Source organism: Tamandua tetradactyla, chromosome 18, assembly GCF_023851605.1.
Source record: "Tamandua tetradactyla isolate mTamTet1 chromosome 18, mTamTet1.pri, whole genome shotgun sequence".
Classification (NCBI taxonomy): domain Eukaryota; kingdom Metazoa; phylum Chordata; class Mammalia; order Pilosa; family Myrmecophagidae; genus Tamandua; species Tamandua tetradactyla.
Window position 1 is genome coordinate 73,935,118 of NC_135344.1, and position 72,089 is coordinate 74,007,206.

The 72,089-nt window shown below is 43.8% G+C and overlaps 1 long non-coding RNA gene across 1 annotated transcript; it reads left to right on the top strand.

Annotated features, from left to right (window-relative positions):
- Positions 1-28,293: 28,293 nt before the first annotated feature.
- Positions 28,294-34,376, top strand: LOC143662704 (uncharacterized). Its single transcript, XR_013165554.1, has 3 exons — positions 28,294-28,493; positions 28,772-28,875; positions 34,296-34,376. It is a non-coding gene; the product is annotated as an uncharacterized LOC143662704 (long non-coding RNA).
- Positions 34,377-72,089: the final 37,713 nt, after the last annotated feature.

A 72,089-nucleotide genomic window follows, 5' to 3' on the forward strand; every position in this document is an offset into this window, starting at 1 on the left:
GTTACTCAAGTAACCTCATCAAAAGATTCTACTTATAATAGGTTCAGACCCATAGGATGTTTTCTCTTTTTTTTTTCTGGGGTACCTACTCCAAACCCTTATACTGGCCCTGAGATGCAGTAGTCCCAAGAGAAGCCTGATAGTTCCAGGCCTCAGCCCACCCATCAGTGCCAGGTCCAGCTTAGATGTGAAAGATTCACACGTTCCTAGAGGACACACTCTGCTGCCTGGGCCTGGCTCTCCATGGGCACCATGAAGGGGTTGGCATCACACAAGCAGTCCAAACACGCAGACCCATGTGCACCAAAGTCTGGTTTCTTTGGTCTGCACGGGATTTATCTTTAAGTTTCAACTATTTGCTAATGTTTTAAAATGAGGGCATTGCACCTAAAAAAAATGTGGATTTCAGGTTCTCTGTAAAAGCCAGCCAGTATAAAATAACAGCAGGCATTCCAGCTGGTGGAGGTGGCCCAACAGCTGCCCCTTTGGACAGTTTTCTGTGATCCCACTGTTCAGTGTATCCCGCAACCCACAGCGCCGGTACCACCAGGTGCTGTTTAGAAATGCAGCATCCCAGGCCCAGTCCCAGACCCAGACTCAGAGTCTGCGTTTTCACGGGGTTCCAGGGGGGCTGTGCCTGCACAGAAGCGCTGTGAAGGGCAGCAGTTCCCCACAATCCTCGCCTTACCATGTCTATTTGAAGAAGTTCCAGGATATGCATGCCTGTGGGAGGCCGTGGGGCAGGACTAGTTCATCTTTCCTGGGTTCACCCTTTCTGTATTGGTGCTGGGCACACTGAGCGCCGTGCCAGTGTTGGTTTCCAGATTCTCCCAATGCATTGGGGCTATGTCAGAGAACAACCTTGTTTCTAGGAAACCTCTACTGAAGTATTCAGGGGCAAATGAGCATTATGTCTGCAGCTTTGTCTCAAGCAGTTTAGGAAAAGAATCATGGAGAGAGGAAGAGAGCGCGATGAAGCAGTTGTGGCCCAATGCTAACATTTGGCATTTGGGATATGGGTAGAAGGTATGTATGTGGATGCTGTGCATAGAATAGCATACTATGAAGAGGTTTCTTTTTAAATTCAGTATGTATACATCTTTTTTGGAGGGAAACACAGTGATTGTCCCTGGGAAGAGAGGTTTCACTTTTATTTTCATGTCTTTCTGTACTTTCTGTTCTGGACTTTTCTATCATGTGCATATATTGTTATCATATTAACTATACACAGAAATTGCCTAGGTGGAGAAAATATGGTCCATTTACTTTTTTTTTCTTTGTGTATTTCTCTGGATCCCAAAGAATGAGGGGGGCAGAATGAGCCCAAGGGATATGGAAGGTGAAGAGGGAAGGCAAAAGGGATAAGAGGAAACAACTAAGAGGGAGCGGTGATTTGGGAAATCCAGGCTGTGTTGGGTGAAGCTCTTGGGGTTATAAGCAGCAGAAACTGCAACCACAGCAGGGAGTCTTGGGCAGCAGGTGGGAGATGCGGGCAGCAGGAAGCTACCTCCTTCTCACGGAGCCCTGCTGGTGGTGAGCTCCGAGGTAATGCTTGACTCCCAGATTCGGTCTCTCTCTCCTCCACCTTCAGCCTGCCTGGAGGGAAACCCCTCGTGCATCCCCCACACCCCTCCACCTGCTCCCACCCAGGCCTACTCAGGCACCATCTCACTTGTCAGCTCGGGACAGGGTCTCCACGTGTAAGCCTGGCTGCCAGGTCTGGTCTGAGCCCTGCCTGTGTCTACAGAATCTGTTCCAGAGAAGAGAGGAGCCAGAAACCACCAGTGAGGAAGTGAGGGAACCCGTGTTTGTGGCCTGAACCCTCGAAGTCCCTGGCACTGAAGTCCCAAAGAGGTGTTAGCTGGACAACGAATCTAGTTGAGTTTGCTCAGGGTTATCATAGACAGAAGTGAACCAGCTGCAGCATCCTGTAGAGAACAACTGCTAATATTCTAGCCATTATAAAGAGGAAGAGGAAAAGAAGAATGAGGAATAAAAAGAGCAAGAGAGAGGACAAGGAGGAGGAGGAGAGGTAGTAGAACAAAGGGAAGCCGAGAGGAAGGGGATCTTGCTCCCAGGGCTGCCAGGGTGTGGCGTCCCTGGTCCAGCTGAAGGTCAGGCAGAAAAGGCTTCGTCGTCACGAGGATTATTCTCAGTTCCAAAAAAGTCAGATACTCAGTGGCACGGAACTGGGAAACTGAAGAGAAATTGCATTTCTGAAATAATGGAATTTTGGTTTTTAATACGTTCCATGGTGCATATCAGATTTTCTTCCATGACGCTAAATAGATACCTTCAAAATTGGCAGAGAGACCTTTTTTTTTTTTCAGTTTGCTCCACAATCTGAGATTCCTTTTACGAGTGCTTGACTTTTTAAAGTTGCTTTGTAATGTTCTGTCAGAAAATGGAAAAAATTTTAAGATAATTCAATATAATAACTCTCTTTATTGTTTAGGGATTCTTAATCTTCTAGCTTCATGTTTTATATGAACCCCAAAAGGGGGGAAAGGATGATGAAACAATTGGGGAATTCTGAGTGGAACAAGGAAGAGAGCTATTAAAATTGAACATGAAAAAATCAGCTAGGACATTTTGTCTAATTAGAGAGTGATTTGCTCCTGTGACTATTTTGTGAACGTTTTGTCTGGTTCCATTCTAAATGACTCAGCTAATGAGCTTTCCCTAACCTGCCTTGGGAAAATCATACGGGAATTTAAAGGGCTTCCAGATTGGGAAAATTTTTCTTATTTTGATTAATTTTCTTGTGGTTCTGTGTCAACAGCTGAAAATCCCCCTTTCCTTCTGCCATGGTGGCTACATCTTCCAAATCTGACATTCTAAAACATTTTTGCTTGTGTTTCACTGATGTTGCCCTGTCATAACTTAATTGTTTTCGTGTGTGCTCAGAATTCTTTCTGACTTGCCATTTGCTTCTCTGCTTCCAGAAGGCTGAGAGCTGGATACAGAATTTAGGTGATTTCTCACGTGTGATTCATGGCTCAGGGCTATAAGAACTGGGTGTGGGATTGGACATGAGGACTAACTGTATATTTCAGTGGACCCTGGAGTCAAGCCGTCCTATGTGTCATTCACAATCCTGAGCAAGTCACAGTACTTCCCAGGCCTCCACTTCTTTGTCTGTGAAAGAGACATTGTACTAGTTTCTCCATAGCTGTTCTTTGGATAAATACACAAAGCATTTAGTACTAGGCTGGGCATATTGTAAAGGTTCATTGAATGTTGGTTACTACTATTATTGGAAATATTCAAAATCTCTAGAAAGAGGCACAAGGAATATATGGGGAGGAGAATATTCCAGTGGTTTCCTTGAGAAATCCCATCACATTCAGTCTCACAATGGTATTGAGAAGAGATTTTTCTTGGAATTTGGGGTGGCACTCATGGAGAGAAGTCACCTAGCTCAGTGCTGGCATATTGCTCACTTTCTCCTTTCTGCTTCTCTGAACTCTTCTGGGGATTTTCAATCCTTTCCTTTCCCTGGTTGGAATGGCTTCCTGCTTCTTCTGAAGTCATCATTGGTCCAGCCTGGCCCAGAAGCATGTCACCCGATACTAGGGTCTTACAAGGGGTCCCCTTGCCAGCTGCTAAGAAAATGCTGTGTTCTCCATATCACATCACCTTTGCTTTGCTGCTTCCAAATTAGTCCCATGCCCAGGCCCTCTCTGGAGACTGCCACCTGGAAACAGAATCCATGCAGCTGGCTCAAAGCACCCCACAACTGCCCTTTCCATAGGGGTCATACTGGCTGCTTTTGCTACTTCAGTGGCCCATCACCACCATGGTGGGGAGACTGTCTTTCTCTCCTTGCTGCAGTGCTCTGCTCTTAGGCCACCAAGCATGCTGCCTCCGGGCTTCAGCTTTGTATCGATACCAGTGGCAAAGCTCTGCATTTGATTGGCTCCTTATAGTCCTCTTCTCTGGGACTCTAGAACTGGCCCAAAAGGTTCACTCAGTCATCCTCCACTTTTAGCTCAACCATTGTCCCAATATCAAGACAGGTCCCTTCCCTGCCCCATGCAAGGCCAGAAGGATGAGGATTGTTCTTTGACCCTGACAGTGACATGTTCCTCGACCTGGGGCCTGTGGCCTGCCTCAGGGCGGTCAGCCATTTGGCTCACCTGGGGTACCTCTGACCCTCAAGCACATGGACTTCCTGGGCCTCCCCACTGCAGCCCTACCTCAGGCTTGGAAAGATCTGTCTTTCCAGAAAGTACACTTTCTAGTCCTGGGGTCTACCGCTTCCCATTCAAGTGAGAACCTCCTCTCACGGGCTGCATTTCGGTCATTTGTATCGAGACTGTTGGTCTCCATCTGTTGTAAGAAGTGTTGAGAGTTTCCTGGTTGCTCTGCAAGTTAGACAGGAGAGAAATAAGAGAACCCAGGTATAATCTTCATCACTGGTCCAGGATACACCAGCAGTGTCCTGGAGCAGGTTGCTAGTTGCAAGTTGTTGATGGCATCACTGGGAGAATAAGAGGGTCTGAATCTGACTGCTGAAAAAATTCAATCATATACCATCACTGAGCTGTTTGGTTAATCTGCCGGAACTTCCTGCATCATGTTCTGGATCTGTTTGGGTGTCATTATAGTCTCTTGGTCATCTTCATTATACTAATGTTTGTTCTTGCAAGAGTAATCATAGAAATAAATACCTTGGTCATCTCACCTGGCCTGTGTCCAATTCCTCCTGGGGTTGAAAATGTATTTAGCAGGATCATCTTGTATTAGAAGAAACAATCAAATGTTGTCTTTTTCAGATTCATCTCTAAAGGGACATGTATTCATCATGGAAGGAACAGAGCACTCAAAGTAGTCTCTAAAATCCAATAAGCAGCCAAGTTGCTTTCATCTGTCAATCAGCGGCATGGAGGGCAGTGCTGTTGGATGGAAGGGTTGGTTGGATGGCCCTGAGGAGGAGATTCAGGACTACCATTTGTCCTTCTCCTCCCTGTTCCCTCCTCAATCAGGTCAGCTCTTGACATATCCATAGTTTAAAGAAAGCTCGAACACCACCTTCTATCTCACACAGTAGCCAGAGTTCTGTGACATTCGAAGTCACCCCAGTCCTTTTCCAAACCTGTGGGTTAGAGAAGAAAGTGAATCCTTCTATACCTCCTCTATTTGGAGATCTAAGAACTGGTAGGTCTTATATATATATATCGCATGTACACAGATACTATTGCAATTAACAAATGCAAATACATTGAAAAGTTACGGCATTTATAAACACTTTTTTGTCATTATCATCATACATATTTTTTCCATTCAGCATATTCAGAAAGGCAACCACTATCATGTGGGGCCTGCAAACATATTTACTCTTGAATTGGAATGTTTAAGCCCAAAAAAGACTGGGAACCCCTACCTCATCTGATTTAACTCTCATGCCAGATGAGCAGGCCTATTGTCCTGTTGAGCAGTACAGCATTCTGTTATTTCTGTTCACATGTTTTGTTGGGTCAAAGAAGCATCACCAGTTTTCCCGGTAGTTGATGAGGTGACTATATTTGGCCGGTGAGTGTTTGCTGGACACTGTCCCTGAAGGCTCTGACCCAGGCTCCCGGTCCAGCTGACGGGGGCACTTGAAGAACGCATCCCGAATAAGACTGCCTGGTAATCCTCACACACCCAGCCCTGAGGGCCCACTTGGGCCCCCTGAGAGGAGCACATTTCAATGGCCCCTGCCCTGCTGGGGAACTGTATCCTCTCCTTCCCTCCCTTGGCTTTGGAGGCAGCTGGAATGTGGGTGGGAGTGTGGACAGAGTTCACACGCTCCTCCACCGAGAAAACCCCTGGGATGGCAGGGCCTCATGCACGCAACCAGGCAGCTGGCTTTCTCGGGTCAGTTGTAAACATGCATCCCACTTCTCTATGCAGTGATTGGGCTGTTTCATAGATGGCCAGTTAGTCCTTGCACGGGACCTTCAAGGCCACAGGCATAATTCAGACCTCAGAAACCCTTTTCCAGTCTAAATGTACCTTCATTTAAGTACTGCGAGAACTAGGAAACGTGCTTTGCTATCTTATATGTAGACATATAGACAATATTCCCCTCAGGGTGCTTAAGAGCGGGACGTCTCTGTTGAATTTCCAGCTCTGTAAAGCGATAGATCAGAAAGCAGAAAAGCTATAACTACGTCAACAATCTCATAATTTCCAGAAAATGGTGGAGGGCAATGTTTGTAGGGTAGGAAAACTATCTTCAGCCTCTACTCTATGCCCCTAACAGTGTGTTGAAGAAATTTGATGGCTGAGATATTTGACTTTAGCCAAAATGTCTCAACAAATTAGTGGAAATGTTATATTCTCAAGTTTTCTTCAGGAGCAACCATTTTTCTTTTATCCTTAAAGTAGGAAACTCCAACCATAATTCCAAAAATGTTTTTATGTTTATCATTTCTGCAACAAACCCTGACAAAGGTCACAATCTCAGTTAGAGTTTTCTCTTTGGTTTTTAAGGAAACGAAGCATGTTCCATATCCATCCCTGGGACATTTTAGCTTAGCATGTATTTGGCATACATCTCTCCAGAAAAATATTTTATCTGTCAATAAATATTAAAAGTATCCAAAGTTTTCGTGATTTGGAGATTATTAGGCAATTTAACTTAAAAGGCAATGGAATTGAGAAGAATCTGAGTGAACATTTCAAAAATTGAATATTCAGAGTCTTTAGGAAGTTTCAGTAGAAATGATATGGACTGAGGGAATATTAAGGAAGGTAGGGTGAGCTTTGAGTACAGTGAAAGGAGTTTACCTTACGTTAGAAGATTTGCAGAATAGCACCAACTTCCTGTAGAAGTCTGACCCACACTTGACCAATACGGACATGTTTTTTTCAGCCAGTTGTTTCTAACAATGGGAAAAAGCCGATATCCTTTATTTTAGTGTTATATTTACGTGGGGAAATCAGGATTCACATGGTAGACCGGTCTTCTTAGAGGACATAAATTAGAATTATACCCATGGCTCATTAAAGAATCCAAACGAAGGTGGCTTACACTCATTAGATCATATTTCCATGGTCCATGAGTAGGACCAGTCAGCTTAAGCCCACGAGTATTTAGATTTTGTTTCCTTTCCACCAATGAACCAGGTCATTGTGTTTCAAATAAACCATGGGAACTAGCAAGACCCTATTAAAGGGGCACTGATGATGGATACAGTCTTCTGTTGCCCTTCAGAAGAAGAAAAACAGAAAATATGAAAAAAAAATTGGTTTAGCTGTCAGGAAAATGAACCCAAAATGGCTTTACTCCATCTGAACAAGGTACGCTGAGCAAAAGACCTCTGCTCTAACTCCATGGGTCTTAGAAATTCTTTCTCCAGCCTGGTTGATGAGCAGACTGAGCCTGCAGGGACTGAGACATTTCAACTCAAATAATCATTTTTAAGAGTTTGGGGACCTGTGGGATTTCCTGAGCCCTTGGAGCTGTAGACCTGTGGTCTGGAGAGGGCCTGGAGTTACAAGGTGTCCGTACATTGTAGTTCCAGGTGTATCCAAGTTGAAAAGCTGGTGAAGTCTTTTCAACTTGGATACACCTGGATACACCTTGGCACAGTTTGTCTCCGCCAATGCAATTCTGTCCTCCTACCCCCACTTTAAGAGTTAATATCATCGCTGCGCAACCAGTCTTCCTATAAAATGGTTGTTAAAAGAGTCCGACAATTCTCGCCTGCCATGTCAGAGACCTGGGTTCGATTCCTAGTGCCTGCCCATGCCAAAAAAAAAGAGAGACCGACAGCCATAATCCAAACCTGGCTGTAAATAGAAATGAATGCATTTCCAGTACCTGGGCATCTGTATTTAGCTTCTGGGGTGGAGGACATGTGAATGTGTGCGTGTGTGTGTGTGTGTGGTGGTTGTGAAGAGGGGAGATGTGCCCATGCCTTTGAAGACCCAGGGAAGAAGGAAAGGCTTATTTTCCCGGCTTCAGGGTAGGTCCCTGTGTTTTCAAGGAGCTTTGTCCACACCTCTGAGTGTCCTTGTCTGGACGAGCCCTCCTTAGCACAAGACTTCTGCAGAAGAGGGTGGGCTTACTCAGGCTGGGTGCAGACCCCCAGACACGCCATTGTGAAGTCCCTGGACCTGTGGGGAGGTGGGTAAGACATCTGCTGTGTTGCCACCTAAGGAGAGCCAGGCAGTGTCACCTGTCCCTCACCCAGATGCCAAAGTAGGCATCAGATCCCACGGGCGTTATCGTGAGGCCCGGAAGGGAGTGGGCAGGGGATGTCTTCTCCGGTTTCCACGTCCACATTCCACTACCTTCCAGTCAGCCGGCCCTTTCCAGGGAAACCTATGAATAAACGGGGCTGCTACCTACTCACTTCAAAAGAAAACGTATCTTTTATCTCCTATTGTGAGATTAGGAGGTCGAGTACATTTACTTGTGTCTGAATCCTTTAATCAAACTCTTGGGAAAACATAAACAGGATTTATATGAAATGCTTTAATCCCCACAAAGAGCAGTGAACTCTTCTACAAGGACACTAGCCATTCTAGAATTTGGCCTGATAATATTTGCTTATGTCTGCTTTTTGACTTCAACTTACTGGTAACCTAAATTCCTTACATCCTGATCTCTCTCACACCTTCTGGAGGCAAGTTCTCCATTGGGGGATGCCAAAGTGGCAGATGCTTTGGGTTTGCAAAGAAGCTCTCGTGTATAAACAATCCTCATTTAAAATTTTTAATTGAAGTGACCTTATCCTGGTGAGTCTAAAATGGTTTTCAGGGACTTCCTTGTAAGATTACTGCAATTCATGTGTTCCTAAAAATCTAAGTACAAATGGAAGTTTGGCAGGTTGAACCATCAATTGATATGAGTCCTGGGATGAAATACAAATTGCCCAAAGATCTTCTTATATAAAGAGTTCTTACAGCAAATCCTTTTGAAGAGAAATGAGCCCTTGGTAGATGTGTTTTGGTGAATTGTGACTGTTCGGACCTCTAGAATTTGACAGGAAAGTGGCTTTTAAGATTGTCTATTCCCGTCTGCTTGCTGGATGAAGAATTGGAGGGCCAGATATGTTAGAGCCTTGCTCAATGTCACACAGCAGGGACAGTCATGTCCAGGGGTTAAGAGCAGGATGTCTACACATTGTCATCACACTGGGTTTTATGACTCATTGTCAAGGGCCATGGAAATTAAGCATCAAAGAAAGGTCAGCACATTACAAACTTTGTGGAAAGAGAAAAGATAGACCACAACACAAGTGAGCACACCCATACATGTGTGCACAAATGTACACCCCCACACCTCATACCTGCCCATGCCTGGAAGGACAACCACACATGCGCACACATCCGTAACCACGTGTGCAGATGTGCACCCATGCATGAACATGTGCACACACACATGCACACACCTCCGCAGGCTTGCACACACATGCACGGACAGACACATGTGTACATACACGTATGCTTATTTTTTTACAGGGGAAAGAGGAATTTGAAAAAGAAGTAACTCCAACTCCTTACATCTTTAGAAGGGAAAGCAAGAATTACGTTGACTTAAACTATCTGAAATGTTAGTTTTGCTTTTTAAAAATGACTCAAGTTCTTAAAGTGGAGCTCAGTCTGAAAGTCACGTGAGGACAGAAGAGGAAGTGACTTGAATATCTATTTCCCCTCCTTGTGAATTAACATCTTTGCTCTACATGTTCTGTTATGTCTTTGGAAATAAAAACTGAGGAGGTTTATTTTCATTGCATTTATTTATCAATTTACCTTTTGGCCGAGACTGTCTGGCTGCCTAGATCCCGTGTTGCAGTGGGAACTGGGGACTCAGGGGCCATCAGGAAGGACCACGGGGAAGGTATTTTTTGCTTTCTGCATCTGAATGAACATCTGCCAGAAACCCAGGACCTGTCAATCATCTATTTGCTTTTCGAGTGTGAGCATTGTTCATCTAACGACCAGTCCTGGGTGGCCTTCGTTTTGGCTCTTCTCTTCAGTAGAAAATGATGGAGAAGGCCCAACAGCATTTCACTTGGTTCTTTCTGGGCTGCTGAGATGCTCCCTGGAGGACAATGGCCACCGGGCAATGCTTGGTGCTACCTCGGTCCCCTGTTAAAGGCAGAGGCCCCTCTCATGGGGACCACATCCTCTGGGCTACATCCACCCAACCTGTCATGGAACAGACGGGCCCCAGGATGGCTGACCCTGTGCTGGGGTGGCTGAGTCCCTAGCAGTGGACTGGCCACAGCATCACCTCTGAGTCTCTTTAAATGGGAGTTAGAAGCAGAGCTCTAAGTGGATTAGTCCTGGAATTAACTCTCCCATATCCTGTGTTGAAAGGCCTGGATTTCCCTCTCTCCTGAACCCCGGAGGATTTGCAGAAGGACCTGACTTTGCTACTCTTTCCAGCAGCTGCCATGTGAAACCGACTCAGCAGGACACGCTCTTTGTGAGGTGCCCCGTGCCGCGGGACAGGGAGCTGGTCCCTGCAACCTGGAAGGAGTGTGGGAGAGACAGGTGCCAAGGGGCAGGGTCCCTCTTAGCAAAGCTCTGTGGGTCTGTGCTTATCTGACATTTGCCTTCTGGACTGGATCTAGACTCTAGAAGAGTTGTTAGGTCACCTTGCTCACTGAAGCTCTCCTTGCTATTTCAATACGAAGGCATGGTTGCTTCAGAAGTGCTTTAGATCAAAACAGGTAAATAGTGGTGTGTTGAAAATGGTTCTAAGGGATTTCCATGGAAAGACCTACCTCAGGGGATTAATTACTCAGAAGAAAGTATAGCTGACACTCACTGATTGATGGCTCTTGCATATGCCTCCTGTGCTGGTTTGAAGCTATTATGTACCCCAGAAAAGCCATGTCCTTTAATCCTCACTCAAAATTGCTGGGTGGGATCTTTTTTTACTGTTTTCCTGGAGCTGTGACCTACCCAGCTGTGGGTGGTAACTTTTGATTAGATGGTTTCCATGGAGATGGGTCTCTACCCATTCAAGGTGGGGTTGCTTACTGGAGTCCTTTAAGAGGGAACAATTTTGGAAAAAGCTTTAGAGCCACAAGAACCGACAGAGTCCCCACAGCCATAGGCCATTGGAGATGAAGAAGAAAAATGCCCCTGGAGAAGCCATTGGAGAAGCCTGGAGAGAAAGCTGGTAGATGTCGCCGTGTGTCTTTCTAGTTGACAGAGGTGTTCTGGAACCATTGGCCTACCTTGAGTGAAGGTAACCTCTTGTTGATGCCGTAATTTGGATACTTTTATAGCCTTGCCTTAATTTGGACATTTTCACAGCCTTAGAACTGTAAACTTGTAACTTAATAAATTCTCCTTTTTTAGAAGCCATTTCTGGTATACTGCATTCCGGCAGCTAGTAAACTAACACACCATCTCATCCACACCCCATCTAAGTGAAGTAGGATGAGCACATGCCTTTACTCTGCATTAAAATTCCAAAAATGTCTGTAATCGAAGTTTGAATCAGAATTTTGCTCTTTGCCATCATTTTACAGAAAAGGTGGCAGAACCGCATTGGAAATGAGTTGTTGCAAGTCCAAGTGTCTGTCCACACTGAAAACCCCCAGGTTTTTGCACAGTGTTCATTGCTGAGGGAATCCAGGATGCCCAGAGAAATCTGAATTTCATTATAAATAGTAAAAATAATTTTTTAGTATGTTTCAAGTATTGCATAGGATTTACTTATACTAAAAAAAAAACCCAAACAACTGTTGTTTACCTGAAGTGCAAATTGAATGATGCATCCTATACTTTTATTTGCTGACTCTATAGTTGAGAGATGGACAGAAGGGGATAAGAAGCCATCCTTTTGCATGAATTTGTCCCCCTTACCCCTCTGTCTTCTAGGGTGGGCGATGCTACCCGACCCACTTGCATGCCCCAGGTAGAGACTCAATGCCACACATCATGTAGGCTTGGGGCCTGACCTTCACCTGTAAAGGTTGGTACATTTCCTAGACATTGACCAGGCATGTCATAGTACCAAATGTACCTCCTCACTGTTGGTTGTTGAAGTCTAAGAAGGCTCTTCTGGAAATTTCCAGGGCTCCAAAAGTTGCTTGGTGAAAAGGTTGGAGGAATTCATTTGGCCTCAGGGCCTATAACAAGAGCAGGTGGCTGTTGATCCTTGGGTTCTCCATGAGAAAGGTTGGTGAAGGGGAGGGGAAGGTGACCTCCTGCATGTGACTGGGCAAAGGAGACGCGGCTGGGTGAGTCACCGTGGTGAGGTGCAGCATGGGCAGGGCCTCTGCACAGCCAAATGTGAGTGCAGCTTGTCCCTGGGAGAAGCTGCCAGCAGCCAGGGTGGGTCAGTGTGGGGCCTGCAGGGCTTCTCCTGCCAGCCAAAGCCAGGAGAATAAGGAAACAGGCTCTGCTCTCCTCAGGACTTGGGCATGGTACTGCCCTCAGATGCCGGGGGACAGATGCTGCTCACTGAGACCCATGAGGGAGGGCAGGGTTTTGGTTGATTGCATTTTATCCCCCAATATTCCTGCTGAAAGGGTAAGGAATACCAGTGGTACTCATATTCATCCATACGTACTGTAATCATTGCATTAGAGGACTTTCCATGCAATTAACTTGAGGTCGAGAAAGCTGACTTCACTGTCAGATGAGAGGGATCCCAGCAGAGAGAACACAAGAGAATTGCCTAAAATGGCAGCTAATTGCAGAGATTTGAACCAGGATGGCCAGAGTCTGCCCAGGACACAGAATCCCAGTCATTGGACTAAGGATTTGGAATTTCCCCCTCTGTGTGGGATCCACATTCTTGGATGTGGGGAAGGTGGGCTTCCCCACGCTCCCTCTGCACGTGGCAGCCAGCTGTGGCTCTGGGGCCCAGGCAGACATGGGCCAAGACGGCTCATCAAAGCTTGGAAGCACGCAAACTGCTTCTCCCTGGCTCCACCTCCACTGCCAGCTTTCTGGGCTGTACAAAAGGACTGGGGGAACACTAGTGTGGGGGTCAGAAACTATTTTGCCCAGGTCTGTCCAACCCAATTGCAACAGGTGATAGGTAGATGGGCGAATCAATGGTGAGTGAGCTCCAGAAGGTTCTTTATTGTAATTTTCATGACTCTCATCAGAAAGCCAAGGAATCCCTGAGCAAACAGTTAAAACTGCTTAAAATAAAACCAGCAGAGATCAAAGTGGCATAAATTCTTTGTCATTTAACAGTGCCATGGAATGGGATATTCCAGCCAATTTCACAAAGAATTAGAACAGGACAAAACAGAGTTAGCTACATTCTGGGAACTACAATCATTCAGAAACAAGCACCCATCCTCCGTCCCGCCCTGAGCATCCATACTGCACTTTGCATAAAGGGTGCATGGATATTTGAACAAGGACTGTCCCAGACAATTGGAATGACTGATGAAGTGTGCACGAAATGCTATTGGATCTCAGATAAGTGGACACGTGCCTCTGTGGGGTGAGGAGGAAAGACCTCACAGTCCCCCCAACATGGCACTATTTTAACTGGGTGCTGCAGACTGGCTGGAACTCTAGCAAGTAGAGCAAAGGTAAAGGACATTTTGGATTGAGGGAGCAAAGTATGCAAACATATGGATGCAAGAAGGGACTCAAAGGACCTGGGAGCTGGCTTCTGGGCCATCCAGTATATATAACCATCACTGCTTTTTACTGGAAATGTGGGCTGTGGAGTTCCAACTCATAGGTGAAAAGCAAAATGCACTTTACTGAAAGGCCTCAGGAGCAGAGGTTTTGGATTTGGAAAGGTCTGGGTTAGCAGGGATCTTGGCTCAGCCACATCATTCACTCATTTATTCATTCATTCTGAAAATACATCATCAGACAATATGCTGGGATCTGGACACACAAAAAGACCAAAAGTTGACCTTAAGACTCTGACAATGTGGAGGGAGAAGCTGAGACGCGAATGGACGTGAAAATGCACTGTGGCAGGTATCTTAGAAACATAGGAGGGTCCAAATGGAGGATTTCCTGGAGGCAGCATGAGGGTTGGTGGCAGAGACCAGATGGGAAGAGTCCTTAGAGGAAATGACTCCTGATCTGATTTAGAAGCCCGAATGATACTTAGATGGTCTGAGAAGGAGAGGACAGGGGATAAGGATGGAGGTGAGAAATAGTCCAGTGTGGGGGAGGAACTAGGCACGGTTCTGTGTCCCTGGAAGGTGACAGGTGGGTCAGGGAACTGCAGTGAACGAGGCTGGCGACACTCTTGGACACGGGCGGGGAGGCATTTACTCAGGCATGGCAGGTGGAGTGAGAAGGCAGATAATCAGGTCAGAGCCTGCTTCTTTGGTGACTTGGGGTCCTAGAGCCGCTCGGACAAATGACCACCAACTGGGTGGTTTAAAACAACAGAAATTACGATCTCATAGCTCTGGAGGCCAAAAGTCAGGAATCAGGGTGCTGGCAGGGCCGTGCTCCCTGTGAAGGCTCTAGGGGAGACGCCTTCCTTATCTCTTCTAGCCTCTGGGATTTGCTGGCAATCCTTGATGTTCTTGACTCGCAGCTGCCTGGCTCCGATCTCTGCCTTTGTTGTCACATGTCTTCTTCCCTCTGCCTCCGTATCTGTGTCTCTGCCAAATTTTCCTCTTCTTATAAAGGCACCTGATCTGGTGTGGCCTCATCTTAACTTGATGATATTTGCAAAGACCTTCTTTCCTGGTAAGGTCATGGTCATAGTATTGGGATTAGGGTAGCAACATATTTTTTTGGGGGGGGCGGGGAGGGACACCCAATTCAAACCCCAACATTAGGTAACTTTGGGCAAGCTATTTAACTTCTCTGAGCTTTAGTTACCCATCTGTAAAATGGAGAGAAATAAAACTTATGTTTTAGAAAACCTATGTTTTCACCATGTGGAAAAGTCCCTGGGCATCATGCCTAGTTCTCACTAATTATCAGCTTTCTCCCTGTCATCATCAGCATCCTTTAACTAGGTCACACCAGCCAACGAGCAAAGACAAACCAGTGTCTGCAGACAAGTATGTTAAAATATTACCAAGTGAAAATTGGCAATTCTTGTGAAAATAAAGACAAGTGGCAATGAAAATAACTATACAGCCTCAAAACTGGAAGATAAATCAGGAAGAGAAATCCTAAGCAAAGAAAGGTCATTTGCATCCTCCAATACTGCTCATCAATGGGGTCTTTTGACAGCTTTTTTTTTGGTTATTCAGGGAAGCAAATGTTTAAACATGTAAGTAATATTCATTTTCTGTAGCAGGAGAAAAATGTTAATTATCTGTATTGGGCCAGAAAGATGTACAGTTTGGGCACACAACTCATACATACAGATGGACACACATATGCACACACAGGCATGCACACATGTGTCCGCACACACACATCTGACCTCTCTTCAAACCCTTCTGGACACATTGGCCTCACAGTGAGTCACTCTTTGTTCTTTACATACAAAAGTTGGACAATCAGTGCTTTTAATCTTGTACTAAAGGTGGGGAAACTAATGTCTTTATGAAAAGAAGAAGAAACCATTGAAATGTATGGAAGAAACACCACCTAATTCTTCAGAGGACTCCATTTAGTCCATCTTGCATACTGTAAACAGGTTTAGACAAATCTATACTCATATATCTCAAACATGCATTTCAAGATTGTTTGATATACATTTTTTTGTTGATATTTCCAAAGAATAACAGAGTTTCACCCCTTACCTTTTCCATCTGGCAGCAGTCATCAAAACTTATTGAATAACCTCTGAGTGCTTTGCACTAGTACAATAAATAAGAATTAGGGGATACAGAAGACACACAAGAGTCAGGGCTAGTCTCTGAACTTCTAAGATTGGGAGGTAGGGTGGGCATAGAGGAAAGAGGCTGATATTAATATATGAATTCAGTTTCAAGGTCATTTCATGCAAATGTACGGATAGAAAACCAAGGAAACAGGTTTACGTTGGCTTCATTCATTTGATCATTCGTTGACTACAAGTAAGCATGAAAGACCAGCCAGAAGTTTCATCCTGCAAGGCGGGGAAAGGGGGTGGACAGGAAATTAGCCCGCTTCCTATAATGCAATGGGATAGGGACCTAGCAATGAAAAGAACAAAGTGCTAAGAGAGAAGACCCTCAGATTATTTCTGCCTGGGTGGGTATCAGAAGGCTTATCCTGATTTTCCAGTTGGTTGATCATACCATCTTGAATTTAGAGGACTTTTTCTTTTAAACCATTGCCTGATTTGTTATGGTTCAATACTCTTCTGGCAGAGTTAGTCTTTGCTTCCCTGTGGAAACTCCCACACTCATTTCACACCTCCATTAGAGCATTTGGGAGGCTGGATTCCTTTCTATCCATCTACATGACTGCTGGTGAAAGCGTGGTCTGTGTTTCATTTGTATTTGCCTTCCCATCACCTAGATATGAGGCATGTTGTAGATGGTTCTTAGATGTTTGCTGTTTGAGCAAATTGCATAAATTCTACCCGTGAGGAACTTCTGCAGAAATCAGGAATCCTCAGGGGCGGTGACAGCACCCTGAGAAGGTATTTTCTCCTACCATCTGGCCCCACCCCTATTTTCTCTTTGCTAACTGAAGGGCAACACAGACACCTGGAAGTCTTTGGGGCAGAGCATTTTATGCTATTCCTTGCTAGTTTATGTCTTGGCTGATGGATCTTCCTCGGTGAAAGGGAAATAAGATGGAGTCCAATGGTAGCAAACGAAATAGTGGCTCAGTGGTGACTACTAGGCACAAACCAGTGAATCAGAATTTCAAGGCCTTTTTTATTTTTTCCAACAGTCACAAAACAACTGAGAGATCCATTCAGAAGGCCTCAACCAATGTACCCTATTCTCAATTCCTGACCAGGAGGTCTTATTTCTTCTCCTCTCTGTAATTCTTTTGTTATTTCCTATCCAAGGCTCTAAGCATTCTTTGGAAGCAAATAAACAAAATAAATAAATAAATAAATAAAAAAGTAATAGGCATCCAGTAAAGCATGCGCAAAATTAAAATATATCCCAGCTATCCTTTCATATATATTGGTTTAGAAAGGTCCAGTATGAAAAACCCTCTGGGAAATAATCATGCTAGCAATCATTCCATTTTGTTTAGAAGAGAAACAAAAGGCACACTACTTTACTTTGATTAATCAAACAGTGTGGAGGAATGGGCTGTGGAGGAAGGTAAGGTCACAGCCTCTGTCCACGCGATGTTTCAGTCCTCTTTGCAGAGTGTCCATCTTCCTTCATTCAGTATAATTCAGTATAATTATTCACAACAATCCTGTGTATAGAATCAATACAAAGTTTTCACATATCTTCAGACCCACAGTGCATTCTGGAGTCCAGATAGCATCATCTCTTATGCTCTTCGCTTCCTTCTCAACAAAGTTAAACTTGAGTCTGGTGTCTTCTAGCATTACACAATGGGATGGAAGGGGAAAAGGAGCAGGATACGCTGTGTGTCTAACCTGCATAGACTCACAGATGGAGATAGGGTTTCACTTTGGGCCAGGTTCTCAGCCACAACCTCATTTTCCCATCCTACCATGTTAGGAAGAAAAAAAAAAGAAGGAAGGAAAAAAGGAAAGAAGGAAGGAAATGAACATCTTAACTATGGTAATGAAAATTACAACTGGGAAGAGACCATGCTAATAGAAGGCTGTTCCTACCTTATTTTTATAGACTGGTCTTCTGCCTGTAACAAGGGTTAACAAAAAAATGGCTGGTGTTTTTGCATCAAGCCTCATCCTTCTTCAACCCGCCCTGTACACACTGCTGCCAGCATCTGTGAGATAGGAGAATCTGCTTTCCTAGGCTCTGTGTAATCCCTGTAACCCTGTCAACTGTAGAATCAGGTCTAGGCTTTTTTTTATCAGTATTCAAGGCGCCAACACAGCACTCAAACCTCTCTACATTCCTTCTGCTCTCTGAATGTGTTGTCCTTTCATATCTAACTCCTTTGTACAATCTAGTCTACTTTATTGAAATGTTTCTACCTTCTTTTCTCTCTCTTCCTCGTGATAATGTTCTAATCCTGTTAGAACGTTTCCTGAAGTCTTTTCACTTTCCTCTGTTCCCTTAGCAGGACTAGAGACAAAAACACCCTCTTAAGGTAAAGCAGTGAGGGTGTGCCACCTACTTATTAGTGTGCCTCTTCTGAACTCCAGAATTTCAATTTTAAAGCCAGTAGGGTCTTCTTTATCTAGTTGTCTTTAAAAAAAAAACACTTCAATGGGCTTTGTTAAACCCAGGCTTAATTAAGAAAATGAAGATACTTGTTACACCTAAATGGATGAAATGAATGAATGGATGAGTCATTTGATGATTAAAGCTCACAAAGAACAAAATACACCCCCAACTGCACATATGTCAAACCCTTTAAATATTTTCTAAGAAACACATGCATTTAATTCAGAGTTGGGATTCTCAATAATTTCCATCACTAAGAATATTTGTTAATTAAAATGGAGAAATATTAATTTATATGTTCTACCTTTACACATATATACACATACATATATATACACACACACACACATAACGTGTGTATGTGTTTGTTTATGTGTATATATCACTTCTTTTGAAAAATATGAAACTGTTCAATTAAGCCTATGATATATATTCACCCAATTAAAGTTTAGCAGCTTCCAAGTAGTGTTTTGATGGCTTTTAGAAACATAAGTAGTGACACAATAGGAGTAATTTATATGTATATATTCAGATTATTCAGGAAGAGCTTGATTAGGAGGTAAAATTTCCTAGACTGATGATCATAGTTTCTATTTACAGGGGAAAAACCAATTCAATAATAATAATTCCTTTTTAGATCCAACTCTTCAGAATAGGCATTTTTTAAAGCAAGTGTTTAATTTTTATCTTTAAGTGAAGCATTTTGGAGATTTTACCTGGCCAATGAGCTTTAGACTGTACTAGGGAATTAACAGAGGTGAAACATTAATGTAATGGATCCTGTATCATCAAAGGTTTTTATGGTCTGTTTCTATGTCCTTTCAGGAAGCCTACAGTAATTGTGTCTGTTTTTTGTTCTTTACAATGAATAATGCATCTTTCTCATTTTCTACATGTTCATAATGTAAGATTGTACGGCATTTGATCAAAGGATGACTGGTAAAACAAAAACGGTACTGAACTGAGTTACTGTTTTTACATTATCTCTGAAGTAAAACTGCTATTCAAATACTCAATATATCAGTTGGCCCCATATATCACCCACCAGAAAACACACATGAACAAGACACAATGTGAAAGAATCCTGACATTTAGAGAGGTGAGTCTCATTCTCCTGTCTTTCCACTTGAAAATTTTGTCTTGCTTTTTTCTTCCTCTTTCTAACTATTATTGATTAAATAAGCAATATGTGGTTTCAAGCAGAGTAATCATATAACACAAGGGAATCACAGGCTATGAGAAGTCCTTAGGGGCAAACAAATAGTGGGAATACTGCATGGAGTTTGTTCAAGTTGGATTTGCCTTCCATATGTGTAAGATATCACAAAAGTGCCAGGTTCTCAGGGACGGTGACAAAAATGTCTTGCAAAACATCATCCTTCCTTTTTCCCAGAAAGGTAGCTGCAGAAATGTATAATGATACCAAAAAGAATCTCAGAAACCTTAGACTGAGGCTCCATTGAGAAAATCACAGAAATTGTTGAATTGTGCTACAGCTGGCAAAGTCTCTGTCTTTCTCCTCATCAACCATGAGGTCTTTGAGAACAGGAATTGGACCTCCTCCACCTTTGCTTCTTTAACACCCAGCCAGGGATCAATTAAGGTGGTGGAAGGGATGGATTCAGGGAATGGCAGGGCAGGCTCCAGACAGAGGGGCTGGACCATTGGGCACCTCTCTTCTTTTACAGATCAGTAGGTATGGTGGTGGTGTGGGGTCAGGTTGGGAGGGCATCACAGAAAGGAAACATGAAGGGTAGAACAGTTCTAATGACATCTAGAGCTGCCCCAGATGTCATTAGAGCCCTAATGTAAATGTAAAGGATCCAGGTATAGGGTCATTGGCAGGTAGGAAAGAAGAGAAAGAAGGACCAGCAAAGGTGTTTCTGTGGCATATGCCTTGGGTCTTCTGAGGGTCATAGAGATGAAAAAGATGTCCTGAAGGAGTCCAAGAATGGTTGGCCTCAAGTTTCCCTGTTAAGATGAAACTCTGTCATCAGCTATTGCATTCAATAATCTATTGAACATTTCCATCTCATTTTGTCTGGCCATTTCCATCTGATTTTTTGAGTTTGTTAAATTGAACTCCTGAGAGTGTATAGCTTGAGTTTCAATTGTACAGTTACATTCCTGTAGGCTCCCAATGATCTATTAGCAATAATGTGATGATAACCATTGTACTCTTCACTTTTTATTACATATCACAGCAGAATGACTTTGAACCTACCGCCCAGAAGGTTTGAATTGTTTATTCTTATTGGAAACCACCAGAGTTAGAATTATGCTCAAGAGGATAATTTTATTTTTTTTGGGGGGGGGAGGGTGGTGATGAACCAAAAGACCAAATTCTAGAACACTGAAGTCCTGTTTTCCCCTAATTTTTCAGACCATATGTGGCATGTGTTTGAGTCATGAGCTATTATTATGTTTAAAAACATGCTTTTAACCCAATTCCCTTTGCTGATCCCAGCTGCCTAGGACAAGGAAAGCACAGTTATGCATTTTACCCCTTGGATGATATATTACCCAAAATGTGGAGGCTTGAAAGGGCTGTGGATGGCCGCCAGGAAAACCAGTCTGTTATTTCGAAACATCATTTGGCACATGGGCACCTCACATGCCATTTTCTCATTGTCACAGAAAACATTTTTCCTTTAGGGCTGACTTGTCATGTGTCAGAACCCTGCCCCATTTTATCTGGCCAAGAAACTTGGGCAGGGGAATTGGAATGAAGTAGGAAAGAAGGCAATGGGGCAGAATAGAAGAGAGAGGCTCAGGTGGATCTTGGATTCTGCCTTGGTAGGCCTCCTTCACTTCTGTAGTAACAAAGCAAGGCGCCCTCCCTGCCACAGACTCTTCCATTTGAGGCCCTACATTAAGGCGAAAGAAGGGCAGCTACCATTGGAGGAACCGTTTCAGTCCCCGATTAAAATGAGACCTTGCTGTTTGCTCTCGCCTGGCTGATTGTGGTTGATTGCAGTAACCACTGCCCCTGTAGCTGAGCAATTTCAGGGGTTAGGTGGTGGTCTGTTGGATGTCTGGCCTCACCTGTATTCTATCACACTTACCTGCTGCTCCTTGGAGATTATGCCAGCACCCTCAGCAATGTGAGCTAGCCAGCACTGTTCTCTCCACCTGGAATGCCCTTGCTAACTGCCACCCCCTCCACCATTTGTTGAAATATAACCATTCTTTCCAATCCAGCTCAAATGTTACCTCACTATGACTAACCCCCTCCCCCCCAAATCCGTGAGAATTAATTTCTCCCTCTTCTCTTCCCAGATCATTTATTTTGTATGACTTCCCATCACAACCATCTACTACTACAGGAGATTCTGTAAACACTTGTGTGTTCTTCCACTGTGAACTTCTTCTGCATGGAGACCTTGTCTCATTTTTTTTCAATCCTCAGTATCAAGCACCCTGCCCGGGACATGGTGGTGTTAGAGTGAATTATTAGTGGTTAGTTATTCTAGCCTTAATCCCCAACGGTCTACTATTGTTCTTGATTAGTTCATTGTGAGCAGGATTAATTTGTATACCAAATATTCATACATATAAAAAGGGCTCATGATTATCCTTCAAAATATATTAGTTGAATCTAATATTTCCCCACAAGCTTTCCTAATCTTCTACATTAAGAATTTTAAAAAGGCCACAGAGATGAACCACTTATACAATGGTTGTTCCAGACATCTGGCATTCTCTCAGACATGATCTGCAGCAGGCACTCAATTGTGGACTGGCAGTCCCTGTTCCAACTTGTGGGGTAAGCCCACTGCATCCCATCCTACCCACTGATTACAACTAAAGGCACTGGAAAAAATACAAAACTGACTACCTGAGAACTCTGAAAAGTAAATAAAACCTGGTAGATTCTGAAAAGAAGTCAAAACTTGGAGAAATGACCCCATCAGCAATGGGTACTGTCCATGGAAGGTCTAAAACTTTGATAGAGATTAGGAGAAGGATTCCTTGTGCAGATGAAAAAGCATGGGGATAATCCTGAGGGAAAACCCAAGAAGGGGATCTAGTAGTTCTATGTATAAATCTACACAAGTCTTGGCCTAATCCCCTGAACCATCCATGCTCAGACCCAAACTAGCATAACAAATAGGTATCAGTGTCCTGTGGCTCTCATGACAAATTGCCACAAACCAAATTTGTTGCTCTTTTCCTTAGACCATTGACCATGGTTTACAGAAGACAAGACAGAATATACATTTTACAGTGGAACAAGGCCATTGCAATCAGGAACAAAGAAATAAAAGACATAAATATTGGCAAAAAATAAAAAATAAAACAGAGGATGTGTAGATGATGCTTATGTAGAAAATTCTAGGGAATCTATAAGAGAACTACTAAATCTAATAAATGAATTTCTCAAGATTGCAGAATAAAAGGTTAATATTAAAACATATATTCTTACATATGAGCAACAAATAATTGAAGAGAGAGAAATTTAAAAACAATCTGCTTATCAACAACAACAACAAAAACCCAATCTATTTAGAGTTACACCAAAAAAACTTAAGATGATTCTTGCCCGCCATGCCGGAGACCCTGCCATGGTGCCTGGCCATACAAAAAAAAACAAAAAACAAAAAACAAAAAACCCAACAACTTAAAATGTTAGAAATAAAGTCATCCAAATGCTTTATTTACCCAAATAAAGCATCCAAGACCTCTGCACTGAAAACTATAATATGTATAACTTTCAGAAAAAATTAAAGAGACTCAGAGAAATTTAGAGACTTAATTGAAGAGATATAAAGCAATCATCAAAGGGAAGATTCAATGCTGTTATGATGGAACTTCTTTGCAAACTAATCTACACATTTGACACCATCCCAATCAAACTACCAGCTGGTGTATTTGTGGAATTTGACAAGGAGATTCTAAAATGTATTTGCAAATGAAAAAGATCTAGAATAAACAGTCCATTTTAAAAAGGAGAAGAAAAAGCTGGAGGATTCATTCTACCTGAATTTAAGACTTAATATAAGTCTATGTTAATTAAGAGTTTTGTGTTGACAAAAAGTAAACATAGAGATCAATGGAACAGAATAGAAAATCTGGAAACAGAGCCACACATGTTTGGTCAATTGCTTTTCAACAAAGATGCCAAAGCAATTTAACTGGGGAATCTTTTCAACAAATAGTACCTGATCAACTGAACATCTATATGGAAAAATGAATATCGACCCTTGCTTCACACCATCCACAAAAATTAGTGGATCATAGCCTAAGCTGGAAGAGAAAAGGCTGTAAAATGTTTTCTAGAAGTAAACATAGGATGAATATTTTCCACCTTGGGATAGGAAAAAATTTTATAGATAGAATACAGAAATCATAAACCAAAAAATGAAAAAATAATTAGTTGAACTTCATCAAAATTGAAAAAAGAATTGTTTTCCTAAGATACCATTAAGAAAATGAAGAAACAAGCCTCAGATTGGAAGAAGATATCAGACAAAGGATATGTGTAGAGAACTCTCACAATTCAATAATAAGAATACAAATCATCCACCAAATGGGTGAAAGGTTTGAACAGACACTTACAAAAGATGATAAACAAATGTCCAGTGAGCACTTTCTCACTAGAGACAAACAAATGAAATGTACAGTGGAATCCCACTCCATACCCATTTGATTGGCTAAAATTTAAAAAGACTGCCCATAACAAATGTTGGAAAGGATGCAAAGCAAATGTAATTCTCACACATGGCGGGTGGGGATATAAAATGCTGCAGCCTCTTTGGAAAATGTTTTGGCAGTTTCTTTAAAAGTTAAACATACATTAACCATATGACCCGCTAGCTATTCTGCTCCTAAGTATTTACTCAAGAGAGACAGGAACATATGTCCAAAAACTTGCACATGAATGAATGTGCAGCAGCTCTTTTTTAAATAGCCCCAAACTAGGAACACCCCAAATGTTCATTGTAAGGGTAAATGAAAATCATTTTCTCCATTAATAAGGGGCAAAGAGACCATTTTCCTTTCCTGTATTTCTTAGAGTATTCTTAGAGGCGTGGTCAACTTGAGTCCTTGCTCAGACCTTTGCACTAGAGACAAATCTCTCTGGGGATTAATTTCAGTCTCCAATTTTAACAGTGGAAAGATATTGCCAAGGTTATGGGCCAAATAACCTCTAGATATACCAAAATCTTTGCAATTAGCTCAGGTTTCTCTCACATGAGATGTACAGGAGACTGTGACAAGAAACAGCCAGTTTCTCTCCTGAAGTTAAGAAGGTTATTGTTCTTCTGCTTTGTTGCATGAAATGTAACAGATTTTCTCCTGTGTAGTTGTTTTCATGCTACCTCAAATGCATGTAAATTTGTTAACGCATACTTGATAAGAAAATGCGTGTGCTCTCTCTCCTACTGGTATGGAAGAGTCTTTTTGTTGGCAGAATTTTTTTCGTTCCCCAGCACCCATCAACAGGGTGAATGGATTAGCAAATTCCTGTATATTTGTACAATGGAGTACCACTTGGCAATAAAAAGGTATGAATTATCGTTACACTCAACAACATGAATGAATTTCAAAATAGTTTTACTGAGTGAAAGAAGTTAGACCCAAAAAAGGACCTACTGCAGGATTCCATTTTTATACATTTTTAGAAAATGCCAACTAACCAATAGCAACAGAAAGCAGACCAGAGGTTGCTAGAGGACAGAATGAAGGGAAGAAAGGATCACAAAGGGACACAAGGAAACTTTCAGGGTGATGGAAGTGTACACTTCCTTAATCATGGTGATGCTTCTGTGGATGTGTGTATATATATATATATGATAAACGGATCAAATCTACCCTTCAAATATGTGCAGTTTATGATATATCTATAATAAATGAAAAATAAAGTTCAAACAAAAATAAAGATAGGTCTGTTCCCATCTCCCTTTTCCCCCACAGATTTCAATTCCATTTTTTTTAGAGTTCCTCAGGTGAGTGTGTTAAGCAGTTGAGATTGAGAAAACATGATCCAAGTAATGTGCTAGATAAGGAGAACAGGGTCCCAGTTCCTGGAAGATGCTAGAGCCGTACACGTCCTGGAGGATCCCTTAGTTCAATCCCATGTCCATTCTGTTTCACAGAGTAGGGAAAATGAGGCCCCAGAAGGGAGCATGAGCACGTAAGCTCATATGGTTCACAAGCTCTTGGGTGGCAGAGATGTGGACTTGACCTACAAGCCCTAACGTTGTCTTTGACAATGTGGTGAACACTGAGGAAGCCAGTTTTTGGTTTTACTCTTTGGAAAGGAAACTTGGGAAATAAATGCAGGGAGAAAAGTGAGGAGACTCAGCATACATGCAAGAGGCATCTGACCCAAGGCTCCTCACAGTGAATGAAGCACCTCATTTGGCCTCTTGGAGCTGAAGAGGTTCTGTCGACTCCCTCTCAGCGTGAGCAGTCTGCAGTTATTTTGTGGTAAGTGACCTACCTAAGAAACTCCCCGTGCTCCTTTCTCTTTCTCCTGAATAGGGAGAGAATTCAGCTTTGGGGAGAGCCTTCTGAGAGCTGTTCTGTTTAGGAGCACATTCCAATGAGTGGACCTCTGAGCTGGGCCAAGGGAAGGGGCATGGCCAATGAGGGTTGAGACTGGGCATAGCTCAGCAGTGCTGTGGAAATCTGTAAATAACTTGCCCTGGCTGAACAGGAAAGATGGGCTTCTGAGATTTATTGGGCTTTTAATTTCCTCTGGAGACCAGAAAGAATTGGGGAGCTTCGAGGCTGGAAGGGCCAGGAGGCTGGAGAAAGTTCTCTGTATGGTCAGGGTCTCCAAAGAGATGGCCGTTAGCTGGGCCAGGGCCAGGGGGTAGGAGGACCAGCTGGTGTTGAGACTGGGGGAAGTGGTTGGTGATATCAGATGGAGCTTTTCTTTTTCTGCTTGGTAATTTGCTAACAGAGACATCAGCCCCCCATAACTCTGTTCTGACTGGCTGCCTTGGGGAATGAAGGGTATCAGTCTCTGAGGACCAAATAGACCAAAGCCTGATCTATCCTGCAGGGGTGTGGGGTGTGGGAGAGGGTCAGAGTACCTGGGAGACCTGGAGCAGTAATTTATAGCTGGAGCTGACAATTACTTCTTACATGCATATTCAGAAAAGGATTGGGTTTCCTGCGGTCCTAGGAAAAGAAGCCTGAGCTATTTTACATGGTTATTAAAAGAAAAGTGTTATTCTGAAAGTTGAAAACTTGGGCCACCCAACTTTCTTTATGTTGTAGTAATCTCTCTTTAAGTGAGTGGCGCAAGTATATGAAACCTTTCAACGTATTTTGCTCATCGCCAATAAGAAGTGGTTCCCGGAGCACAAGAAGGTACCCTGCTTAAAGAAGCTCTACTCAGCTGGTTAGTTGGTGCCTAGAAAGTTCCACCATAGCTTTGCCTTAGGAGCTTAAAGCTTTTAAGAAAACCACTTGCTATTACTTTTAAATTATGTAAAACATACAAAAAGCTCAGCTCATCCAGAAGGATATCAATTGAAAGAAAATATTCTCAACTCAACCTCATTCTCTGTCTCTCTCTTTAGAGGTAACAAAAAGTGTTACTGCTTTTGTATTTCCTTCCAGAAATTTTCTATGTATTTACTATATATATAGCTATATAAGTGTATTGGAAGTTAGCCCTTTGAAATCTATATTGCAACTATTTCCCTAGCCTGCTGAGTTTCTTTTCACTTTAATTTCAGCATTAACATCATCATCATCATCATTATTTGTTGTGCAGGTGTTTGGCAATTCTGATGTAGACATATGTTTTAGTTTGATAAAGCTGGTGAAATGCAATATGCCAGAAATGGACCGGCTTTTAACAATAGGGATTAATTAGTTTACAGGTCTACAATTCTAAAGCTATGAAAATGTCCCAATTAAGACATCAACAGGACGATACCTTCTCCCTAAAGACCAGTTACCGGTAAGCTTGGGCTTCTCTGTCAGAGAGCAAAGTACATGGCAACGCCTGCTGGTCCTTCTCTCCTGGGTTTCATTGCTTCCAGCTTTTGTCTTCAGTGGCTGTCTCTCAGCTTCTCTAGGGCTTTTCTGTGAGCTTCTCAATTATCCATCTTTTAGCTCCTGTATGTGTTTTATCCTCCTATAGAGGACTCCAGTAAGAGGATTAAAACCTGCCCTGAATGAGGTGGGCTATATCTCAGTTGAAGTAACCTTATCAAAAGGCCCCCCCCCCCCCGTTTACATCCACATATTCTGGATTAAATTTCAGAATATGATCTTCTAGGGCACATAACAGCTTCAAACTACCACAACATATTTACCAATATTTTTCTCCATGGCCTCTGGACCTTGCGATATGCTTAGAAAAGCCTTCTACAACCCCAAATTACATAAAAACCCTACATTTTCTTCACTTTTATGGTTTATTATTATTATCATTATTATTTTTTACTTGAAACCTTTGATCTATAATCTACTGTGGTATACGGACGGAGGTAAACAGCTCATTTTCTTCTTCTTCAAGCACCTCTTTGGTTGTCCCACGATTATTTACTCAACAGTTCATCTTGTCCTCTCTAAATACAAATGCCTTTAGTTCCATTTTTATTTTCTGTCTATAAACTCTACCTGGGCCAAACTGTTTTAATTATCATAAGTTGAAGCCTTTGAGCCTTGACAAATGGCGAAGACCGCATCAAAGATGCTCCTTTCCCCAGGTCCATTAGGGCTGTCTGGAGCCCACCACCTCTCACCCAGGCAGGACACAGCTTTGTATTCAGGGCTTATATTCCTGAGAGGGGTGCCTGGTTGTTCCAGCTCACCTCATCTCTGCTCTGCTTGGGCATGGCAGTCCTCAATTTGGTCCCCTACCCAACCCTATGCTTCACCCCCCAACCCCTCACTGTGACCTGGTAGGAAGTTAGAGCCACATGGCTTGGAAGGGGCATGGGTGGCAGGTACCATAGAAACAGCAACAACAGATTGTTACAAGGCGTATATTGTTTCCTCTGTTGCAGGTAGTGTTCCAGGTACTTATGGATATCAGTGTATGATATCTCCTAAGATCCCCTCCATCCTGGAGCTCACATCCTGTCATGGGAAGTCCTTTAATTCTCAGAACTTGGAGATCTAGATGCTATTTTTATCCCTAGTTTACAGGGGTATGCTCAAGGTTGCCTAGCAACCAGTAAGCCCCCAAACCAGGAGTCAGATCAAGGTGGCTCAAACACGTGAATTGAAACCTGGAGATGGGTCAGGAAGAAGTTCAACCCACCTCAAACTCTGAAATGTTCAGTCCACTGGACCCGTGGAAGCAAGGGTCTACCTCCAGGAGGCAAAGAATCATATTGCAGAGCCAAGAGGGTAAAAGCAAGAATCTTAAAGCTTCTCAGGCAGGTACCTAAGATTACAGTTCTTTGGTGGAGGTCAGCTGCAGTCTCCACTGGGGGCTGGAGTTAACAAAACCATGATTCCTCTTCCATTCCTGCCCTCATCCCTTCCAAATATAATTCTGAGGACATCTGGTTGACCCAGAAGAACTACTTGGGAGTTCATGTCTTGATAGCCTAAAACAATCATTCTTGAGTAGTAGCTACTCTCAGGCACTGTGATCTGAGTGCTTCACTCACATTTGAGTTACATTGTTTGTTTATTCCTTGCTGCAATTCTGCGAGGCACCTTTACTGTATGGGGAAAGCTGGATGACTTCAGGATGTGCTGGAGAGAAAGGATCTCGATGTGACCACTTGCTTGGATTTCCTGTAGATTGTCATCTTAGGTAAGGAAACCTCAAATATCCACCTGCTACTTACCATCCTTCAGATATCTGTGGGTCCCAAGCTTTCAGTGCCATCCGCACAGTTCATTCACAGTTGTGAATAACTCAACCAAAGATAGAACAAAGGTTGCACCTATTCAACACTGTCCCTTTTTATAGGTGATGTAGGTCAAATATAAGATGGAGCCACATGTAAATCTGGTGGTGAGGGCCTTTAGCAAGAAGATAATTTTGTCTATGTTAAAAAAGATTCACTTGCTCAGCATTTCCAATCTGAAATACATGAACAGGAAAAACTGAGCAGGTAGGGTCCAGACACTGTTTCTGACCCTCTGGTCAGATGAGGAGGCTGCCTGCTATCAGGGCATGGAGTGACCAGCCCGATGCATTTCCCTTGATGGTGGCCATGGCCAGGCATGAGACCAACTCCCTCCTGTCCTGTTCTGGGCTCTCTCTGGGCCTCAGGGGCTTGTTATTCCCCGTCACAAAGTTGTTGGACCAGAAACATCCATACATTTCCCATAGAGTCTTACTTTATGACTATTTTGAATAGCTCAAATGGCATCTATAACTGGGGAAAGACCTCCATGTCATCATATTTTATATGTCTATAAACATATGCGGGGATCTGACTCAGGAAGCTTAAGTGGTCCCAGCATGGTGGCTCCCAATTCAGAATCTGCAGACAGGTGTCAGCTTCACAGCTGCCTCACGGCCACCTGGGGGACTTTCTTAAAAATATTATCCTGGTTCCTTTGGAAATGATGACTCAGTAGACCTGGGGTGACACTGGGAACTTGTGTTTTCTTAATGGACCCTAGATACCCTAATATGCAGCAAACTGAGGGCATTATTTCTCAGAGAGCTGGGATGGTGAACTTCATTGACTGTCTGTTCCCTTCCTGCCCTTCCTCCATTTCCTTTCTCAATGGCTGATGCTTGAAAGTCTTGGAAGTAGCTTACACAGCCCTTGCACAAGATTACTGATAGATACTTCCATTATTCTTGTACTTGGTTTTTATTTCCTTTTTTGGGAAGTCAATCAAAATGCAAAATCTCTTGACCAGATGTAGTGAATTAAAGATGGTCCAAAACACTTTGAACTCCCATTAAGAGGAAAGGTCTGCATCTCCTCTTCCCTTGAATCTTAGTCCTGCTTTGGTGAATAGAATATGGCAGCATGATGCTGAGCCTATTTCTGGGACCAGGCCTTAAGAAATTGGCAGCTCCCATTTCTTGTCTCTTGGAACACCTAACATTTGGAGCTCAGCTTCCATGCTATGAGGAAGCCCAATGAGCTTCACAGAGAGTCCCACATAGGGAGGAGCTGAGAGGTCCAGCCAGAAGCAAGCACCAACTTGCTAGGTCTGGGAGTGAGTCATCTGAGAAGTGGATCTGCCAGAGCCAGCTGAGCTGTTCCAGCTGATGCTACGTGGATCAGAGATGAGCTGTCCCTGCCAGGACAGATTGCAGATTTGTGAGTGAAATACATGATTATTGTTATTTTGGAGTGGTAGGTCAAGTAGAAATGGGTAACCAGAATGGGGGAAGCACTCAGAGTCGCTGGTTGTTTAGCAAGAGCTCTCTCTCTCTCCTCTACCACTAAACAGCTGTGTGACCACAGACAAGTTACTGACCTTTACAAACCTCAGTTTCTCCACTGTACATCTGAGTAACTGAATTATGCAATCAAAATGGCTAAGACTACATAATTTTGTGAAACTTTCCAACTTTTCATTTGCGTGAAGTGTGGGTGAGAAGTGTTGATAGCAGATAAGGAGAGGGATAAGGCTTTCATTATCTTCCAGAAATGTATCTTGACCTGCACTCCACCATTTCACCTCCTTTGGGGGTATATGTGGCTCCTGACTCTTCTCCAGCACATACCTTTGTCAAAGAATCTGCTAGAATCTCGTAAAATGGTCCGTTTGTTTATTTCTTTTAGGGCAAAGATCATGATTTCTTCTTTTTTCCCCCCTAATACCCGGAACTGAAATCATAGGTATTAGATACAAATTCGTTGAATGAATAAATGAATATATGGGTGTTCTAGTTGGCTAGCTGCCGGAATGCAATATACCAGAAACGGAATGACTTTTTGAAAGGAGGAATTTAGTTAAGTTGCAAGTTCACAGTTCGAAAATGTCCCAATTAAAGCAAGGCTGTAAAAATGTCCAATCTAAGGCATCAGGGAAAGAGACATTGGTCCAAAAAGGCCTATTAAGTTCAGGGTTTCTCTCTTAGCTGGAGAGGCATGTGGTGAACATGGTGGCGTCTGCTAGCTTTCTCTCCAGGCCTCTTGCTTCATGAAACTCCTCAATGGCATTCTCCTTCTTCATCTCCAGAGGTTGCTGGTTGGTGGACTCTGGTTCCCTCGTCCTTCTGTCGTGGTCCTCCTGCTCTCTCCTCATTCTCAAAAGGAACTCTCTCCAAAATGTCTCCTTTTATAGGAGTCCAGTAAACTAATCAAGACCCACGTAGATTGAGTAGATCCAGGTCTTCATCTAATCAAGTTCAACCCCACACTTGATTGAGTTGCATCTCTGTGGAGATCACCTAATCAAGTTTCCAACCTATAGTACTGAATAGGAATTAGAAGAAACCATTACTCCCACAAGATTGATTAGGATTAAAACATGGCTTTTCTAGGGTGCATAAATCTTTTCAAACCAGCACAATGGGCAATATTTGGGTAGATGGACAAATGTCAAAAACAGACAGTTAGTCCAAGCGAACCTAGTAATAAGAAAACAGCCCCGAATTCTAGGACACTGATCTTCGAGGTGGGGGAAGTCGAACAGGGTCACATAACTTCTGTTTGAATTTTATCATTGCTTCAGTGGGCTTTTAGTCACAACTTTGTTTTAATATTTAATACACCCTAAAGAAGGGTGTGAGGTTTTTAGTAATCTAGAGGAAGTATAGGCTGATGTTTAGAAAACAGGTTTCCAACTACATCGTTATTCTGCTTGGGGCTGGCCCTGTAATCTGAATCCTTACCTCTTACTCAGAGACCGCAGCATTGCAGATAGGAGTTCACAAAGTCTGGGAGCAAACCTGGAGCAGTCTCATTTACCAATCACCTTAAACTCTCCCAGCCAGTGCCACTGGTTTGGCCTGGTACAGTGTTTTATTTGGTGCCCTGGAGAAAGTTGAAGGGGTTGCCCTCTTGGCATCTGACCGAGACCCACATAACAAGGCCTTTTTGATGCAGGGGCTACAGATGTCTCTGAAATGCAGTTGGCCCAGATCCACCCTGGAAAGGATGATCAGAAGGGCTCTCACTGGGTCTGCTGGGGTTGAATCCAGTTAATGGTAAGGGGATTTCCTGTCTTAAGAGCAAAAAGGTGCAGCCATGCCAAGCATAATTAAACACTTATCCTCATGTGCTTTTCAGAATTTATCCACAACACCAACATGTGGTTTTGTCCTGCTGGGAATTTAAGGTTATTTCCTTGAGTGTGCCAGGGGAGCATTTTTTTTTCCTGATATTTCTAATTTGCTTCTGCCTGCATAGTTTTCAGCAGGATGAACTGACTTGCAAAATAACTTTTGACAAATCTGCACTGCTGTCCTCCTCTTTCTTTTCTTACTAATTGAGGGATCTGAGATTTCAAGCCTACAGAGAGTTTGGTAGTTTCACCCCAATTTGTCCAAGAAGTCTGTCCATTGTTCTCTTATAGGACTTCTATTTCAGACACATTAAGCTTTGCAAACACCCCTTCTCTTCTGAGGCATGAGATGGAAAATGCACATTCTTTCTCTGCCTGCTATTCTAGACAAATTATTTCAGACCGTAAGGCTTAAAGTATTTTTCTTATACCTGTGATGAATGCTCCCTTTCCTCAAATTATGCCTGCTTATCTTTACTGGAAATAATAGGCAATCTATTTATGTTAATTATAAATGCAAATCCATGTCTATGATAAAGGAAATAAAACACATGGAACTCAGGTGAGCAGGAGGGGCGGAAACAGAGACAGGTGCTATGTGTATATATGTGAGTAAAAACACTACTGGACTAAGCCCCTGAAATTTAGGATCGAGTGAGACCAGGACAAGCAGTATGCATCAGTCAGGGCAGGCAAGGTTATGCTGTGACAACAAACAGCCCATTGATCTTAGTGGCTGTACACCACACAGATTTTTTCCTATCCATGGATGTTCTGCTGTGGCTCTGGGTGACCCTCTAGAGCAGCTGTCCCTCATGTCTGGCTCAGCAAATTATAGCCCGAGGGACATGTGGCCCACTGCTTATGTATATGAAGTTTTATTGGAATAGACATACTCTGTTCATGCATTGCCCATGGCTGTTTTTGTGCTCCAATGACAAAGGTGATTGATTTTGACAGAAGCCATGTGGCCTGCAAAGCCTAGAAGGCTGCCTGCCTGGCCCCCTAATAGAAGAGGTTTGGGACCTGGCTTTATGTGATGGTTCAGCATTGCATATTCATATCAACCTATCTCTCTGTGGCTGCCACAGTGAGGGGATAAAGAAGAGGAGAGAGTCCAGTCCTGGTGGTTAAATGTCCTCACCCAGCAGGGACTCACATATCAGCAGTCAATGCAGGATCAAGGCCTGATTTCCATCATGTGGGGCCTGTACCATCTCCCCCCCAGCCAGCAGGCATGGCCATGGTGCTTCAGAGTAGGAAGAGGAGGCTAAGGGGGAGCTGCTGCAGGCTCTGAGCTCCTGGGGAGGCCGTGAGGAGGCTGTTGAGGGGGACTTTAGAGGACGAGGTAAAAATTCTTGGGAATGGGGACTCCTGGGTCTCTCTAATGGACAAATACCCTTTTCCCCACCCAATTTCTGATCCAGTTGAAAATGAAATATAGGGGTAATTGGCAAAATTGGAATAGAGACTGTATGCTTTGTTTCAATATTAAATTGCTTGAACTTGATAATTGCACTTAAGGTAGTTATGTAAGTGAAAATTCTTGTTCTTAGGAAATGGACATGGAAGCAGTCAGTGGTAAAGGGGCATGTTGTGTGCAATCTATTGGCAAATGTTTACAGAATAGATAGAAATAGACAGGCAGACAGATGGATATAAACATAGATAGATATAGAATAATATAATGTGGCAAATGTTAAAAGTTAGCAAATCTGGGTTTCTGGGTGGGGGTATATTGGACTTCTCTGTCTTGTTTTTGTAATAAGTTTGCAACTTTCCTTAAGTTTGAAATTATTTTGAAATAAAACTTTTAAGAGTCTGCTGATGGCGACCTGAACGACCTCTTTCTGAGTGACAGCTGATTGGAAGAGGCCTTAGGCGGTCCTTAAACTGAGTCCCATAGGTGGAGAGGCTCACCCATCCTGGCTCAGAGCACAGGGCATGGAGCACACATTTTCCACGAGTGAGAAAGAGGAGCATTCACTATATGTGTCCCTCCCTCATTGGGCTACCCTTTCCCCACAGGAAGGAGAAAAGTCCAGAAGTTGGAAGAGGCAAGAGTGTTGTGTAATGGCGATCCTTCCAAATGGGAGAAAACATCAGGAGGAAACAAGTTTTCTCTTCGGCTGAGACTTGGAGTGAAACCAGTCAACTCTCGTGGACTCGGTTCTGTCTGTCATAGGAGTGGGTGTGGGGTTTACTTTCTCCAGGACAGGAGTAGCTGAGGGAAAGGAAGTGAGAAGCAGAAGCAGATAAGGAGAAAGATTTGCGGAAAGCAGAGACCGAAGACAGAAGAACTACTTAAGAAAAGAAAAAGACCCAGAAATATAATATGAAGCAGAGAGAGAGAGAAAGAGAGAGAGAGAGAGAGAGAGAGAGAGAGAGAGAGAGAGATGGACTCAACAAAAAGCAGTGAGAGAGAGACCGAAGAGAGAGACAGAAGAACAGATATATATAGAGAGAGACAGAGAGTGAAAGAGAGAGACATAGGGTCAGAGATAGTGGAGAAAGAGGAAGAGAGAGAAGGAGAGAGGGAGAGGAAGGGAGAAAGGCAGAGAGCGAGAGAAGAAGGGAGACAGAGGCAGGTGTGTGGAATAGATACCAGGCTTCCTGGGGGGACCAAGAGAATTATTAAAAGCAAAACAAAACAAAACAAAGCCATGTCCCTGCTGGGAGGGAAGCCTTAGGTGGCTGGGAAAAGCCAAGGACTTGCAGCTCTCCTGCATATCCAGTTTGGCCTCCCAAATTCCTCACCAGGTAGCAGCGTATCTAGGCAGAAGTGTGATGCTGTGGGGAGCTCATTGCTAAGACTGTCATCAAAGGCCATTTCCAAGACGTTCGTTGGGTTAAGGCTCAGCCCTCCTTGCTTGGGGAGTGCGAGGGGCCCAGGGTGAAGGGGGGTTCTCGTTCTAGAGTTTTCCATCTCTTCATCTCACAGCCACCTGGCTGTGGAGAGCATGTCTTTGTGTTCCTCTTTCAACCACTTTGACAAAAATCTTGAGAATGATTGTTAAAATTTGGCCTGGTTTCAAAGCAGAATCCACTTACAGCAAGAAGATTTTAAGCTTTTTTTGACTAGCCAAAACCACAGATCGAGCCTTTGCCTTGATTTTCCCATTTGATATTTTTCAATTCCAAATGTAAAAAAAAAAAAAAAAGGAGAGATTGGGGTGGGATGGGACCGGCTATCTTCAAAAGGGACATTGAGTTAAACCAGTTTTCTCTTTTAGTAATAGTCAGTGCTGTTATCTTGTCTGGGTCTATTCTTCTCGGCACTATTTTCAAAAAATCCCTTTTAGGCACCTAGATGAAGGGTGGCCTTACATCATCTTGGTGAAGTTCCCAAGTGCAGAGGTCGGCATGACCAAAACCCCGCTTAGCGCCTGGACGCGACAGGCCCACATTTGGCAATTAGAGAATATCTGAAGTCATTTACATCCTTTTTGGCCTTGACAAAATCCATAATGCAGTTTCCCAAGCACTTTGCCCCTTCAGTTTCTCAAGTGATCTATTTTCTCAGGGAAATGCAATCCGTATGTTTCTGATTCATTTGCACTGAACTCACCAGATTGCTGTTTCCTAAAAGTCGTTGGTGTTCGAGGTAGCCGAGGATGCTGTCACAAAGCGCCACAAATTATGGGAAGCAAAGAGGCTGAGCGCTCCCAGTGTCAGACAGGCTCCCGCTCCTCAGTACTGAAGCTCAGAACCTAATCATCTTGGACCAAACTAAATGTTCCTCTCCTTTCCTAAACTTTGAGGCTGATTTCCTCTAAACTCTCAGAAGGAGTTAATAAGAAAAATGTGGGTTGATTTCCCACCTCCTGTCTCCCCAGCCCCCTTTCCCTTGGCATAATTCAAGTGCTCAATGTTTCAAATAAATCTGGGGAGGCAGATGACTCTAAGGAGGCCTCACTTAAATCTGATGAAAAAAGTCCAGCCCGGTCTTGGATTTGACTGAGATTGGGCATCTGCCATGGGTACCACTTTCTCTCTACTCGGGAAGGACTAACTGTGTATCATAAATGAAGAATAAATAAAACTTCCGCTAACTAGAAACCAATCCTCAGTTGAAACACAGCCACTCCCACACACAGGTCCCAATTTGTGTTGCTATGTAAAATAGAAACCTTTCATAAAGTACTCTGATAGCAGAGATTTATTCAAAACCACCAATTATTAGCTTGGAAGGATTGGTGCCCATCCTTGGGTCTGTAGAACTTTTCACATCTGCATCGAAGGCCTGAGCAATGAAAGGACTTCACAGTCAGAGTGACTGCCCCAGGGCACAGAAAAATTCATTTTGTTCCCTCTTGTGGTGGGAAAATAAATGTATACATATGTTTTAGAAACATTTTCCACTTGGAGGACGGCAACATCTAGAATTTTCTGGTTGAAAAATTTTAAGTATGTTACCATTAATGTAACCTCCAAAATTCAAGTAACCAGAACATAACCCTGCCTCGAATACTAAGAAAAATAGTGCCATTAAGTTGTTGATTGCTTATTATGAACCAGGAACTTTACATAGCTTATCTTTACACCTTGGAATCACTTCTGAGGGTCACTGTTGTCTCCATTGTATCGATGAGGGAACTGGAGCTCAGGATGGACGTTTAGCAAATGGCCGCACCTGTCTAGGGCCCAGGCTTGTGCTCTCTCCCCTACATGATGCTGCTTCTCCAAGGTGTTTGAAGACAGGCATAAGTTTCTCTATTCAACTGCTGCTTCCTATGGAAAAGGGATTCCATGACATCTTCCAGGCCCATCGTATTTCTGCCTTCCTCTTCAACCTAACCCTGGATTAAATCAGGGATCCATTGAGAAACCAGGGTAGACTTCCTTCTCTGATGGCTGCAAGGAGAAATCATGGAGAAATGTCACCACAGCAGCAGTAGGGCCCAGCAGTCCTGGGCTGGGCAGGTGGAGGTGATGCCTGTACCAACCTGCTAGGGGAAGTTCGTAGGGCTTTAGGAGTGGCTTGTGGTGTCGATGCTCACCATCTATCTACAGAAGGGAAATAACCACCCCTGATTCCCAGGGCTGACCAGCACATGGAACGACCTCACGGTGTCTGCACTTGGACCTGCGTGAGGTGATGCTGAGTCTGCAAACAGATTAATCTTCACCAAGGAAACGTCTCTATCATAGTGGAATGGCCATCTCGGATCCTTGAAATGGTACTTTGGACAGGCTTCCGGACAAGACCTTCCTTTTCCTTGTTTTTTAGGTTCTGCGCTTGATTGGTGTTTGCAGAAGAATTACATTGAATATAAACACAACCCACTGCCTAAGACGGGTCAGCAAAATCACGTTGAATACACCTCTTGGGAATGGTTCTCATGCTACTGGTGGCCAGTCCAGAAACTCTGGGGAGCAGCTCTTTCCATCATGCTGAACCTCCCAGAACATCGGATGTCCACATGCACAGGCTTCGAAATGCAGAGCAAAAGCTCTCTGAATTTTGTTCAGCTTCCTAAAATGAATGTGGGTTTTGAAAGAAGGTGAAGCGCTAATTTTAATCTTTGTTAACCCCAGGAAAATGGTCTCGATTACATATCAGTCCAATTTATGTGCAATGAAATAAATCAAAATAAAATTAGCAGCTCATGTGAGGTGCTGGGAGGACGTGGGGCTCTGCTGACTAGGTGGTCACATTTGGAGGGGACCAAGAGGACTTGGGTTGGCCTTTCTAGGGCAAGCACGCACTCCTTACCCTTATCTTTGTCTTGATGCAGGGCTTCAGTAGTTGTGAGGGCTTTCTTACTTTCAGGTCTTATTAAATACTCAGAACCACCACATAAAATGATATCATTACAACTATTTTCTAGGTGAGAATACTGAGACTGGAAGGATATTTGTGAGTTGCCCAAGCCAGTGATCCATGTGGCAGAGCGCTGATAAAATGGTTATGATGCCCATCATCACCAGGAACAAGGAGGATGGCATTTCTGAGCACTGGGCAGATTCATTTGTTACCTGGATTATCTCCTTTAATCTGATAACCTCAGGAGTTATGGTCTCTCTGTTACCCACGAAGACACAAGGGACAGAACAGATGGGCAACTTACTCAAGTAAAAGGGGGAGGCAGGACTCAGACCTGGGGTCCTTCCTGCCCAAAGCATCCTCTCCTGTGAAGCTCTGCCCCCAGGGACCTGCCCTCTCCATCCTATAGCAATTGCCTGAGTGAATGTCCCAGCAACTTGTCACCTTCCTCTCACCACCCTGCATGCCTCTTCTGCCTGCTAAACCTCTCTTCCCAAAAGGAAAAGGATGCACATTCCACTTTCCAGGTATGGGTGACAAATTCTGCTGCCTGCTTCAGGTCAGAGGAAGTCAGCAAGCGGAGATTGGTTGGGTTTCTTGACATTCCATGCTGACTGGGAGAGGCTGAACCAACCACAGTGAGTGTGTGTGTATATGTGTGCGTGTGTGTGTGCCTGAGAGAGAGTGCCTGAGAGATTGAGAGAGGAGAGATTGTATTGGCCATCCACAGAGATCCCTCACAATTTAGGTCCTAGCAAATGTGACTGGCTCCAAGCCAAGTGCGGCCTCCATTGCCCCGCAGGCTTTCAGATGAGACCCAGATTATAAAAGCAAGGGTGGTTTGAACCCTCACACGAAGCCATGTGGTCAACCCCCCAGAACGAAGAAATGGCAGTGAAAATTTCCAGAACCAATGACCCTGCTTGATCAGTGGGGAAGTCTCCGGTCAGCCCTGGCTTTAAACTATAAATGGACCTGTGCTTATTCACCCAGGTTCTCAGCAGTACTTCCATCTTCTCATCACAGTAGAGCAACTTTAAATGATAAAAGATCACTTTAGATGGCGGGAACAAAATGGATCTGCTTCCACCGTGTGGGGCTGTATGTATTCTGCTTCACACATTCCTAAACGCTCAGCTTCCAAGTGGAGATTTTAGAGCTGAAAATTCAGTGGAGAAGCATTTGTGGGTAACAAGCACCGGTCAGTAGGAGGCAGCCCCCACATCCAAAGAATTATTTTTATTTTAAATTTTTAGCACGCATAAGGGAAATAGGTGTTTTTGCTGTTTTATATATATATATGCATATAAATAAATGCACATCACATACAATGAATTTCTACCATGTGTTGGGGTGAGAGAGTTTTGCTGCAGAGATGAAGGAAGGAAAGTGTGAGGGGGAGGGAGGAGGAAGGGGAGAGGGGATTAAAATACAACTTCTGAGGCTCTCTCTAAGTTGTACCATCCTGAGCAAAGCAAAGGCTGAATTCTGCACGAGCTGGCCAGGTGCCCACATCTGGCAATGCTTAGGTTGTTTTGTAAGCAGGCCATTTCCACACAGCACGCAGAGCCGGGTCCGTCTGGAAAGCATGATCAAGCTGGAGAGGGGCCTGCAGGAACTGGTCGCCAGACGGACACCCCAGGCTTTAAGGGGGGCATTTTTGGTCATTTGATTCCCGCCCCCCCTCACCCCCCATCCAGCCAGGTGAGAGGAGTCAAGCCTTCCCTGGCTAGGACTTTCTGGGAATTGCTTCAACCCCACACTCATTCCTGGATGAATTGAAAACCGCACCTCTGCTTTGATGTCAGACTTTGAAATCAAATTGTCACCAGGTCTTCCTACGTTTCTCAGAGGAAATAAGACCCTTTTCTGCATCTGCAACTTCAGTGCCTTTGAGTGGACCCCCTCCTGCCCACCCCCACCATTCCCTTTGCTTCCCCTCACCCTGAGTTTGCAATCAGTCATTCCTGAAAGCCACATCCCAGCCAAGCCCCCTACCTTTGGCTCACCACCGTCCGGCCCTGATACTGCCAGGGCTCAGGAATCTCTGAGTGGGGACCAGAGTGTGAGAGAGCAGCCAGTCGGGACTCCAAGTCTCTTTGCTTCCTTGTGTTGTGGACGAGTATTGTCCTGGCCCATTTCTGATGTGGAACATCTTCTGTCCCAGCCAGCCAGTTGAGGGCAATGCAGAAGTCAGGCTGTACCTTTTGCTCCTGGGGGAACACCAGAAAATGTATCAAGTGAGCACTTGAATTGGAGTCCACAACAGGGAAAGAAGAGCAGCAGACACAGAGAGTAGCCTTCCAGCAAGGCGGGGCATTCGGTGGTGCTTTTATGCTCAAGGCTCGGTAAGGGGCAAAAAAAAGATCTGGGGCCTCTTTTCAAAACCTGTATCTGGTATGATTTACATTTGTCCATAAAAAACACACAGTTGTTCGCATTTGAATTGCTCCTGGGATTTGTGGCTCTAGCAGGAGGCTTTATGACAGTGCTGCATGCGTGCGTGTTTCAGAGTCTGCCAGGCTTTTTTATTTTCTTCTTTAAGGAGGGAGGAGGGAAGATGGAGAGTAAAGAGAAGGGGGCTGAGAATATGTGTATTCAAATCTGATTTTCATTGCTAATCTCATACTTACATGCCGAATGGCTTAGCTACTACTTTAAATGCCATCCACTGCGTTTTCTCCTTCCTACGGCTTCTATTTCCTATAGAAATTAGTTTGGGAACTTGACCTACACTTTAACTTTAACTCCAGAGGCTTAACCCAACAGTGTCAATTTCCCCCCAGCTCTCTCCCCCAGCTTCCAGCCTGGTTTTTGGTAAACCCTGGGGTCAGCTGATCTCTTTCAGCTTCTGCAGAGGATGTCACCCTGACAGATTTAAATGGGTGGGAAGCATGAGGCAGGAATTCCAGAGGCATTTTCTTCGTAACTGCTCATTTCTCCACTCCCCTATGACTCTGGATTAGTAAAACTATATGGAAATCCCTTAATGACCCATTCCACTTGACCCTTGGACCCACGCATCTTGATGTGCTGGCCACGGAAAAGCTACGAAGGATAATTCACAGAGTTCCATGATGCGCTCCAGCGAGGAGTGCCTAGTGTGCCGTAGGCGTCTCCTTTGCAAGAGGCATTGGTTGGGACTGTAGGTGGGGTGGGTGGCATGGCAATGCAAATAATAACAAATAATAAAATCTCTTCTGCTGGATGCTGGAGATGCCTCTTCCAGGCACAGCACCTGGTCTGTCTCATTAGCTTCTGACCTCCAGAGATATCTTAGAGATTCACTGTCAGCCAGGCAGGAGAGGAGCAATGTACCCTCCTCAGCTGAGATTGATATGGACCATCTTCTGCATTTGCAAACTACCAGCCTCTGGATGGGTGGGCACAGACACAAAAGTAGTGTAGCAAAGCTATTACATCACAAGCCTCAGCATGGGAAAGGATTGGGCTGGTATCCTAGCTCTGCCTTTGACTAGCCAGGAAACCCCATATAGGCTGTTGAAACAGTTTTAGGCTTAGATGCCTCATCTGTGAAATAGCCCTAGGGAAGTTCTGAGGATCAGCCGATACAAAGCACATACACTGCTCAGCACAGTGCGTAGCCCATAGTTAGTCCATCCTTTGTAAACAGGGGCAATGCGATCCCCCCAGGAGGCATGATTATGTTTGAGCAATGAATGAATAGCTTTTGCAACATGGTCCTTAAAAAATAGAAATGAATCAGATTAGTTATCTAAAGCGTTGCCTTCTCTAAACCTCAATCACTGTTTATCGAATCAACCTAATGAAAAGGGGCTTGACCTACTCTAAGAGGAGGGTCTCCCTGGAAGAGTGCCCTGGAGAGATGGTCACTGGAAAGCTGCAACCTGGCATTTCAATAGCATATCCCAGATGAAGCACAAAGATCACTTAAGCTCAGGTCATCCCAAACCCAAACACCACCGCTAAATTCAGAAACCAGATGACAGACATGGAGTCAGAGCTCACAGAATTGAAACTTGGGTGCCTGGCAGGAATTCTTTGCAAAGCACTGGGAGGATTTCCCTGGAAGCAGTCCACAGTGGCAACGATGGAGCTAGATGGTTAATTGGCATTTTAACTAAACTGAAAGAATTCTGTTGCAATCTCTCCAAACTTTGCAGTGCGACCTATTATTGTGAATGGAGTTTTAGAGCTTATGGTAGAAGATATATACAACCAAGAGGTAGGGTTGAGTCATTCTGATCTCCAGAGTGGTTCAGAAATGGTAGAAATGAAGACATATCCTGCTAAATTCACTGATTTTCAGATGATTCTAAACATCATGATGAAAACAACATGAATGAAAACTTCGGGTTATTTTAGTAAAGCCACTCAGAGCCTTGAGTCAGCTGTGAAGAGGGGGAGGGGCAGCTAAAGCACAGAAGTTCCAGGCTTAGGTCCAAGTTTCACCTTCCTTGGGTGGCTCTCTCTCTTCACTGCTGTAATCACATCAAGGCCGCTGGGACGTTATTCCCCCTTTACCTCTCCCACAGGAATGCAGACAGGGACACTTTCCTCAGTTCCTTAGAACAGGAGGTCAAGTTCAAAAGTGTTTGACTAAAAGTTGGAGGCTAGTTGAAGGATAACAAAGAGAATCCAAGGGGAGAGAATACCACATAACTGGCTTTGGAAGTGGAGTACCCTCCCTGCAGGGAGACTGTTCACCCAGCCAAGGAGATGGCAGCCTTAACTTACAAGCCCCCAGAGAGCAGCCACGTCCAAATAGAGTCGTTCCACTGAACAGAGTAAACAACATGTCTGTGCCTGAAAGACACATGAGAGGGGGGTTGGGGGAAAGACGGGTGTTTTCCTCAGAGACCTGACAACTTTGCTCTAGAAGCTACAGATGTCCGTTTTCCTCTGACAAACTGGGAGGGGGTGGGGACTTTGACAACTTTGCCACCACCTCCAGAGTAAAAGTCATTAAGTATAATCTGGGTTAGAAGGATTCAGGTGACAAAGGGACAGCAAGCAGCCTTATTCCAGAGCTCTGCAGAGGCAGGCCAGTTGACCCGAACACCAAATTAGGGTCCAGCTAGAGTCTCATGAATGCATGATAAAGCTTTATTCTTTGGCTTCTAGACTCACTGAGATCTGTTTCAATAGTTAGTAAGTTTGAAAACGCCTGAGAAATACCAGCAGCAAGTATTTCCCAAAGAAAGAAAGTTACTTTAATAATTGCCTACGAAAGAGTTCAACTAGTTGGTGCTTTCCATCACTGTGCTTTTGTGAAGTGAGAGAGTGTGGCAAAAACTGCTGACGGTCCCCCAATATTTCTTCTCCCTTTTGTTCTCTTTGCTATAGAACCTACTACTTTTTTTTTCCCCTAGTGTTTTGGTTTGCAAAAGCTGCCAGAATGCGATAAACCAGAAACAGAATGGCTTTTAAAAAGGGGAACTTATTAAGTTGCAAGCTTTCAGTTCTAAGGCTGTGAAAATGTCCAAACTAAGGCATCAAGGGAAAGATAACTTAACTCCAAAGAAAAGACAGATGAACTTCAGGTTTCTCTCTCAGCTGGGGGGCACATGGCAATGTCTGCTAGCTTTCTTTCCTCATTTCAGAAGGCTTTCCCGGGAGCGTTTTCCTTCTGCATCTCCAAAGGTCTCTAGCTGTGTGGGCTCCGGCAGCTCTAAAGCTTTTTCCAAAATGGCTCCCTCTTAAAGGGCTCCAGTAAGCAACCCCACCTTGAATGGGTGGAGACACATCTCCATGGAAACCATCTAATTGAAAGTTACCACCCATGATTGCCTGGGTCATATCTCCATGGGAACAATAAAAATGATTCCACCCAGCGATATTGAATGAGGATTAAAGGACATGGCTTTTCTGGGGGTCCATCATAGCTTCAAACTGTTACACCTGGGCAAATGCTGTCCTGCTCAAGGCTGCTTTTCCCAGTGACTCATGGAGCTAGGTGTGGCCCTGTTGCCACGTTCCAACTAACAGAATGTAGGTGGAAGTGAAATGGCTAAAAGGAAGATGATTGATTCCGCCTTTTCACACATGTAAAGAACCCTTGCCCAGGCACAGTGAACAAATAAGAGAGCCCTGCACAAGCAGGCTCTTGGGGAACTTCACGAGCAAGCCATCTATCCACTCTTCAGTCCTGTTTGAGCGACTGAACTTTCAGGGAGTGTCTCAGTCTGTGCCCTAATGATAAAGAAATCAATCTGAACTCCAAGAAGTCTGGAAGTGCAGCTTTTAGCTTTCCAACCTCCCCAACTCGACTGAGGTTTATGTGACTGTTAAGAAGCCAAAATGTGGATGTTGGGCATTGGCTTCTGTCTTCCTTCTAGATGAAGAGCCTGGAACGCTAAAACTGCAGCTCCTATGATCTCTGGCAGTTGGTGTCAAAGTGCATTAGATTCTATCGAATTATTTGTAGGAGATTTGGAGGGTGGAAGGGAAGGTAGAAACTATTTCTTTTCTGCCCTGTTTTAGTGGTTTAACAGCAAGCTATATTGTAGAGTGAGATTGTGTCTGGCATGGCTTGTTTGCTTGGTGCTTGGTTTCCATTCCAGTTCCTGGCTGTACAGAGGCGGTTGTCCTGGGGGTCACAGGGGCTTCTAGAATCTAGTCCAGCTCCAACGAGACCGCACAGATAAGTGTCCTCTCCAGTGCCAGTTCTGCTCTGCTCTGGAAGCCACTCCCAGAGGTCCCGCAGAGACTTCGCAGCCATTGCAACGGTTTTGTAAGTGCCCATTGTAAGCCGTTCTTGATTAAAATACCTAGAATGGTTCTTCTGAGTGTGTGTATGTGTGTGTAAGGGTGTGTATACACGTGATAGCTTAGAGGTATGCAATACATTCTTAAACCCAATGCCTTCCATTGTAAATAGGGTCTTTTATTGAGCTCGGCTCAGTTCAGGTGTGGCTCAGGGAATCAGGATGGCTCTTAAGTCTATCACTGGAGGCCTTATAAGGAAAGCCTCCGAAAGAGAGAAGCCACGAGGAAGCAGCCAGAAACTGGAAGTCAGCAGGACCTGGAAGAGAAGAGAGAAGCCAGGAGAGACCACCTTGTGCCCTGCCAGGACTAAGCCTCACTGGCAGCCAGTCCCAGAACGTCAGTCTCCTGGGAGAGAGCATCACCTTGATGACGCCTTGATTTTGCACTTCTAGGTTCAAAGTGGTGAGCCAATAAATTCCCATTGTTTAAGCCAGTCCATTGTGTGGCATTTGCTTGAGCAGCCAGGACACTAAAATAGCATGTTTCACTGGACTCCACTGATGAAGGTGGATTAGCATTCTTCCATATGAGGGGAGCATTGCTTTTTTCAACTAGTGGTCCAGTTATTTGCGATACTTGCCATTTCTATTATGCTTTATCATGGCCAGACATGTTATGTATGCCATCTCATTCAAGCTTCACAGTAGCCTTGTGAGATGGGCAGGGCAGACAACTTCACGGATGGGGAAACTGAGGCAGCCACAAGGAAACCACTTCCAGACATCACACTCAACACACAAGTGGCAGAGCCTGGGCTCTTAAGTTTCCCTAGTCCAGTCTTTATCTCAGTGGTTCTCAAAAGGGCTGGCTCTCAGCTTTCCACTCAGAACCATCCCATTCTATTATTCTGTTGCCATGCTGCAGGTCAGAGTTATTTTAGTTCTCATAATTCATCATTATGAATATAATTCAACATATAACGTCAACATGTGACATTAATAGGCTAGGTTTTTTATTTTAAAAAAAAGACAGTCACTTTAAAAAGGTTAAACTCCATGCAAATTATCTTCTGAAACTTTGTTAATCATCCTCAGATCATCCCTCTCTCTGGTCTGTTGCATTATTAAGATACAGAACAAGAAAATGTATTGGGGAAGAGAGTGGACCCAAATATATTTCACTGGGAAGCACCCCTGGAGTCTCCTGATTTAATTTCCATTGGTTTGTTTACCACTCAGGAAAAAAATTGCCAAATGCCCTTTGATTTCAGATAATTTTTCCATGAAATGCACAGATACCATGTCCGGTTAATGCTGCAGAATCTGCGTCCTGTGTCGACATTCTAGAAACTCTCCTTTGGCTTGGGGCCTCACGGAGCAGAGATAGTTTTGAAACTTTGGTTGGTCTTATAAGACTTGGGGCTTCCTTGTTTCTGCTTTCCCCCAGGGACTCAGTTCTCCTGGCTTCTTTGGGAACATCTGAGGTAAATAAATGCCAGGACCACTTTTAAGGGCTTAGATTGAAGGGGACCTGAAAAGGACAGAGTTGGCCTGGGGAGCCGTTGCATGGTTTCTCTGCAGTCAGAGTGCCTGCCAACCAAGGCTCTTTTATTAGGTCCTAGCTGGGTGCAGAGAGAGAGGCCACTGGACACTGTGGGCAGCCTCAGGGACAGACAGAGAGGTGACACAGACGGCTACTGCTACAGCAGTGGGGAACTAAGAGCCACGATCCCTCATCCCAGAAATCAGGCTGTGGTCTCCCCTCTGTCAATAGGAAGGCAGATCTGTGAGCCTTCTCAGACCCTTTCCAGCTCCATGTGTCCCTTCCATGGCACTGGGAAAAGGCGTCTGAAAGACCAGGGGCACTGGAGTTGAAAGTTAGCTTTTAACTTGTATTTTGTTTCCCTATTAAACATACGTTTTGCTCAGATTTCAGAGGCAGCTCCCTCTGGAATGGAGACCACTGTAGCAAGCTCGGCCTCAGGTACAGCCCGCAGGCATGGAACCCCCTGGTAAGGAGGTGCCAGGACCCCTCCAGGCAGCACCCATCTGTCCCTTGGCCACCCATAGTCCTGCTTCTGGCTTGGAGTGTGACCCCTTGAGACCACAGCCTTGCTGGGAGGCTCACCCTCACTCCCACGTTATCCGGTAAGCTTGTCCAACAGGTCATTTTATGCAGGGGTGGGGTGTTGGGGTAATGGGGGTGGCGGTTCGAGGGCATGAGGGGCCCCTGGTGAGAAGGACAGAGGAGAAGGGGGCATTCAGGCTGAGGGGGGTTGCCCTGCCTCTAAGGAGCTTGCCCAGAGCTTGGGAATGGAGTTTCTGCTTCGAGGGGAAATTTGCTGGGAGCTGGTGGGGGAGGGGAGCTGTTCTTAACTAAGGGGGGACCCTGGATTAATGGGAGCCTGTGCTGATTTGGGGAAGGGAGCTGCTATGAGCTGGGGTTTGGTCCCTGCTTCCCCCTCAGTCTGATGGGGAATTGGGGTGTGGGCCAGTGAAGCCCATACAGGGTTTGGGTGCAAAGCTCTGTTTGCCCAGAAGACCCCCTAATTCCATTCCAATCACTCCTGGGTCATGATGCAGTTTCCTTTTGTTGTCTGGGTGGTTGGTTTGTTTGCTTTAAGAGTTCACATTTCCTGTGCCTGGGGATTTCAAAAAAACTTCCAGCTGGAAGGTCCTTGGAAGGAGTCCCCACCCCCACCCTCCGCCTGCCCCCCACTTTCCCGTCTCCCACCCCAATCAGGAACTTTCAGCCGCCTTGCGCCTTGCATAGGCTTTATTATGGGATTTTGCAGCTTTTGTTTGTTTGTTTGTTTTCAGAGTTGAAATCACTGGAGAATGTTTCTTCTGGCGGGAATTCAGGCGCTTAAAGAAACTTTTTTGTTTTACAAGGTAAAATTCAACCAAGGGGACAAAAGTTCCTTCTTCGGAGTGAGAGAGGCTGCTCACAGATGCTGGAGGAGAAGTAGGAGCTTTTGGGGAAGGGCTATGCAGAAAAGGACAAAGTTTAGCTAGATGAAAGGCCTTTTGGGGGGTAGCTCCTTTACCTCCAAAGTCGTGTGCTTTTTTTTTTTTTTGCTTTTTCAACCCCCAACCATGGGTGGGGAGAGGCGTGCTCTCCTTTGAGTGTTATCTGCTCTGACCTTATTAGATTAATTAGCTGCTACTTCAGGAAAAGTCTGAAGATAGAAGGCAATGCTATGCAAGATTGAAGCATTATCTTACTTACATTTTTATGCCTATTTTACTCCTGACTGTGTCAGCTTCCCTGCTCCCTGCAGGCAGTTTCTAAGTGGAAGCAGTCGGCTCTACCACCCCCACCCTCTGCCCTGCTCCTTTGTTCCACCCACGGGCCCCTCTCTGGGCCAACTTCCCACCAGCCCTCCACAGACCACCTGCAGGTCAAAGCTTGCAGCGCTCACCCCACCCGCCCTGTCGGTTCCTTTGATCCCTGTCTGGCCTTCCCCATGAGCTTGGACATCAACACGAGGCTGGGGAGTTGGGTCCCAGGGTCCGGAGAATTCTGCAAGAGAAGGAAAGGGCAGGAGGGAGGAAGCCAGGCTGAGAAATGCCCTGCGGGTGTGTGGGGACAGTGTGCTCAGGGGGTGCACCACCCCCTCCCCAGCACCGCTCCCTGTTGGTTCTTTCATCTGTCTGAAGGAAGGGGTGGGAGGTTGAATTCTGGACCCTGCAAACACATGTTCTCAGTCTTAATCCACGTCCCTGTGGGTGGGAACCCAGTGTAAAGAGGGCCTCTTGGAGATGTTATTTATAGTGAAGATGTGGCCCAACTGAACCGGGGGAGTCATCGTCGGATTCCTGGAGGCCTTATAAAGATAGGGAAATCAGAAACCAGAGTCAGACAGCCACAGAGAAGAGCCAGGGGCTGGAAGTCAGCGGGAACCAGGGAGAGACAGTGAAGGACGTGGCGTTGGGTTGGGAAGCCATGGATTGCTGACGGCCTGAACGCTACCAAGAGGAAGCAAACCTTCGTCTGAAAGTCTGAGCCCATAAGTTCCTGTTGTTAAGGCAGCCTGCTGTGCAATATTTGCCTTAGCAGCCTGGCAAACCAAGACAGGAGAGAAAGGCTCACTTGGCCAAAGAGTCACTGTATGTTGACCCTCCACCCAAGAAGGAAACGGTAATCAATCCCCACCACCAGCAGAAGAGGGCAGTTCTCCCCTCCCCATGTTGCCATCCACCTGTAAGATTAGGGCTCTCTCCTCTTGAAAATGTTGGGAAGGAAGTGTCCTCCCTTCTCTGTACCCCTTCGTGCTTCACTCAGCCCTCCTTCTGGTCATGTCCCCCAGTGATCAGCTTGGGAGAATGATCATTCCACGTCTAAGCACTGGCTTGTTCTCTCTCACCTGGAACCTTCCTTGGAGCCACAGGCCTTCCCCTGTCACCTCTGCTTTCAGTTGGTAAACACACCTGGTGGAGGACCTGACCCAGGGCGGGATACCCCAGACCCTGCCTCTGGTTCCTGGGTGCTGTACGTTTGACAAGTACATGCAGGGCACCATGTCCGCGTGCGTGGCTGTCCGTCTGCCTGGCTTGGATGCTTCCCAGAGTCTCGACCTAAAAACAACTGGTTGGAAACTATTCTGCTGCCCATCTACATATTACAGTCTGGTTCCTGTGCCTATTTCTCATTTGGTCAGAATTTGCAGAGACGATGAAATTAAAAAAAAATGGCTAAGATTTACTGAGCACTTAGTATGCATCAGGATAACACTGGATGAAGAATTTAGGTAAATATCCCAAAGTCACCAGTTGGCCGGTGTGAGAGTCTGCTTTACCTCAAAGCCCACAATTTTAAGCCTTCAAAAGGGCAGAAAAAGCCAAAGGCAGGAAGCTGGAGACACACAGGTAGCACCGAGAGAAGCCACGGTTGGCAACCCTTCCCACAGATGCAAAGAAAGTTCTGTTCCCTGAGCTCCACCTGATCCATGCCCACATTCCCTGCTACAAGAAGTAGAGATTTGTCAATCCACACAGCTTGGATTTTCTGGGATATCCCTAATTTCAAATATTCTTTCTCACTGCCAGGCCCTTGTAGTGCAGTTCTCCAAATCGAGGGGATGTAAGTACAGATATTTTGGAAGCTTGGACCATCTGTCAAAATTGTGAAAACATCGTTATTCAAGGAAGGGAACTCCCAAATGCAATGTTGGAAAGTTGGAGCTGAGAGATGTGGAGTCTTCAAGAGAGAAATACCAAATTGAAGAATTAAAAAAAAATAGACAGAGCATTTCATCTGCAGTGTTTTAAAACTCCCCAGCTCTGCTGGGGCTGAGGAGCAGGCAGGCAGCCTCCCATGTAGGAGCCCCACCTACAGTTGGATGGTATGCAGACAGGTGGGCACCCAGGGGTGCTGCCTATGGGCTGCACAGCACTTGGGTCAGGGGACCTCCTTCCCAGGGAGATGAGGGTGTTTCTGACATCACTAATGTGGGGCCTGCGAAACTGGGGAGAGTTGTCACGGAGATTGTGAGTGCTTTGCTGTCCCAGGTAATACTCTTCCCAGGTGGTCCCACTAAGACTTTATTTGCAGAAGAGTAATTAAATCTTTGGGCCTAAAGTTGGTTTCTAACATCACTGGTGTCTGACTTCCGGGCACTTCTGGGGTGGAACTGGATAGAGAGGTTCCAGCCGTGTTCCGTCAGTGTGTAGGGAAAGTCCAAGGGAAAGGAAATGGAACAGGTGGATCTGAGCTTCAAGCCCACAGTGTAGCCCTGGCTCCTGGCTCCACGTCCCCCAGGGACTGGCTTTGACAGTCTACCCTGGTCCCATCCTCAGCAGCAAGCACCTGCAGTGGCCAGCCCTGATCATTTGGCACTGACCACATCTACACGGATGACTTGAGAGCCTCAGGAAGAGGCACAACCTTCCAATTCACCAAGGCCTCTTTGGCAGAACTCTTGACTCTGCGTTTTTCCTGTCACTCTACAGCACCCCCACTTCCCTAAAGGCTCTCAAGCTTCTCTGGCAATCTTGCCATGGTTAACAGCTGTTCCGAACACTTTCCCTTCTAAAAGGGAGGAGTGGGAAAGAAAGGGGAGGGTCTAGAAGTTGTAGAATTTCTGCCTCTTCCCATTTCTTATCATGCAATCTACTGCCGCCACTGCTACTGCAGTATAGCTCTTTGGCTTGTGTAGAGGACCTCCATGAATTTTCCACCCCTCGCATCCAGGAGGCCCAAGCCCCAGTTTAAGCAATACTGGAGTAGCCAGTAATAGTCTACCAAGTCTATGAAATAAAGTAAGCAGGCTACAAGTGCATTTCTATCCAAAGAAAAGCTTTACAACTGCCTCTTTGGAAACATTCTTTGCAGAATATGTCATTTATTAGGAAGCTCATTCTGGATAATGCCATAAAAAGGCCTACCTTAGCTCATATGCCAAATCTTTAATCAAATAACAATGTATAGCCAGTGCCTGCCAAAACTCGCTGGATCAAAGCCACCACAATTTCCCCCTACAGGGCTGAAAGAAGATGGAATCCAGTGTATCCACACAGAATGAATGAATAAGAGAGCGAAGAAAGTTACTCAGTGAATCTGGTATGAGTACCTTCAATGATAAAAAGGCTGTTTCTTCATATTAATATTTTATTGTGAAGAGGCCATTGCCAACTGGCTTGCTGTGTGAATGAGCAGATGCTGTCATTCTAACCTCAAATGCTGCTGCCTTTAACAAAGCCCATGCAAATGTTCTCTACATCAGTCCCAGTCATAAGTGGTTTTTTGAGGCAATGTTTGTAGGTTGGAAAAAAATCAGGCTAAGCGTCCATGTCAGAAGAGGAGATGAAAATGAAGCAAATTATACCTTCCATGAAAATACTTATCTCAAATCCCAGATGGTGATAAAATCTAAGTGAAGTAAATTTTAGATTGGATTTTTCAGATTTTCTAAGTGGGAAAGGCAAGTTATATGAGACCTTCCCTTTATCTGATTTTTTTTTTCAGTAGTTCCATACTTATAAGAACATTTTTCTGTAGGATTCAGCTCTTGCCTGGGTTGTATACCTTTTCCAATATGGTTCCTTGGAATGTCAGTCAGGGAGCACAGTTGACCATTTGGAGGGCTACCTGATCTAAATCCTAAATTTCTAAAGATTCTGATATTTCTAGGGCACTTGTGCGTAAATGTAGAGATCAATGAAGACAAACATCCCTCCGTAGATCCATCCATCAATCCATTGATCCATTGATCTATCCACCCATCCATCCCAACATCCAATTATTTAATTATACAGAAAAGATATTGGGGGAAGAATGTCTTTGAACTGGTCTTAGAAAAATGTGTTCCACAGGAAGTTACAAGCGACTCTCTTACTGATAGGAAACAGAGCATGAAAGATTCAGCAAAGATTTGGACCTCAGGAATGGAAAAAAGACTCTCCAACCCAATAAAATCTCTGACTGCTTAGTCTATGATACATGTGTTAAAGGAAGTCATAGCTGGCTTACAGCTGAGAAGGGCTCATGATGTTTAAGCTGCATGAGCATCCCAGAGGTTATCAAATAGCGGGACTGTGAGTGTCCCATGGGACCCCCCAATGACCACAAGGAATGCAGGTAGCAGAGGAAACAGACTCAAAGAAAGTTCTCTTCATTTTTTTCAGCCACTGTTCAAGAGGTAGAGGACACTCAAATGATCAGGAATTTGGTATCCTCAATGTTGATCAGGAATTTGAATCCTCAATGTTGATATATATCATTTCATATTAATTCAGTGTCTTAATGAAATCCTGTGCTAAGAGATTTTTATAGGAAATACTATCTGATTCAATTTAGTATTTAAGACAAGTAAAATACACTCATACAATTCTTCATCTGGGCCTTTCATATCTATAAGAATTGGTATGAAGGTCATTCATTCAACAAGCATTTCTTCTTCAGTAGTCCACCTCATGCTGTCTCACCAAGTTGGGTGTCGGTGGAAATTGGCCAGTGGCTACAAAGAGAAACAACAGTTCATGCCAGCCCACACAAGCTGCTCACAAATGCCTATCCTTAGTCATTCTATAAGTCATGGTGACACTAGCTGCTGTATGCTGTAAAGCTGAAACCTCAGTGACCTAACAGGACCAAGTTTACATCTCTTTTGTGCAAAAACACCAAACAGGATTTCCCGGTCAGTAAGCAGCCTTTCTCCAAGCCATAATTAGACCCAATCTCTGTCAGTCTTATGGTTCCATCATCGTCACTACCTGGCTTTCATATTCTTTGTAGCCATCTGCACCAGATCAGAAGGAGAAAGCATGAGGATGGCGCACAAGAAGTCTTAAAGCACCAGGCCTAGTAGCATCATCACTTTCTCCTGATCCCCATTAGGCAAAAGTCTCACACGGCCCTACCATCCCACAAGGAACACACTGTTTCGTAGGCGTGTGTCAAGGAGGCGGAAGACATGCAATGTGATGAACATTTCTTGAAAGCTTGCAATGCGCCCAGTACTGTGCTGAGCAGCCATGACTGTTGTCCATGTTTTACAGAGAAGTTAAGTCCTTTCTCCAAGGTTTTCAGCTACCACCTGGCCAAACTGAGATCACCTTGAGGTGCTGTGATTCCCGAGCTTACAGCCTCATCCACCGTGCAGTCCTGCCACCATGCTCCACATGAGGAACTTGGTGGTGAGCTGCTGTGAGGACACGTGTCACCTCTCTCCAGCAAAGAACTAACTGGTAATGTGGACACAGCATCTGGAGCAGTGTTTAATTGAAGGGGGAGGATCTTCTCAAATTCTAGAGGTATGCTCAATGAGATCTAATTTGAGAAGAATTACTGATGAAAAATAAAAATCTCTCTCCAAAGGACTTCCAGTGAAGGCAGTGCCACAGTCTTACTTGATATTTTTATCTAGGACCAGATTAGCAATTTCCTTTTTATAACTCATGCTTCAGGTTGTGTAAATTCTAGGACTTGCTTCACTAAAGATTGAGAACAGCTCAGTCAATCCCTTTCCAAGTAACTAGATATCACATAATATATACTTTTATTATGTTTTTCTTTTTTCACCTCCAGGCTATTGTTTCATTTTCTTGCCTGATCTTTCCCCATAGGGTCACTTGTCCGGCATTGCCATCATTTTGAGGATAGACTTACAGTCCATCTTCATTACTTCCAGGGACCTAGGACTGAACAGACAGCACTGACCCAAGGGCAGGAGTGCTGGATTCTAGGGGCTAATTCTGCCTCTAATTGGTTGATCTTGGGCAAGTGGCACACATTTCCTGAACACAGGTTCCCTTAGCTGAAAGAGAAATGAGTACGAATAGTTGATTTCTGAATTTCTTCTACTCTTAAGGTTCTTATAAGTCCTAATATCTCTATTCCATTTTTTGTCACTCTTCACTTAGAGTGCACCAATCCAAATAGAAAAAGAATCTGTGCTAAAGTAGAATTCTGATGGCCCATTAATGACTTGGTTTGTGGGCACCAGAATCTTGACTCTGATCAAGACTAGGCTCACGACAATCAAGACCCGTTCAGGTTAGTTATCTATATTTGACTATCCTGCATCTGTGTGTAGGGGCAGGGTGGGGCGGGTAGGATAAGAAGCAGAGATGGCTAACTCAGGACTATTTTTCACAATTAAAAAATTTCTGAAGAGATCTTTAGATGATTCAAAAGTCAAAACAGTATTTAAAAGTATAGATTGAGAAGTCAGACTCCTTCTCATATTCCCTGCCACCTTGTTCTTCATCATCCTGTTATCTCTACTCCCTACAAGTAACCCCTTCTATATGTTTCTTGTATATGTATGATTCCAGTGTTTTTTTTATAAAAATATGAGCAAGTATATTTTTATCTCTCTCATTTGTAACCATACTCCTTGCATCTTTTTTTCTTCTTTTTTTAATTTTTAACTTTGAAATACTTTCATGCTTACAGAACAGTTGTAAAAATGATGCAAAACCGTTACAGAGAACTCCAGCATAACCCCCAACCAGATAGGACCACCAGCTTTTGACATTTTTCCACGTTAGCCATGTCATTCTGTTGCTTGCTTGCTCTCTGTCCATCTCTCTCTGTCTGTCTCTCTATCTTTCTATCTCTACTAAACATTTGAGAGTTGCACACTTAATACTTTCTTGTATATTTCCTAAGAATAAGGAAGAAGTGCTTCTGTACTTTACGTATAGCTTTCAAGTTTGTTTAACATTGATATATAGCTTATAATCTATATTCCATTTATTCATATGCCCTGATAATATCTTTTGGAGAATTTTGTGCACCTTTATGTTTTTTTTCACTTAAGTCTTTGCCATCTTTCTGCATTGGTATTTAGATAATGAACTCATTGTGTATGCTTTTTTTATTAATTTTATTTTTTTAAAATACCAAAAAAAACACCAAACAAAAGCAAACATTCGTAACTTTTGATCATTCCATTCTACATATATAATCAGTAATTCACAATATCATCACATAGTTGCATATTCATCATCATGAGCATTTCTTGGAACATTTGCATCTATTCAGAAAAAGAAATAAAAAGAAAACAGAAAAAAAAATTCATGCATACCATACCCCACCCCTCCCCCCTCACCGATCACCAGCATTTCACTCTCAATTTATTTTAACATTTGTTCCCCCTATTATTCATCCTTATTCCATATATTTTACTCATCTGTTGATAAGGTAGGGAAAAGGAGTATCAAATGCAAGGTTTTCACAATCACACAGTCACATTGTGAAAGCTATATCATTATACAATCATCTTCAAGAAACATGGCTACTGGAACACAGCCCCACATTTTCAGGCAGTTTCCTTCAGCCTCTTCACTACATCTTGACTAACAAGATGATATCTATTTAATGTGTAAGAATAACCTCCAGGATAACCTCTTGACTCTGGTTGGAATCTCTCAGCCATTGACACTTTATTTTGCCTCATTTCACTCTTCCCCCTTTTGGTCGAGAAGGTTTTCTCAATCCCTTGATGCTGAGTCTCAGCTTATTCGGACTCATTGTGTTTTATAGCTGCATAATATTCCATTATGTAGGAGTATCATAATTTACCCAACCAGTCACCTACTGGTTACTTGCATTGCTTCTAATTTTTTGTTATGAAAAACAATATTGCAGTATATAATTCTGTAAATATGTCATTTTGCATGTGTGCAATTACTTCAGAAAGATAAATTCCCAAAATACAATTGCTAGGTCAAAGAGTAATTGCATTTGAAATTTTACTACATGTTGCCAAATACACTTGGTGAGGTTGTATCATTCTTATGTTTCCACCTTCAGTATATGAGAGCCCCTGCTTTTCTGCAACCTCTCCAGAGTGGGTTGTCAAATCTTTGGACTTTTGTCAATCTGATGAGGGGAAATGGCAACTCAGGACAGATGGGATCTTATTTTCTCTGTCTACGAATGAAGAACTCAGGGTCTTTGAAGACAGCAAAAGGATTTGTTAAGAATGACTGAGTCTACAGCACCATAAGAACTATACCTGATTTACTACATGTACTTACTAAGCCAGTGGTTCTCATCGTGATTGCACGTTGGAATCACCAGGAGCTTTGAACAAGTATGGAAGTCTAGGTCTTATCCAAGGCCAATTAAAACAGATCCTCCAGGAATAAGACTTCAGCTCTTTGACTACTAAGTTAATGTTATCTACCTCTTGTATTTATGTGTTTGTTTGTCTTTCCTCAGATGTGTTCTTTTTGTTGCATCTGAGACTAGCTTCCATCTTCTTCTTTTCCCTAGGCATGGGAGGGACATTTAAAGTCTTTTTGGTAGCGAGCATTGCTTCCTACTTGGAAACTAGGCTGTGAACAGACTCTTTGTTGTGTGGCATGTCATAACAAGTCCCATGTAGCAACTTTAAACATCCTCCTTGCACAGTGATTAGCCTTGCATTCTTCCCACATACCAAGCAGGGCACATTCTCACATGCTTTGCTAGAGTAGAAATGATCTGAATTTCCAGGAACTAATGTTATTCTAATGCAAATAATTTATATTGACATTATATATATATTCACACAATAAGCATTTGTATGTGTTTATCTATCTGTTTATATATACATGTAGATATATGTATATAGATATATATTTTTTAGAAATAAAATTTTTAAATTGTGGAATTCTCTACTGCATCAGTTTTGAAACATCTCCTAAAACTGAGAACTGTAGTTTAGGAATATCTCTGATACATCTTCCAAAAATCATGGCTGCTGTTGGGGCTGAGATTCTTTCCCTTGAATTCCAGGAAAAATTCATGGGATGATCGAAGTGGCCCAAAGGCTATAACTTCTACAAATGTGTCTGCTTCTGTCCCCCATCCCACAGAAAAGTCAGTTAATCTGTTTCTCCTCCCAGTAGGGAAGTGAATTGGCTTCAACAAAGGAGGACTTTGAGGGGGTTAGGAGAGAGAGGAGTGAGTGCTGATTCTTTTACGGTGGGGACAGCTTATTTTAAGGTCAGAGGTAATTACCCCCTCAGCCTCTGGGCTGCCCCGGAGGTTCCCAGGTATGGAGCTGAAGCCGCCAGGATATTTTCCAGTTTAGGAGCCTCTTATTGACAATGCCTGTCTCCTTGACCCAGGGGCAGGGACACTCCTTAACTGCTTGGTGTGACTCCATTCAGTGTCAACTTCTCAAGTAGACAACATTCTTCAGAGGTAAGGATCACTTAGTAAGCCCCGTGCAAGGGTGTAAATATCAAGTAGGAACAATGCTGTTAATCAAATGAACTTGGGGTGAGGTAATTGAGAACTCTATTTGTGAATAATGGATCATTTCCCATTCTTTTTCAATTGTCTTAATGACCCCAAATTTCTGTTTCTGACTGCTTCTTTGACTTGAAAAGGTGAGTTATGGACTTTAAGAAGAGGAAAACTCTACTGCTTTTACTGTCTTCAGGTTCACAGATTTTGCTCTCATGAGAATACTGACAACTTCATTACAATAAGGACAATGGTTTCTTTCCCTCTCCTGCTGAAGGGATTGCCCTCTCTTGTAGATGACAGCAGGACAGGTCACATAAATGCACAGAATGCTATAGAACACTGGCTAGCAGTGCCATTCACTGCACTGCTATTTTGGGAAGCAGTTGTTGAAACTGTGGAACACTGCCTTACCCAAAGAGGAGCCAGGAGTTCTCAGGGGGCCATTGTTCTTTTTGATCATAACATCCATGGACTAAGACCACAATTTTAGGTTGACCATGTTGAGAATTCAAAAGATTCTCTAAGAACAGAGAATATGTGTCTGTGTATCTGAAAATCATACAGAAGGAAGGGAACTTTTAAAATTAGTCATTTTGAAGCAATGGAGTATGATTTCCTTTACAACCTGAGTTCCCCCAAATGTCTTGCCAAATGAATCCCACATGGCTCTCTGTAGCATAGAGATAGATTTTCATTCTTTGGGAAGTTTCTGGTGGGAAAAACAAAGAAACAAGATAGTTGTTCAGCATCACAAATGCAAAAATATTTATGGACTAGATTTTAATTTCTTTACCTATCCGTGTGGGCACTCACAATGCCCAAACCAAATACTGGCCTGTTTTTCTTTTGGTGGCATCTACAGAAATTGAGATTTTCCTCAGTGGTTGACCTCTCATCGACCTCTTTCTTGCCTCAGTGCTACTTATGCGATAGCAAACCTTCAATTCAGAGTAATTACATGGTCATCCCAGATACTGTTTCTTTTCCCAAAGCGTGCCTCCCTTTTCTCAGTGACTATGAGACGGACAGAGAGAAACAGTGCTCAGAAAAGAGATGCAAAATTAAGATCCAGAGAAGTTTGTACATGGTGACCTGAAGGTCTCTTTGGTGCCAGATGTGTTTCCCGCCTCCAGTGTTTTCCATTTCCGGTCCCCAAAGAGAAATCTTACCACAGCTCCTTCCAAACTCACCAAGGCTCTCATTATACTTTCTACGTGAAACCTCAGCACTCAAAATGAATCATTTCAGGATGAAAATGAAAAGATGTGAAAGCCGTTGTCAACTGGAATAATTAGAGGAAGAGACAGGATCCCAAACAGTGCCTCCTCTGTCCTCTCCCCAAAGATGTGAGATACGAGCCTGGGAGTTTAGCTTTAGCCAACACTGCGCCACTCACTCTGTGTGCCCAGCCCTGGAGGTCCCTCCTTTTCAGCAATTCTGATAGAAAGAGAGGGGGGTTAGACACCTCTGCAGGAAGCCGGCCAATGCCAACACTTTCCAATTCACCTCTGCTCTTTGGGTTTATCCAAAAAGGAACGCAGGGAGTATCATGTTTCTAAAACGATCACAGGCTCAGCCGGGCAATACTCAAAGACTCTGCACTTCTGGCTGCCAAAGAAGTTAAGTCCAGAATTTAAGTGGAATTTTGCAGAACTAGTACATTGATAGGTTGTTGAATCAAATGTCTTTCAGTGGGCAGTTGATAGTGCACGTGGGGAAATCTACCCTGTGCCCATCCCAGAACCAGAGTGGAGGGTCTGGTGCAGAGGTAAGTCCTGTCAGGACAGAGCACATTGAGTTCAAGAATTGGATATTGGCCAGACAGGTGTTATTTGGTTCAGAATTATCATGAGCCTAAGTATTTGCATCAGATTGTGCACTCAACCTCATTTGCTGGTAATCATTAGAAACCTCCTTCCCTGAGGGATCAATTAGTGGGGAGGGTAGGCAGATTTCAGATAGGAGAAAGAAACTACAGAAGGTAACCGATTGGTCTGCCTACCTGGCCAAGCTCAGGCAGGTCAGAAGCCCTGGACTGGGCTGGAACAGCTGGGTCAGAGAAGGGCTCTTAATAGAGGTCAAGATGTGGAAGCCCAGTGACATGTCAGTTGATGGCCCAAGATTTGAATTTCTTTCATATCCTTCCCATTACAAGAGCAGGAATTTCAATTTATGGAGTAGCATTCATAAATGCTAATTAAAAATATATGTATATAGCAAAGCCTAAATTAAGTAGTCTCCAGGAGATCATGTGGAGTAGTTAAAAAAATTTTTAAAGCACTTGGGGCCCAGGAACTGTCATGTTGACTGTCCAGCCCTATCACTTACACACCAGGAGAAATCGAGCTCTGAGCCTCAGTTTGCCTGTCTTTAAGATGGGAAAACTACCCCCAAGTCATTGGAGAGTTCTGAATGCTAAATATGAAACTATCGCTTGGTATTTTCTCAATAAATATTAGTTTCCTTCCCTGCCTTCTTTTGATAGATGGAGCACTTTGAAATAGAGTTCTTTGCTGAACTAAATCAAAACTCCATTGGTTCAGTCTTTGTTAAAAAGGAAGATTCTTCTGAAAAGTGTTGGTTCATTAATTTTTGCTTTTACTCACTCTTAGTCTTCTCTTAAGGACTCAGCATTTTTAATCTTCGGTTACAAGCGTTCTCTTACTGCACCGCACCGTGAATGGAGAAGATACTGGAAATGGGTGTAGATATGAACTGCAAGGCACTGTAGCAGTTTTGCTTTATAATTATGTTGCTAGGATTTGTTCTCATTTGTCTACTTAAAAAAAAATGGGTGTACACAAACATAATTATTTAGAAGTTTCTATTATTTTAGTTTAAGTTAAATGATATTTTGTCATATTAATGATGTCTGTTCATCTATCTGTATCTATTTATACATATCTATCAGGATCTAAATCTATCAACTGGCATGAGAATATGTTTTGGGTACAATTTGATGATGTCCATATGTCCATAAGTTATTTCATGACATCTGCAAACTCGATTTGAACACCGCTGTAAGAATGGTGAAATTTAGAATTCATAGGGAAACGAAGAGTGGGTGTTTCCACATTCTCTGCATCAGAACTGCTGAGTCACCCTGAGCTGTGTCCTCCAGGCCTCAGATCTGGAGTGGTCATGGCCACAGGCAGCTTCTCCACTCACTAAATGTTCCTACCAGGAGCAGGAAGTGGGGTGAGACTGTGCCTCCTCCAGGGGTTCTCATAAGGAGAGGGAGCCCAGTAGGAACCCTGAATCGGGAGCTGTAGGGGGGTAAGCGAGTGTGACAGTATCTGAAGGTTCTGACTAGCTGAGCACATCCTGCCTGAGCCAGGAGATTGCAAGTAGTCCACGAGATGTGACACATGTGAAAAGTGAGCAGAAGGGTTTGCATTTGTCTCATACCATGTTTTATTCAAACTACAGGACACGAATCATTTGTGGGTGATGAAAACATTTAGGGTGTTAAAGCAAGCATTTAAAAAAAAAACGGATAACTAGAATAGAAAATATCCAAGTGGCTCTCATGCAGTGAGGATAAGTATTTTTCCACAAAATCTTTTTTTCAGTTGTGTGCATTAGTGTGTGAGCGCATGTGTGTGTCTACTGGGTTGGGATGTAGATGCATTTCTTACTTAGGTCCAAGTCCAAAAGATGCAAAGCCAATGTAGCTAATGTACGCAGTGGGTTCCTTAGAGGTAAGCTGCCAGAACTGCTTTCATCACATATAAATGAGTAAGATTTTTAAAGCATCAGATAAATGATATATTAATCTTGTACAACATTCCTCCATATTCTCCTGGAGCCAACACAGTGGGAAAAATTATGATAATCAGAACTTTGCCATCAATGAAGCTAGAAGAGGTTAAGAATTCAGAGCAGAGTAAATGTACTAGTATTGTCCCAAAGCTCTAACTTCTTTTGTAGGTGGAGGGGAGCAGGAATCATCCCTGTGTTTCCTTAAGGGAAATACTATTATTCAACATCTTGATCAACTGTTTATCCCACTTGTCTCTGAACAGCATCTTTACTTGCATTATCCTTGTTTCTCTTTGCTAAAGCTGCTGGAATGCAGTAGACCAGAAATGTGTTGACTTTTACAGTGGGAATTTATTAGTTTGCAAATATGAAGTTCTAAGGTCAAGGAAATGTCCAAACTAAGGCATCAAGAGGAAGATACCTTCTCTGCAGAAAGTCTGCTGGCACTTGGGGCACCTCCGTCACATGGGAAGGCATGAGGCCAGCAACTGCTGGTCTTTCATTCCCAGGTTTCCTTGTTCAGTTCCCAGGTCCAGTGGCCTCCTCTCTGAGATTCTGTAGGTCCTTTCTTAGCATCGCTGCAGCATTTCTCTCCAAACGCTCTTAGTTTCTGCCTTTTATCCTCTCATAAGGACTGTATTAAAAGATTGAGACTCACCCTGAATGGCCTGGGCCATGTTACAACCAAAACAAGCCAACCAGAGTCCCACTTACAAAAGTCTGCACCCACAAGAATGGATTAAAAGAACATGGCATTGTTTGGAGTACATAACAGCTTTCAAGCAGTATAGCTGTGAATATCAGAATCCCCAAGCTGTCTTAAAACTATTGCTGAACAGTTTAATTTTTTAGCTTTTTATTATTTCTAGTATTTCCAACAAAATCCTGGAATCATTTCAGCCTCGATTCCAGACATCAATATATATAATTCTCTATCCTGGACTCAAACATATTGCTCCCAACCCTCATGTCATGAAAACAGTTTAGTCCCCAAAGCCCTGGAAGGGGAGACAGGAGGCAGGTCCATCATTCCTGCCTCTACACACCTCTCTGTGTGTCCTGGGCTGGGATAGTTTCATCTCCTTGGACTACTGTTTCCTAAGCCAAAAACAGAGGGCTGGGTCCACCCTAGACCACCCCTAACGTCAGTTGTAACCTTCACTCTGGTCTAGTCAGTTTTTCCCTTCGTGTCTAGGAAAAGTAGGCTCCATGTACTTCCTTTCTCTCTTGCATTTTCTACTTGAGTGTGGTTTAAAATACAGACGGACTCCTGTCTCCGGGGCATGATAAGCTTCTGGCGGATGGTAATAATATACATCTAATTGGCAGCACATCGAGGCCATATGTACTGTGTTGGGGTTGAAAATATGCCAGGATACATTTCACTGGGCTACTTGGAGAGTAGGGGAGGGTGCCGGTACTTAGAAATTGCTTAGTATCGATAAAGTATCTTTTCTCCCAGAAACTTCAAACATTTTTCTACCAATTCTTGGTTCAATTAATTCCATCCAGTGTAGACAAATCCCCAGGCTCTTGGCTCTAAGATATAAAAAAGCTGGGAATCTCATAAATGCCATAGAATGTCAGGCCAGTGATTTCCCTCGCAGTGTTTGCCTGTCAGAGGCAGGGGGAGATGTTTATTGGGCGAGGACTAATGTGAGAGCTTGCCTATGTGATGCTGATTTTGAAGGATAAGTGATGTTCACAGAATATTCCCAACTTTCCCTTAAGAAGCGATTGATCACGAGATCTATAAGGCATGAATTGATCTAAATCCATTTCGAATCTGTTTAACATTTCCCCTGACACCTTCAACATAATTGGCTCCAAATGTATACAACCTGGTGTAGTAAATAATATCCAGAGACAACAAATGCAGTTCTGCTGAGCTTCACTCTTTCAGAATAATAATTTCTTTGTGCTTTTAAACTGGGCTTGTTTAACCTAATGACCCGTAAGCAATAACCTGGGTTATCGATAAAAATCCATGCAAGTAATACACATACCACGATAGAACTTACACTTCACTAGCAATGGGCGTTAGTCTGTGTGAATTAGTAAGATAATTCTTTGGGGGCCTATTATAAATCTACTCTGTCTTAGAGATAGGTCCCTACTTCCATAAGATCCTCTCATATTTTAGTTAGAGAAGCCATATACATACTCATGAAGTGGGAAGCAAAGCCATGACCCATGTGTACTTATGACATACCTACGGGAGAATGGAAAACCAGAGAGTAATTTTGTGATGTGCAAAGTATTTTGAAAAAGTCAGAAAGAAATAGATCAGCATGAGGTTTATAAAAGAGGTAGGATTTTAACTGGGTCTTATAAAACATGATAGAATATAAACCAACAAGAAAAGAAGATTAGAAAAAAAGGAAAAAATAATTAGGTGTTATCTATTCTCCAGTGCAACAGTTGGGGGCAGGAATTGTCATTTCCATTGGTCAAGATATGGGCACTGAGACTCAGAAAGATTCGTGTCTCTTGGCCAGTTATCTGACAGTCTTATTTGCCTTTAGGATGGCGACATGTGAAGACTTTCCCTGAGCCTCCCTCGTTGTTCTTAGAACTTGGCCTGCACTCTTTGCCATGACCTGCCTTGTGCTGTGCTTCCTGAATTTTTCCTGATCTTTGCAGCTTCTGACATCCTGAATTGCTGTCCCCGTCACGGTCTTGCTGTACCTCTGCCCCGTGGCTTGGCTCCGCTGTCCAATTTCCCCCTTGGGGATCTTTCTCAATTACGGCCAGGTGCTGCCTGGAGTCCACCATTCTCAGTCCCGCTGGGGGAACATTCCTGGCAGGGCCCGGGCAGGAACTCAGACCTAATGAATGGAACAAGCTTTTGCTTTTCCCTCCTAGCACATCACCTCCAGCTGAGAGAGGGCATGCCATCTCAGAGGAGACAAATTCATGGTGGTCTGAGGCCCGTCAGTCAGCCCTAGCACCAACCATTAGGAATACATCTGCTAGTCTACATTTGCTTTCACCAGAAGACCGTGGAACAGGTAAAAATTGCCCAGTAACAGCTGAGATGGACAGAATTGATCTAATACTTTATTTTTCTAAACCAAATAGAATCTGACTCAATTTCCTGCTCTCCAAGCTTAGAGAAAAATTCAGGAGAAATCATCTTTCAGGGCTTCCTCTCTCTTTCTCCTCTACCCATCTATGAACTCATTGAATTGTACAAGAAATTGGATTGCCCCAATCAAGAAAATAGGGAGGAAATGGTCCGTATTCTGTGGTGGCAGCTTCCCCAAGCCCACTGATCCTGGAGATGGGGCAGGCCTTGGGTCTTGCCTGGCCGGGAGAGAGGTATCCCCTAGGGGAGATGCTGGCTGTCCACCTGCATTTCCCCTTGTCCTCTGGGCACACATCTATTTCAACCTGTGTAGCAGTGAGGTTGGGGTCCTGCCAGTGGGCTGTGGCAGAAGTGCTGCTGGCACCTCCCTTCCTGGCCACAAAGTCTCCTGCATGTCCAAGAAACCTGTTCCATAGCTGCCTTTCCATTCTGATGGCCACCAACCTCATGTGCCTAGTGAGCAGTTGCGATGTGGTTAGTATGGCTGAGGACCTGAGTTTTTCATTTTAATTCATTTAAATTTAAGTAGTCCATGTGGTTAGCTACTGCTCTGTAGTCTCTTTCCCCTTCTGCAGGAAACAATGAGTGTGAGAAGGTCTGGCCACAGGTTGGAAGCAGCCTGGATCCCCGAGTCACTGTATGGTGGAAAACTGCCTAAGAAAACTGCCTTATATGGGGTAGAAATAACAATTGGTTGTGGTAAACCTCGGCAATTGTGCACTGTATTTGTCACATGGCATAACAGGGCCTCTCCTGACCATAGTCCATAGGACAGAAACCCATCCTGCCACCCCATCTGAGACACATGACCTCAGAGCCCTGCCCACTGCTCTGATACCCATCCCAGGAGCCTGCACAAGCACAGACTCTCCAGTTCCTTTCCTGTCTTTTGCTAGTCAGGCCCTTCCTCCTTCCACCTTTGGATTACCATGACTTTGTCCTTACCTACTCTGGGACTACTTGGCTTAAGGATTCTCCATGGGCCTTGCCCTTGGGGACAAAAATGTTGATTTTGTTTTTTTCCTTTGGGCTCTGCTTAGCCACATCTCTTTTGTCCAGCTCTATTCTCTCCTAATGTTTCCACCACAGTGAAAAAGAAAGTACAAAACTTCTCAGTAAGTTCTACGCTACCCTTAGTTATTAATAAATCATGGAGCTTTGACTACAATTACTAGAGCTCTGTGAGCAGCGATAAGGGAAGAAATGATTTTCCTTTGTCCATGCCAAGTTGGCACTTTAGTTAAAGGGCCAAGATCCTGGCATGGGAAGTTCCACAGAAACAATTTAGTTGAAAGTAGAACCCAGCTGGGGAAGTCCACAGAGGATTTGGCTCTCACTCCACACCCACCTGAGTCCACAACCAGCCTCCCAGAAAACAAACCCTGATCCACAGTGTATTGAGAAGAAATGTGGATTTCACCATAACATTCAGTAGAGGTTACTTGGAGAGCTGGAGATGAAAAGTCCCAGCCTATATACCTCAGAGTAAATCAAACTCCACATCAAATGTTTCTCCCTTTCCCCCAAATTTCCTGTCCCTGCCAGCGGTTACGTCTCTTTTCTTACTCTTTCCTTCACAAAGTTGCTAAAATCCCTTCTATTGTCTTGAGTGACTTTGCTTTCTCCCTCAGCTCCTGTCCCTCACTCAGCAAAACAAACCCTCCTGTAGTTAGTCCAACAGTGATGACTTTCCCTCACACATGCCCCAAGCAAAGGGGAAGCTGGTCCAACCCCCAAAGCAGTTGAACAAAAACAATTTTATCGTCTTATTGTTGGAGAGGGATGGAAGCTGCATTTTTCTTCCTTTCAGATTGTCTCACTTTATTCTTTGACTTGAGGGGACCAATCTCTTTGTCAGCAACTGGGGCAGGGAGACTCTAAGCCCTCAGCCCTTGTCCTCTGCAGGTGCCTGGACTTCTCAGCTTGGACTGTTTGTGTTCCCCCAGCCATAACACAGCTCCTGCCAACTCCCCGGCCCCCACGAGCTCGGAGCCAAGAGCACAGCTGGTGGGCAGGAAGCTTGTTCTACCAATGTCACTGTTTCCTTTCTGCAGTCATTGTTGCTGGAGTTGGTGGCCACAGCGGTGGTTCAAAGCCATCGTCTCCTTTTGCTCTCATTTGGAGCCCCGAGTCTTTCCCCACCCATCTCTATTATCCTCAGCCCCTTATTTTTCCTCTTGATCCAAACCAAACACTGTTAATCAGCCGTAGGAAGGACTTTGCAGTGTCTCTGCTCACCCCGTGCAGTGTGATACACAGAGCTTCCTGTGTGTGGTCCTACTCGAAGACAATGGAATAAGGTTTTAGGGCAGATCAGAGTCAGAAACGTAAACTGGCTCTGCCGCACCCATAGGACAGAGTCAACGGTCTGCGGAGCCCAGGGGTGACGGAGCCCAGGGAGGCCATGGATTTTGGAGAGGTTGGTTCTGTAAAGAACAAGAGGAGTAATGACGGTTAAACAGTGATCGTCTTAGGAATGTTTGTATTTCCAAAGCTTCTCTGAGCTTGGCAAAACCCATTAAGAAGGACCTGCCATCGCAGCTTGCTGGAATTTAAGGAGATTGGTGAAGGGTCTCCACCACTGACTCTCGGAAGTGCCAGTACTGGAAAAGAGGACCTGTCTGATTGATGGGGTGGAGGAGGGTGACCTGTATTCCTGCCTCAGCTGCCCAGTCTCCAGCCATAAAGATCTCAGTTTCCTTCTCTGTACAATGAAGTCAGACTGCACAGCCGATGCCTCAGGGCTACCCATATTTATTGAGAATTCTGCAGAGACCTTATCGGGTGGTGATGGAGAACATGCAGAAGATGTAGCTTTGAAAGAAGGACACTGTGACACGAGTGTAGAATCTGGAGCATTCTTACCCAGCCCACAATTGGCTACTCTCCTCCTATTGTCCTTTCCTTCTATAGGGCAGTCCAGGTGCGGGAGTTTGGGGCGCGTTTAGCACTCACCAAAGCATCTGTTCTCTTGCCAATAAGCTCTGCTCTGTGTTCAACTTACAAACTCTAAGCTGTAAAAATAATACATAATAACACATTTCAAAGCGACTTACTAGAGCCAAACTAGTAAAAAAAATTTTTTTTATTTAAAAAACTGGTGAGCAAGGCCAATTCTATGCCATCTGGTATTAAACAATGAGCAAGCTGGGCTTGGAAACACCTGGGTTTCTTGAGAATTTGGTAGACAGCTTACTAGGGGGTGGCAGAGCAAATGCAGATGACAAGGCTCACCTGTCCCATGATCAGTGCTTACCTGGTCCCTGCCATGTCCCAAGGCCTGAGCTGGGTGCTAGGGACACAGACATGGCCAGATTCAGGCTTTGCCCTTGTGAAGCTCAGAGTCTAGAAAGGAGGCAATGAATAAATGAATAATCAGGATTCAGTACGGGGCGGTGTGCTATGGACAGGTCAGTACAAAAAGCTGTGTCCTGGTGGATTGGGGAAGGGCTTTGTGGAGATGTCCCATCTCCCACTGAAGAAGGATACTTTGTGGCAGAGGAGGGCTGAGGGCGGGCAGCGGAAAACATGTTGTTCTTGCATCATGAATTGTCCTTGGGATGTAGCCATCAGCTCCTACCCACCAGCAGTTGTTCCTTCCCAAATCTGTACCAGGAGCCCATCCCTTCCTACATGCATTGACCAGGAACAGATGTGGGATTTAAGAGCAGCCAGTTCATAGCTTGTTCAGGGGTCTGTGACTCGTGGCCTGTATGGAAAAGACAAACCAGCCAAATCAGAGACATTGCTCAGGATTTAAAAGGTGGGAAATAAAGAGATGGTTGCTGGATGTGCTGGTTTGAAATGATGTATGAACCCTAGAAAAGCCATGTTTTAATCCTAATCCCATTTTGTAAAGGTAGCTGTTTCTTCTAATCCCTATTCAGTACTGGATGTTTGAAACTGAATTAGATCATTTCCCTGGAGATGTGACGCAATCAAGAGTGGTTGTTAAGCTGGATTAGGTGGAGGCGTGTCTTCACCCATTTGGGTGGGTCTTGATTAGTTTACTGGAATTCTATAAGAGAGGAAACATTTTGGAGAAGGAGAGACTCAGAGAGAGCAGAGAATGACACAGCCACAAGAAGTAGAGTCCATCAGTCAGCAACCTTTGGAGATGAAGAAGGAAAATGCCTCATGAAACAGGAAGCCAGGAGAGAAAGCTAGCAGATGACACTGTGTTTGCCAAGTGCCTTTCCAGATGAGAGAGAAACCCTGACTGTGTTTGCCATGTGCCTTCTCACTTGAGAGGAAAACCCTGAACTTCACTGGACTTCTTGAACCAAGGTATCTTTCCCTGGATGCCTTAGATTGGACATTTCTATAGACTTGTTTTAATTGGGACATTACAACCTTAGAACTGTAAACTAGCAACTGATTAAAAGCCATTCCATTTCTGGTATATTGCATTCCAGCAGCTAGCAAACTAGAATACCAGATATCTGGGGGGGCTGAGGGTGAGTCACCACGGTGACGTGAAAGTGGTCACCAAGGGCATAAACTATGGAAGGTAAGGCAGAGAGCTGGGAAAGGGGCAGCTGAGTTTACAGGACATAGAGCCCATGTGCATCTTCCTCTTCCCTCCCTCACTTGACACCTATCCTGAGAACTCACCTTTTCCTGTTCTCAGCCCTACTGTTCTCTTGGGTTTCTTGTATTTCTTTTGGGTTGAAGCTCATAAAGTTAAAGAAAAAAATCATAATTAGGCAGATGAAGTTGTACTTGAATCGTACCATGAATTGTAACAGACACCATGTAGTCCAGATTAACACAACATTAGCAATTTGTCCTTTTTTTTTGCTTTAGAGATATGCGTTATGTAGTATCTAGAAATTACAACTAATAAGTAAAGTTGCATATCTCTTTTCCCCTTCCCCAGTCCCTCATTCCCTTCAGGACCAAAGGCTGTCTTGAATTGACATGCCTCCGTGCATCCTTCCAAAGACACAGATAATGGTGAAATGCTCAGAAATCCCCAGCAAGCTTCTCCCTATGCCTCAGGAATTTGAATTGTGTCACTGGGCAAGTTCAGATATGAGAGGGGCTGGCAAGTATAAGTGTTTTGTCATTGTTGTGGCTAGTTCTTTTCTTTTTTCAAATCTGGCCTATTGGGTAGAACAAAATGCAATTTGGTTAAGATGGAAAGGGAGAATTATGTCACTTACACATATATTCACCAAATTGACATCATGGCTTGGAGATGTTTTGTCATCTTTCCTTTAAGGTCCTGCAGTTTCACTGCCATGAGCCTGTGATCATGTATTTGTACAAATTTGGCTAAGAACTCAGAGCATTTCTTCTGAGAATGTCTGCCTCCAATTCTGTGAAGCCCACTGCCTTCTTCTCCTTTACCTCCATTTTCTTATTCTAAAGCATCTTATTAGATCTCCAGTCTCTTTTGTATTTTCCATCTTTTTGCCATTTGTACTACATTCTGGGTGAATTTCTTGAGAGATATTTTCTAGTTTAATTCTCTGTGGTATCTAATTTCCAGTTCAACTATCCATCAAGTTTTTTAAAATTAAAAAAATATGTATAATTGTAATGACTTTGGTTTTTATTTCTACACTTAGAATTTGCTTGTGGTTTAGTTTTGACTTCTCTTTTTTCTATGGCTCCCTTCTTGCCTTGTGGCATCTTTTTCTCCCTTTATATCTTTTAATTTCATACATATATTTTATGAAGCAAGGTTGGCCATGAGTTTATAATTGTCAAAACCAGTGATAGATACCTGGAGGTTCTCTCTTGTATATAATTTTCTCTATTGTACATAATTGAAATTTTCCATTGAAAAGTTTTAAAGATAATCCTTGTTTAAAGTGTCCTTTGAATTGTTCTATTTTTTTCCGAGTTCTTGGGGGAGCTGGGGACACCCCTGACTCTCTTTAAGTCTCACTTCTCTGTGTCCCTTGTACTCATTCACTAAGGATTCTTGCAGGTGTTGCCTTCCATGGAGGCACAGATGACCTGGGCTTAGGGATCAGTTCCAGGAGAGCTCTGTTCTGGGGAATGCACTCTTATTTAGCTTCTCTCCTTGACTTTCTATGTCACATGGAAAGTCAAAGTTGGGGTTCTGTACCTAGGCATGGCCTAACCCTAAATCTCTCATCTCGATCAGATAATTCTTTTTTTCCCACCATCATCTTATACAAATGACAAACTTCTTTGGTCCCCACCCAGGCCAATGACCAGGATGTCTTGGCTCATCAAGATACTAAGTTTGCTTTATGCAATAGGGCTTGTCCGGGTTCCCTTGTTCATGGCTTGCTCCTCCTGCTCCCACTTCATCCTGCAGGTGCAGAGCCCCCAACGCTGGCTGGCAAGGTCCATCTAATCTGAGGGCCCCATGGACCATTTGAGCTTCATTTCCTACCAGCTACTCTGAATCTGAGTTCCTTATTTCTGGCACCCAAAGATTTCCTTCTGCACAATTTCAAACATGTACAGGGGCCAAAAAAATTATTTTACAATACCTTACTAGCATCCCATGTATTTGGGCCAAAGTGTGGGAGTGGGCTTTGCAGCCACTGTAAAGCGGTCTGGCTGTGGTCCAATGCCACCACCTTTCCGTGAGCTCCTGGCATCTTTGCATCAAACTTCCTTCTTCCTTTAGCTAGTTCCTGGGCATCTCTACCTTGAAATCAAAAGAGCTCTAACTAGAACAAGTGTGGTTTGGTCAGGGGAAGGGGAGATGGCAGAGGGTGGATGATAAGACATTTTCATCTTTGGGGGTCAAGTAAAAGTTTCAAGCAAGGGTGTGGCACAACTGATTTGTGTGTGAGAAAGGTCTAGCAGGCTGCACTTGGAAGAAGAACCCCTTTTGAAGTGGACTCTTTTTCTTTAGCCGTTGCCAATAATCCAGGTGAAGGTTGACGAAGTCTTGCACTAAGACAATGGAAATGTGGGTATTTAGGAAAAAAGGGATTCAAAATTTTGAGCATCTGGCCTGCCTATACTGGACATTTTCCATGTGATTTCTCATTTAATCTTTATAATGCTCCCGAGAGTTCTATTTAGTTATTACCCCCATTATACAGATGAGAAATTAGAAGCTTAGAGAGATTAAGTAACTTGATCTGAGCCATATGATTGAACCAAGTAAAAATTTGAATTTAAGTTGCTGACACCAAAATCCATACATCTTTTTCTTTATGTCAAGGACCTTTCAATAGGAATAGGTGATGACTTGTGTGTAGAAAACACGAAAGAGGGGCGCCTACTGGAGGACTATGAGGTGACTAGGTTGGGTGACCAGCAATTGAAAATGCTACTACATGGCACAAGGGACTCAGGGGTGAAAGCATGCTTGGAGAGGAAGGAAACTAGTCCATTTTGTGCCTAGAATTCATTTAGTTAGAGATTTTAAGTGGATAGTTGGAAATATGGGTCTGGAGCCCAGGAGAGAATTCAGTTGGACAGACGATCTCTAACGTCATTGGCTGGTGATGGAAAAAGCAGAGAGAATGAGAGTCTTCAGGAAGTAGGTGAAATGAGGAAAGAGCCAAGAGCACAATCTGGAGACATCAACATTCACATCTAAGAAGACGGTGTAGGCAGAGCGGGGTAAGAGGGAAAGGGTAGGCAGAGAATCCCTAGGGAGTGGACTCTCAAAAGCTAAGAGAAGGAGATTTGTTTTTACTCTCTGTTTTTTAATAAGGAGAGAGTTTTCAATATAACAAATGCAAAAGAAATCGAACAAGATGTCGACTGAAAAGAAGACTGTGGATCTGCCTGTTAGGAGGTCATTGATGAGCTCGCAAAGACAGCGCAAAGGAGTGATTAATCCTGCCTGGAGCAGGCTAGAGAGAGGTTTCAATAAGGAGTTGAC